Source organism: Salvelinus fontinalis, chromosome 21 (genome assembly GCF_029448725.1).
Source record: "Salvelinus fontinalis isolate EN_2023a chromosome 21, ASM2944872v1, whole genome shotgun sequence".
Taxonomy (NCBI): domain Eukaryota; kingdom Metazoa; phylum Chordata; class Actinopteri; order Salmoniformes; family Salmonidae; genus Salvelinus; species Salvelinus fontinalis.
The window spans coordinates 8,839,063-8,911,151 of record NC_074685.1 but is presented as its reverse complement, the minus strand read 5'-3'; the positions used below and the strand labels follow the sequence as shown (position 1 = coordinate 8,911,151).

At 42.3% G+C, this 72,089-nt stretch overlaps 2 protein-coding genes across 5 annotated transcripts; one reads left to right on the top strand and one right to left on the bottom strand.

Moving 5' to 3' along the window:
- Positions 1-2,504: 2,504 nt before the first annotated feature.
- On the top strand, positions 2,505-11,573 carry LOC129818122 (prostaglandin E2 receptor EP4 subtype-like). The gene is made up of 2 exons (XM_055873721.1): positions 2,505-3,664; positions 9,022-11,573. The coding sequence occupies exons 1-2, from the start codon at positions 2,882-2,884 to the stop codon at positions 9,646-9,648; spliced, it is 1,410 nt and encodes a 469-aa protein (XP_055729696.1). The 5' UTR covers positions 2,505-2,881; the 3' UTR covers positions 9,649-11,573.
- A 1,136-nt stretch (positions 11,574-12,709) lies between these two features.
- Positions 12,710-71,505, bottom strand: LOC129818123 (tetratricopeptide repeat protein 33-like). 4 transcript variants are annotated; one of them, XM_055873722.1, is made up of 5 exons: positions 71,436-71,505; positions 70,738-70,966; positions 24,523-24,604; positions 20,339-20,470; positions 12,710-14,952 (listed from the first exon to the last, which is right to left on the bottom strand). In XM_055873722.1, the coding sequence occupies exons 2-5, from the start codon at positions 70,953-70,955 to the stop codon at positions 14,578-14,580; spliced, it is 807 nt and encodes a 268-aa protein (XP_055729697.1). In that variant the 5' UTR covers positions 70,956-70,966; positions 71,436-71,505; the 3' UTR covers positions 12,710-14,577. The 4 variants fall into 4 exon arrangements, with proteins under 4 accessions (XP_055729697.1, XP_055729698.1, XP_055729700.1 ...); XM_055873723.1 differs by having other exon boundaries at positions 70,738-70,956; positions 71,436-71,498; XM_055873725.1 differs by lacking the exon at positions 71,436-71,505 and adding an exon at positions 71,382-71,402 and having other exon boundaries at positions 70,738-70,956.
- Positions 71,506-72,089: the final 584 nt, after the last annotated feature.

Sequence of the window (72,089 nt, the reverse complement as noted above, 5' to 3'; positions counted from 1 at the left end):
TCCTGAGCCTTCAAAGCCGCCCGTCTGTCCTGAGCCTTCAAAGCCGTCTGCCAGACAGGAGCCGCTAGAGCCGTCTGCCAGACAGGAGCCACTAGAGCCGTCTGCCAGACAGGAGCCGCTAGAGCCGTCCGCCAGACAGGAGCCGCTAGAGCCTTCCGCCAGACAGGAGCAGCCAGAGCCTTCCGCCAGACAGGAACAGCCTTCCGCCAGACAGGAGCAGCCAGAGCCTTCCGCCAGACAGGAGCAGCCAGAGCCTTCCGCCAGTCATGAGCTGCCCTCCAGTCATGAGCTGCCCTCCAGTCATGAGCTGCCCTCCAGTCATGAGCTGCCCACCAGTCCGGAGCTGCCATTCAGTCCGAAGCTGCCACTAGTCCGGAGCGACCATTCAGTCCAGAGCTGCCTCTCTGTCCGGAGCTGCCCTTCAGTCCGGAGTTGCCCCTCTGTCCTGAGCTACCTCTCTGTCCTGAGCTACCTCTCTGCCCTGAGCTACCTCTCTGTCCTGAAATATCTCCTCTATCTAGGGGGGACCTTTGTGAAGGTTCCTAGTCCAGGGTCGGGGGCGAGGGTCGCCACTCAAAGGACGCTAAGGAGGGGGACAAAGACAATGGTGGAGTGGTGTCCTCGTCCTGCGCCGGAGCTGCCACCGCGGACAGATGCCCACCTAGACCCTCCCCTAGATTTTTAGGTGGTGCGCCTGGAGTTCGCACCTTGAGGTTGGGGGGGGGGGAGGGTTCTGTCACGTTCCTGACTTGTTTTTCGTTGTTTTTGTATTTGTTTAGTATTGTCAGGGCGTGAGTTGGGGTGGGCAGTCTATGTTATTTGTTTCTTGTTTAGGTTCATGGTTAATTAGCCTTATATGGTTCTCAATCAGGGGCAGGTGTTTGACGTTTCCTCTGATTGAGGACCATATTAAGGTAGGCTGTTCTCACTGTTTGTTTGTGGGTGATTGTCTTCCGTGTCAGTGTTTGTACCACACGGGACTGTTTCGTTTGTTTTGTCTGTACCTGTTCGTGCGTTCTTCGTGTTCTGTAAGTTCGTTTGTTCAGGTCTGTTGACTTCGTTTATTATTTTGTAATTTATCTAGTGTGCTTCGTGTTCGTCTTGTTTCAATAAATCAACATGTATTCATCACCCGCTGCATTTTGGTCAGATCCTTGCTCCTCCTCGTCTGAGGAGGAGAACGACTTAGACGAACGTTACACATAACATACAAACTATACACATGTACACCTGGATTTTGTGTAGTAGTAGAGTAGTGGCTGGAGGGCACACACTTAATGTATTATTAAATCTGTTGTGAAATCTATTTTAATGTTTAAAAATTGTATTATAATGTGTATTACTGACTTAATTTTTGCTGGACCCCAGGAAGAGTTCCTGCTGCTTTGGCAGCAGCTAATGGCGATCCATAATACATTAAAATACAAATATTCTCTCTGCTTTTGGACACTTGAACAAATGGCGGAGGCGCTCGTGAACGCGCAAATGGAGGGGCGAAGCGAAGGGGGTGATTTGGGATTAAGCTTCTCTCTCCCTCTCCCCCTTCACTCCACTCTGTGTCAGACAGAGACGTATTAACAAAACCAACAGAGCGAGTATCTGAACGTTTACAGGATTATAGAATTCCCGTTCCAGTCTGTGTTGCAAATAAATAGCCGGATAAAAAATTGTGTACATTTGAAGCAGATTTCCGGGTGTTCTGCTCTCTGGTGCTGATAGAGCAGGTGATGAGCAGGTGATAGAACGGGGCTGTGGCTAACAGAGGTTACAGGTTATACACACAATATTACCCGCACCTTTAAACATCCATCATAATAATTGATGTTCCTCAGGCCGTGATGGAAGATCGAAATCATGAACCTCAATTAAACACCGTGTTTTTCGTCATGGGACAATTATTGCGCATTAACTCTTCCACTCTTGTTTTCAGACATAACTTTCAACATTAAGTACCAAGTCAGAGTCAGTTCATCACCTTATAGCTGATGGCATATATTAAAAATAATAAGGAGGACTTTTGGTTTTATCTGACCCGCTTTATGCGTTCACATTCTTATGCCTTTTACAGTTCAGGAGTGGCATGTCAAGGGTAACTTAAAACACTTATATTTTTTTACTCTATAGCCTACCTCTAATAACTCACATGGAAACTGCAAACTTTGCAGGCAGTTATAACATGATTTATTATGGGTGTGCGCAATGCTAATAAGAGGAACAAGAGCCATTTTATAAAACTGCTCCACTGTATAAGACAGGGCTCCTGAATAATCAAGATCAATGGTTGGAATACAATAATGTTAGAAAATAACCCCTATATGAAATAGTGCTAACGGTTAGGCATTATGTCTATTTGAAGTCACCTGTAGACGGGGAAAAAAATACGCATGGTGTGGTTTCCTGGTTTCAAATACATTTCTGACGTAGAGACGTCTGTTGCATTGCATAAGGTGCTAGGCTACACCACAGTGTGAAGCTTCTAATTCAAACGTACAGTGAGGGCAGCGACGACGAAGGAGGAGTTGAACACAAGATCCGAGGAAAAACTTCCCTTGTCAATGTCTATGTGGGCCTCGCGGTGTGCAGCACGTCTGGGACAGAAACACTTCGGATTGTAAAAATAAACTAAAGTTAGTGACTAACAAAAGAGAGGAGCATGTACATTCAAACACGGAGACATTCGTTTGAGTTGTTATTCAAGTGTGTAACGGTTAGTTAAAATAATGGAAATTGGGGAAGTATGGATTTGCGCGTTATTGAACGACTTGGAGAGCGCGCACCCACGGAAAGGGTAACCACATGCAAACGGATTGGGAGAGGAGGACACTGGTGAAGAAGTGACTATTTAATCCCACAAAGAAATTGTGAGAGAATTGTGACAGGTATGAATAACGGCACGATAAAAGATGGGCCCCGAGAGCCTACTATTCCGGTGATTATGTTTATTTTAGGAGTGGTGGGGAATGTCATCGCCATCGTGGTGCTCCGAAAGTCTCGGAAAGAACAGAAGGAGACCACCTTCTACACGCTGGTGTGCGGACTTGCAGTGACCGACCTTTTGGGCACGCTGCTGGCCAGCCCCGTCACCATCGCCACCCGTGTGCAAGGGAAGTGGCCGGGAGGAGAGTCACTGTGTCAGTACTCCGGCTTCATCCTCCTCTTCTTCTTTCTGGTCGGCCTCAGCATTATCTGTGCCATGTCCATAGAGAGATACTTGGCCATAAATCATGCATATTTCTACAACCATTACGTGGACCAAAGACTTGCTGCGTTGACGCTTGCGGGAATCTACATCTCCAACGTGCTGTTCTGCGCGCTGCCTGCCATGGGACTCGGTAAGGTGAAAAAGCAGTTCCCAGAGACCTGGTGCTTCATCGACTGGCGGACTAACGACTCCACGCACGCCGCCTTCTCCTATATGTATGCCGGGGTGAGCTCTTTCCTCATCCTCACCACGGTCATATGCAACGTGCTGGTGTGCGGGGCGCTGATTATGATGCACAAGCGGTTCATCCGCAGGACATCGCTGGGTACGGAACAGGGAGGACGCATAGCTGTCCTCAGGCGCAGACGGAGCTTCCAACGCATGGCCGGCGCAGAGATCCAGATGGTCATTCTGCTCATCGCTACCTCCGTGGTGGTTCTCATCTGCTCCATACCATTAGTGGTAAGTGATTTGACGCCTTGCCGAATAATTATTGCAATAGTTTGATTGATTTGAAGTTGCGCAACATTTTGGTCTCACTTTTGTATCTCTCGTTGTGTGTGCGAACTGTGCAGGAATGGATAACCTGGTACCGTGCAATTAAAAGACACGACACAAGTATGGGTTGTCTCGTCCCTAATCAATGCAAACATTAATGCAAAGCACAGTGCGTTCTGGTTTGTGTGATGTCATTATTTGTTGTAACACCTTTACGCATCAGCATACGCATTGATAATTGGAGGGAGTATGCCCAAAATTAGATCCCAAATGCCCTCCCAATCGAATAAAGGAATTGAATAGGCTTAATTATTGTGTTATTAAAGTGTTATTGCTGTTATTGTTCAGCCGGTTGTCTGCTGATGTGTTGTTAGGCCTATTCAGAATATTAACTATAATGTCAACTTCTGGCACACTTGCGTTATAAACATTTCCTTACTTTGAGAAAAATAATAACAAATAAATATAATTGATCTATTCATCTACCTTTTCCATTTCCATTTTAGTCATTTAGCAGACACTCTTATCCAGAGTGACTTACAGTTAGTGCATTCAGATAGCTAGGTGAGACAACCACATATCACAATAGTACATTTTCTCACAATAAAGAAGTTATCCGCAAAGTCAGCGCTTTTTTTTTTAGATTGGCAGGGACTCTGCATCAGGGGGAAGCTCATTCCACCATTAGATTTTTTGTTGTTGCTTTTCTCTTTAGAAGCCAATCACCAAAAAGATAAGGACTAACTATAAGAAAGAGAAGCCCTTGGGTTAATAAGATCTAATATTAGAGAATAGATAACAGGTAGGCGATGCAAATACTTCAGGCCTCTACGGGCTGATTTAGCACAAAGATAAGAAAGACAGGCTAATACATGCTTTTTGTGCGTGTACGTGCGTGTGTGCACCCGCGTGTGCGTACGTGCAGAACCACACCTCTAACCACCTTGAGAAATGCAAATGGCCCAAGAAGTATACCGTTGCACCACCTAGGCGTAAGCCCTTCTATGTGAGAAGTGCGTAAGGTAGTGGTGATATTCCACATTTTAACTAGGTACCCCATTTTTTGGGGGCCAGAATTTCTGGGGACACCATTTTTTTCTCTAGAATTTCTAGCGTACCCACCCCAAATCAAATGACACAACCCACTGGGCATGTGGTTGAATCAACATGGTTTTCACAGATTAAGTTGAACCAATGTGGAATAGACCATGAATTGATGTCTGTGAAAAGTGGGAACCTTAAAATTGGTTAAATAACATTCAATTCATAACATTTGAATAGCTCTTATCAAAATTAAGACAACCAATAAATACATTTGCTAAATAAAATGTTATTTTTTTCCAATTACCATTCTTAAAAACGTTTGTATATTGTCCCATCTGTTCACTTAATTCTTGGTTCCCAAAAATGTGGCAGTGCAGTTCCCCGATTTTGAATACCACTGTAGGGTGTTAAATTGGGACTATTTTCATCATGATACTTATAGAAAATAATAGTAGATAGAGATGAAGTAAAAACAAAAATCTGACATTGATTTATTTATCAAGATGAGTCCCCATGTTGGTCTTAAAGCGGGGCGATGGCACTGTCCTAATGAAAACGGTGCTAAAAGGATCATCTAATGCTACATTTATTATAATGGTTGGATGACTTGCAACAGGTGTAAATTGTGATCACAAAGTCAGACATAGCTACGACCAACCTTAAGATAAACTCTTTTTTTACCAACAAGCTCCCAGTCTCACTGCAGAATTAGACATTCATCCACATTCTCCAAATGTCAAATGTAGAAGTGGCTCCAAACGTTAATTTTCAAAGGGTTTTTGTTGGTCCTGTATTGTTCCATTTCTCCAAATGTCAAATTTCAAACATCTTAAATGTAACCAAATGTAATCTAAAATGTATCTACGTAATCTTCAAAAGTAATTATTTATCATGAGAGGACCATAAACAATAACTAGTAATGCTGCATACTCCAAGAAAGGTTAAAATCTCACCTTTCTGGTAAAAAATTATTATTATTTAAAAAAAAACGGTAAGAATGAGGCTTGGAATTAGTTGTATTTAAAAAAATATATACTATAATCAATTTAAAAAGCAACTATAACTGTATAGTTATAGTTATAACTTATAGTTATAACTTATAACTGTAAAATACATATTTGTATGTTTAATGTTAGAGAAAATGTGCACATTTTCGAAATGTCTCTCTCAATCAAAATGTCTGCCCCCATCGCTGCGAATGTCTCACCGAGCTCTAGCTTGGCTTCCTGAACTTGTTAGGAGCTCACCTTTCATTTCATTTTAATCATGTTGATCTATAACAAACAGAAAGGGTTTTTTGTTTAAAATCTATTAATTATTTTAGATTACTGACTATAAAATGATCTCAATGTGCTACAGCGATAAAACCACTCTCCTGCTGTGTTACGATGTAAGGATTCCAGGCATATGTATTGTTAGTGGCTGTGATGTAGGGTTTAGCCAGGAGTTGATGGATTGTTGGAAGAGCGAATGAAATGGAAGGTGAGACATCCCAGCGTCAAGTGGTGTCAGACTTCACATCCTGCTTTACACAGGCAGAAAATACATACTACTTTGTCCGTGAGAATCAGGGCTACCGCTCAATGCAAGCCAGTTCGATCTATGGTGTCCACATATCGATTTAAACGTGAAAATGACAGTCAGAACCGATACCAGAACCATGCAGGTCCACAAAACAGGGGACTTTACATCTAAGATATTTTTAAGGGTTAAGTTTAGGCACTCATTCCGGATGGTTAAGGTAAGGGTTAAGGTTTGGGATAGGGTTAAAACTAAAACCAAAAAAACAGTGTCCACACCCATCCAAAATGCCCTAGTAAAACCTTAAAGGGACAATCCACCCCAAACCACTAATTCTTATTATTAACAGTGTTAAACAACACTAATATGTGAAAACAATATTTTTTGTGAACAAATGTTTAATTTTGTTGTTACAACAAGGTTTGTAGAAACATACGCAAAATCTTTTTGGAAAATCTACTACAAAACTCAATGCAATGTTCTCTCTCTCTCTCTGGGCTGGCTGGCTGGCTAGCTAGGTAGCTAGCTAGAAAACATAGCTAAACACAATAATACCAAAGACAATATCAGCATGTGACGTAGCTAACTAGCTGTAAAATCTCTTAAACAAACTGCACTGTCCATTTTGGAGTCTATCTCACTGAGTTCAACTTGCAGTCCGTCTCTGCCACTGAGCTATAAACGGCGTATCTGAATTGCGTTGCTTTTCCACAGAGATCATTTTGAGGAGATGGAAAACTCCATTAGAATCGAATTGCGCGACGATTAATTTAGCAACCGCGTGACGATTAGCTTAGCAACCACGTGACGCAGCATGACAGCGTGAATGCCATGGGTCGACAGTCAGTTGGGTGGGGCGTTTCCCCATTAATTCTGTAAAATTTGTTTCCCATAGACATGGCGCATTGCAACATGGTACTTGAAGGAGAAACCTAGTTGAATAATTAGGTGCACTGTTTAGTTTGAGCACATCTAAGCGAAATCTATACTTTGTCATGACGATATAGACGGATGGATGTGTTCTAGACAGTATGCCTATACCATCTATTGGCTGATTTGACCATCTGGAGTGCAGGTAATTGTTTTAAAAGCGTTATGAAATGTGATCGTGTGTTATCTCCTATCTCCAGTGACTAGAATGATGTATCTATGACGCATTCCTACACAATTTCCTGATTTTCACAAGCGAACCACTTAAAGTTAAATCATGGGTGAAAATTGTTATTTTACCTACTGATAGAACATAGGCTTTCAGCAAATTGACAGGATTTTTATTTCTGGGTGTGGATTACCCCTTTAAGCCTTCTTGATGGTAATAGCGCTCACTGTTGCCCTATATGGACGGTTTGGGAGCCATTTCGCGTCATCCTCAGGACATGGATAGATGTCCAATTTCGACATCAATCTTGAACGATATCCCTGATTGTTACGTCCAACTGGTTCAACCGGCCCCAGATGTCATCAGTGGATTATTCTGTCTGTCTATACTTGTTATACAGGGAAACAGATATGGATTTTATTAGTTAAAAGCTCTCCCATGGTGACAAGATCAACTGGACATACGGACATAGTAAGAGCAAAAACGAGTTATGTCCATCCACTCTTATGGGACCTGTCTGTCTGCTGCTCGGCCAGTGTCAAACATGTCCTCTGTACAGAGTCCTATGAGCCACCCTGTTCCCATGCACTGCATGGTAGTTACAAGAGGATACTCTAAGGACAGTGACTAGAGACAGTACATCCTGCAAGCTCAAAAACACTCAACAGAGAAAATGAACAAATTAACAGCAAGTCACTGAAAAGGATCAATGATATATAGTGTTCTATAAACCGTCCCCATGCCACATTTGAGAGTTAGTTACATGTAAAGACATACCCACTGGAGACAGTACATTTCATCCTGCAAGCTTCAAAAACACTGAAAAGATGAACTGAGGACTTAAGGTCTGAAGAAGAACCTGTAGTCTATAATGAGATATTGAGTTCTAAATGCCGTCCCCATGCTTTGATTGAGAGCTAAGGACAGAGTCACTAGACAGTTCATCCTGCAAGCTTCAAAAACATGAACTGAAAGGCAGAAATTTTAATTTGAAGAAGACTGCTGTTCTATAATCAGTGTACCAGAGTTCTCTCTCCCACTGTATTTTCCAGGAACAACCCCAGGGAGTCACCCATATAATCTTATCTTATCATATAGTCATAACTAACCATGTGCCTGACAGTTATTTCACTTCACTTACTCTGACGTTGTCTGAGATAGGTTGTTGATTGGACCTTGGTGATAGCCAATAGCCAGAGACGTTCATATGATTGATGATTAACCTGGGGGTGGGGTTGTGTTTTCATTAGCTCTCTGCCCAGGCTTCTGTGCCACTGTCTGCCGGGCAGATACTAGTGCTGCTAGCTACGGTACGCTCTACTGCCCATACCATGCTCATCTTATGCCAACATCACAACGCCATAGTCAAATAGCTTTGCTTTCATAGCAACCATGATAGTTTGTCATGTATTTATGTAGGTTTTTCTTGCGCAACAATAACATAACAAATAACTGCTATGTAGGTTTAGGCTAATGATATTCACGTGTGCAGATATAAGCAGGTTGGAAAGCTACTTCAATAGGATTCAATTAGGATAGTACAACAGGATTCAATATGGGAATCCTATTGAAGCTTTAAAGGTACACCATCCTCAAAAAAACACTGAATAACCAATAACCCTCCAACCCTGTCCCTATCCCTTCTTTCCTCACTCAGCTGCGGGTGTTTGTGAACCAGCTGTCCATGGTTGCGTTCGACGCCCATTCAACTCCCCTAGAGAAGAACCCAGATCTCCACGCCATCCGCATTGCCTCCATCAACCCTATCCTGGATCCCTGGATCTACATCCTGCTGAGGAAGACTGTCCTGCTGAAGCTGGTGGAGAAGATCAAGTGTCTGTTTTGCCGTATGGGCTGCCGGGGGCGGGGCTCAGGGGTCAGGGGTCAATTCCGCTGCGGAGGTGAAGGTCATCCGAATTCGTCTATCGTATCCCGAGATTCACCGTCGCTGGTGTCCCGCGAGCTGAGGGAGGTCATCAGTACTTCACAGACGTTTCTTTATTTGCCAGAGGGGACCGGGGGGGGGTCTAGAGGGACAGGGGGAGAGGGAAGACCCAGGCCCCCGGCTGTGGAGTGCTCCCTGCTACAGGACCAACAGACACCAGGGGGGAAGGGGATGCAAAATGATTCCAAAAAGGGCACTTTAGGCTCCAGTATATCAATGAGGACAGATGGGACAGTTGACCCTTCACCTCTGAACAGGGTGCCATCGGTCAGAAAAGACAAGACTCTACATGTGACGTTTACAGACGAGACACTGAACTTACAGGAGAAATGCATCTGACGGACACAAACACAAACTCCGCAGGAGTGGCGGATAACACAGAAAAGTCATGGAGGGGAAAAAGGACGTCTAATAGCCTTAAAGGTTGGGACTTCTGAAGGGTTAAACTCATAAGGAAAATGTTTTCCTGTGTCGTGTTTGTACTCTTATAAAAACAACTACATGAAACAAATAAGACTGGGAGTTGGTTGAGTTCATCAGTGATGCTCCTAACTGAAGCATGATGTCCTGTTTAGGGTTCGGTCAAAATGTCACACGGTGCCTAAGTGGATTGTAGGAGATTGGATCTATTATATATGTCACATTCTTATTACAAGAATACCAATATAATATACCAGCACACACATCAATAATGAACATAAAATGTAATTTCAACTTTATAAAGACAATAAGGAGATTTCATTGCATTTTTCAAAAACTCAAACCCACTGAAAGGCACTAAATGCTACCATGCTATCATAGTGCTATCTGAGATCCTGTGGACGTCCACACCCCCTAAACCCTAACTAAACCAGAACACTTTAAAATTTCAACTACAAAGAGGTAGGGACACCCCAACAATCCCAGATAGCGAGGACCACTGCTTACCACTGGCCTCCACCAATACAGTTGTTGTGATACACTGTATAGTCCTGAGGCTACAATGTGAATTGTGTCCCATAACATCAATTTATTTCAGAAAAAAATAAAAATACATGTTTCTTCTCTGTGAGAAGGTCTAGCTAGTTTGTATCCATGTCAAATTGCTACAAATGGATTGAAATTGTATGCTATATTTCAACATTTGCAAACAATTGTATCATATTGGTTGACTTGGCAGTTTCAAAACAATGCCTGAAATATAAAAATCCAGCAAAACTATTGAGCATATAATCCCATGCATAATACTAAAGACTCAAAACAACAAAAACAAACAAAAAGACCAATTTCAGTCCATAAGATCCATTCTAGTCCATATGATTCATTCTAGCCCATAACTCCTTAGAGACAGATCATAGTCCCCGTGCTTTGACCAACTGATCCTGTGATGAAGAGGGTGTGTCTCCTGACCCCTCCTCCTCCACAGGTACCTCCCTAGAATTCCCCTCAGCGTCGACAACCACGACTGTCCTCTTCAGTTCCTCATAGTGTCTCTGTCTCTCGGCTACGGCAGCGCAGGCCACCACCACCTCGTCTGACTCAAAGTCGTAGTCCTGCTGAAGCTCTGGAGGGTTCAGGACATCCCGCTGGGCCTCCTCCTCCCGCTGGGTCTGGTCCTGGGCCGTCCGTCTCTGCTGCTGCAGCCGCCGCGCCCACGCCAGGTCATCCGACCAGAGGGGGCGCTCTGACGGACACAGGTGGACCGCTACCTGGAAGGACCTCACCGCCTGTTGACAGGATGAAGACCTTTGTGGTATTTTCCTTTCTGTTAACATCTTTTTATTGATTTAAGATGAACACAAATGACTGGTAATGAAGGACAATAATTGTTGTGGGGAAGATGAATGAAGTATAAAAATCCAGCAAGACTATTAAGCATATAATTCCATGCATTTCACTCTGTTACTTGTACTGAGCTTGTACAGATAGGATCTTAATTTGACCTGTATTGTCGCAGCAAAATAATCCTGCAGGATTTGGACGTTTAGTCCATAATGTTGCCTAATCGATGGTTAGGCTATTAGCTGGTCAAAATGAGGCTACATGAAAAGTGGAATAATATTAATATAACCATGTGTTAGTGTGGGTGTTCAGTGAATTTATGTAAATCACAAAGATTCTATGCATTTCCTGCGGCGCAAAAGAGTGATCAAATTAAGATCCTACAGCTTGTATGGTTGAAATAACAAAGGGGATTTACATTGCTGTTGTCTTTTGTTCAAATGACACTTTATAGGTGCATGGCATTACTTCTCCCCCAATTAAATGATATCAGTGAACTGAAATGTGCTTTTGGATGATTTGCTTTTAATGTGGCTAAAGAAAAGAGATACAGTATGTTTCTAAGTTTAAAATATTAAATTAAGGATTTCAAAGTTTAAAATGAACCAGCTCACACAAGTCTATCTGTACGGACACCGAGCAACATTACGATATTGCACTCCTATGATTGCACCCCCTCACGACAAATTTGACTGACATCTCATTACTACTAGGCTAACCAAACATTGCATCAAGCTGCTATATGGCCATGAGAAGTACGCTAGATTGAAACTCTGGCTGCCCCTCGACACCTCCATGTTTCAAGTCCTGTCCACACTCCTTCTGAAGTAGAGAAACTCCCTCAGAGCTTGATGGTGAAGGAGGGTCATATTGGACTGTGCAAAATACAATCAACTTGAACCAGCCTTTTACTGATTACCTAAACTCACAACAACTTTGACTGACATTATTATCAATAAGCAGTATTTGTATAAAGCGGTTATGGCTATGAGAAGTAGAGCGAAATACCCAGAGCTCGATGAGGAAGGTCGTAAGCAGGCCACAGGAAAACACAGCAAAACACATGCAGCCAACCTGACTCAGTCTTTACGATTGACCTGGTAACCTGACTACCTGATCAAAGCCTCTGAACAAATAAGTTATCAATCAGTCCAGCCCACTGATGGCACTAAAAATAAACATAAATACTGATTACAGGATTAATCTGACGGAGGTTACAGATCATTGATCAATGTCAGTCACCATCCTTCATCCTAATGTTTTTCAGAGGACTTGATCAGGTAGTCAGTTCATCAGGTCAGTTGGAAAGACTGGGTCAGGTTGGCTGCATGTGTTTTGCGGCATTTTATTCAGAAGGAAGCAGCATTTTCAGATGTTTTACAGTTAATATGCCTCTAATCAATAATAAAGAAATGTAATTTCTCTACTTCAGCACCTTTATGACAAAACATGTGAGGGTGGCAAATTATTTACACTTTAAATGATGAATAACGTAGGCTTTTGTACTGTACATCCACCAGTTAATATTTGTAGTATAGCAAGTTTTGTTCAATCTTTTCCATGACTTATGCTGGTGGAGTGAATACAATAGTCAAAATATAGCATATAGCAAATAAAAAGTCAAATTCAATTTGCAATGTTACTTGTAACCAATTGATTTATTTTCAATTGACACATTACAGGTAAAACGGATCCATTTTCTCATTATTTACAGAACAAAGTATTCCTACATCAACTGGGTCAGTTATAGAAACATCAATATAACTCACATTATACATGAGCATTCTCATGGTCTAAACAGTTGTTCCCTCACCCACTATTTGTTTACAGCTCCTATCGTCCCCCACATGACCAGTGAATGAACTCAGTCCTATAAAATGAATTACTGTCACAAACACATTCAGGGCCCATTTTGAGACACTACCACAATCTTATGCTCCAGACTTGTTTTGAGAATTTTTGTGCCAGGTGTTTAAATGATTTGAATGGCTTTGGCAACATCACCAGATGTTTGCACTGTAAACACGTACCCTCAGTGAGGTTGACTTGTTGAGAGAACAAGGTCTGCGTTTACCCATAGTTGCTGCTTCTTTGCCTACTTCCATCGTAGTGATGATGACCAAAACACATATCCTACCAATTACAATGATATAGGCACTGTTTGTAGTTCTTTACCGAGAACAATTTATTGTCTAATGATTTCTATTGACAAAATGTTCCTGACGTGTAATGCCCTATTTAAATCCTAAAGCATCCCCTGAGGTTCATGTTCTAGTACGAGGCCAGTTCCCTCTGTCAGAATACTCCTTTAACGCTGTACTACTAGGAAATATATTTAAGAGAGATACCGATGACGAAATGGTCTTAATATGATTTTAATAAAGACAAGGAGGATACATGAATCTTCTCAAAAACCTGTCTCCTCTTTCACAGCGCCTCTCTTTAATATCGCCAATAATAAACCCCTAAATCTGATAGCCTGTTTTTGTCATACAAAACCCATTGAGTGTCCCATGAAAACAATCTTGCTATTAGAAGATGCCATTCAAATTCAATGACTGTTCAAGCTTCTAGGCTTTTCAGCATGGCCAGTCCAGGCTGACTGCACAGCGCAATCCAGCTGCTAGATTTCAGGGCCAAGGTGGACCTATTGTTTTAGCAGCTCACCTGCCCCCTATGGAGGGTCATATGACACACACATCCTAACAACTCAGCTGGAATTCTGGGAATACTCATGCAATATTATTTCTCTGAGTTACCGTGGAGACAGAGTTTCCCAACAGAAAAGACCAGTCCGTTAGTCATTATGAAATAGCACTTCCAACTGCGACTATGTTGCATGAAACTGCAATTCAAAAAGTTTACTTTTTTTATAACAGCTTGACTGATGGACTCAAGCGAGAGGAGTTTTCCAGGGAGATCTTTTCCAGTCATCTAACAAAGACGTTCTGAATGTTCTCATAGACATTTCAAAAGACTAAGGGGCAGCTTCCCGGACACAGAGTAAGCCTTGTCCTGGATGGAAAAGCAAGCTCAATAGAGAGTCTCCAGTGAAAAGCTTTTTAGTCCAGGACTAGGTTAAATCTGTGTCTGGGGAAACCGGCCCTGAATGTGTCGGAGATAAATGGGACTGACAGACATATTCCAAAACACAACAGGATCCTCTTTTCAGGAGGAGGATTAATCAACATGAGTGACTATTGACCTCTGAGTGCCAAATTATGATGATAATTATTTTTGGCTACGCTCAAATTCAGTCTTTTAAAATGGCAGTAATATGAGAGCATTGATAAATAGTGAAAACATAACACACTAAAACAAAAATCTATTTGATTAAATCTACCTCTATCACCCACAGTCTGTTGTAGACTAAAGCAGAAAACCATAACGACATGCATAAGACTAAAGACTCAAAACAACAAAAACAAACAAAAAGACCCATTTCAGTCCATAAGATCCATTCTAGTCCATATGATTCATTCTAGCCCATAACTCCTTAGAGACAGATCATAGTCCCCGTGCTTTGACCAACTGATCCTGTGATGAAGAGGGTGTGTCCCCTGACCCCTCCTCCTCCACAGGTACCTCCCTAGAATTCCCCTCAGCGTCGACAACCACGACTGTCCTCTTCAGTTCCTCATAGTGTCTCTGTCTCTCGGCTACGGCAGCGCAGGCCACCACCACCTCGTCTGACTCAAAGTCGTAGTCCTGCTGAAGCTCTGGAGGGTTCAGGACATCCCGCTGGGCCTCCTCCTCCCGCTGGGTCTGGTCCTGGGCCGTCCGTCTCTGCTGCTGCAGCCGCCGCGCCCACGCCAGGTCATCCGACCAGAGGGGGCGCTCTGACGGACACAGGTGGACCGCTACCTGGAAGGACCTCACCGCCTGTTGACAGGATGAAGACCTTTGTGGTATTTTCCTTTCTGTTAACATCTTTTTATTGATTTAAGATGAACACAAATGACTGGTAATGAAGGACAAATATTTATTGGGGAAGATTTAAGGCTTTGAAAGGAAAGGTGTGTAGTTTTTGTGTAGTTCTGTCCTTGAGCTGTTCTTGCCTATTGGTGTTCTGTACAATGGCATGTTTTATGTCGAACCCAGGAAGAGTGGCTGCTGCTTTCACAACAGCTAATGGGGATCTTAATAAATAAATAAAATACCAAATACCAAAGCATTGACGTGATATGACCATTGGAGAAGCTTGATGAGTAAAAACAACTGTAGTGTTATGGTTGTCCCCAGGGGTCCTGTTTCTATGTACATTGCTAGTGTATGGTAATCAGACCCTTTCACTTGAAATAGGAATCATGGAAATGGACAAAGTTAAGGGAAGGTCTCTAATGTACATTTATGTTTTCAAACGGGGTGATTTGTGCTTTTTTATACTATTATCCGGAAAAGATTCAGGGCTTTGTTTTGAAATCAGATTTAGATCTGCTCTGACACTAAAAGAAGTAGTGGGTGTTGTTGGTCACAATGCCTGCTGAGAAGAACCATAAAACAACTCCAACGCTACAGAGAAAGTCATATGTTGACGGTTCGTTCATATTACAATCAAAGATCACTCTACTAGACGGTCTACAGTAATCATGTAAAAAATGTTGTACATCTAAAAGCCATAGGACATCAAAGAATCTATAGCACTCTCTTTTGAGTCCCACCATCTGTAAAGAGTGAACAGTTAAAGTCGTAATAGATACGTTTCCTAGGATCCCTATGTTCCGGAAGAAATACGCTCAAAAGGATCCGGATGCAGGTCTGCCGTTTCTGCGTAATAATACCTCTAATTTGAGGATGTGAGGAAGCGTGAGACTGGCAACAATGTGAAGCGGTAGCTCTAGTCTCTCTTCAGAATGTCAGCTACAACAAAACCTCATTCCTGTCACATTGGTTTCATTATAGAGAGATTCACCGCATCATTACTACAGCCTCCATCCATCATTCACCTGACCAGTCATAAGTACATAGATTTACACATAATTGTCTAACTCTGGAGGAGGGCAAATCATACTTCACATAGTAATGGGCTAATAAATCAAACCATTGCCCTGCCGGTGGAATTATTAAATTAATCTTTAATCTCACTATGTACTTTTCATGATAATGGTTGAGTTCGCAAATTACATCTGATCGTGACCGAAATGAGTTGAATACCATTAGAAATGCTTTGCTGAATCCCTTCCAGCTATCTCTGTCCGAGCTCAAATTAATAACCAAGTATCTCAGACAGACCAAACTCAATTGACTCAAGCTTTTGTTAGGTGATTCATTCTAAGATGGGGCTGATGCAGGTTCAGTAATGACCAAGAATAACCTCATCCACCTCATTCTAAACTAAAAGGCACTGATCAGCATCAGTGTTTACACATCAGTAGATTAATAAGATATACAACTTTATCTATTCCCTTGGGAAATAAGATTGTTAGATAATAAATCTTAAAATCAGATAATTGCTCTTATCCCTTTACCCTGCCCGCAACCTCGGGTCGAGCAATAGCCAGCTCCTCCACGTCCGCCAGGACCAAGCTCCCCCCCCTCTGGGACGCACGCCCGGACCACCTGAAGGCACCACAGACTCTGGGCTCCTTTAAAATTGGCCTAAAAAACATCCTCTTTGGGAAGGCCTTCTGTTAGTTAGTTATTGCCGTGTTCCTTGTTGTCCTTGTAGCGTCAGCAGTGTTCTTTGTGTCAATGGGCCGGTCTAGTTGAGTCCTTATTTGTCTACAGTGGGGAGAACAAATATTTGATACACTGCCGATTTTGCAGGTTTTCCCACTTACAAAGCATGTAGAGGTCTGTAATTTTTATCATAGGTACACTTCAACTGTGAGAGACGGAATCTAAAACAAAAATCCAGAAAATCACATTGTATGATTTTTAAGTAATTAATTTGCATTTTATTGCATGACATAAGTATTTGATCACCTACCAACCAGTAAGAATTCCGTCTCTCCCAGACCTATTAGTTTTTCTTTAAGAAGCCCTCCTGTTCTCCACTCATTACCTGTATTAACTGCACCTGTTTGAACTCGTTACCTGTATAAAAGACACCTGTCCACACACTCAATCAAACAGACTCCAACCTCTCCACAATGGCCAAGACCAGGGAGCTGTGTAAGGACATCAGGGCTAAAATTGTAGACCTGCACAAGGCTGGGATGGGCAAGCAGCTTGGTGAGAAGGCAACAATTGTTGGCACAATTATTAGAAAATGGAAGAAGTTGAAGATGACGGTCAATCACCCTCGGTCTGGGGCTCCATGCAAGATCTCACCTCGTGAAGCATCAATGATCATGAGGAAGGTGAGGGATCAGCCCAGAACTACACGGCAGGACCTGGTCAATGACCTGAAGAGAGCTGGGACCACAGTCTCAAAGAAAACTATTAGTAACACACTACGCCGTCATGGATTAAAATCCTGCAGCGCACACAAGGTCCCCCTGCTCAAGCCAGCGCATGTCCAGGCCCGTCTGAAGTTTGCCAATGACCATCTGGATGATCCAGAGGAGGAATGGGAGAAGGTCATGTGGTCTGATGAGACAAAAATAGAGCTTTTTGGTCTAAACTCCACTCGCCGTGTTTGGAGGAAGAAGAAGGATGAGTACAACCCGAAGAACACCATCCCAACTGTGAAGCATGGAGGTGGAAACATCATTCTTTGGGGATGCTTTTCTGCAAAGGGGACAGGACAACTGCATCGTATTGAGGGGAGGATGGATGGGGCCATGTATCGCGAGATCTTGGCCAACAACCTCCTTCCCTCAGTAAGAGCATTGAAGATGAGTCGTGGCTGGGTCTTCCAGCATGACAACGACCCGAAACACACAGCCAGGGCAACTAAGAAGTGGCTCCGTAAGAAGCATCTCAAGGTCCTGGAGTGGCCTAGCCAGTCTCCAGACCTGAACCCAATAGAAAATCTTTGGAGGGAGCTGAAAGTCCGTATTCCCCAGCGACAGCCCCGAAACCTGAAGGATCTGGAGAAGGTCTGTATGGAGGAGTGGGCCAAAATCCCTGCTGCAGTGTGTGCAAACCTGGTCAAGAACTACAGGAAACGTATGATCTCTGTAATTGCAAACAAAGGTTTCTGTACCAAATATTAAGTTCTGCTTTTCTGATGTATCAAATACTTATGTCATGCAATAAAATGCAAATTAATTACTTAAAAATCATACAATGTGATTTTCTGGATTTTTTAGATTCCGTCTCTCACAGTTGAAGTGTACCTATGACAAAAATTACAGACCTCTACATGCTTTGTAAGTAGGAAAACCTGCAAAATCGGCAGTGTTTCAAATACTTGTTCTCCTCACTGTATGTCTCTTGTTATTCATTATTTTAACGCACTAATTGTAGCACTTCGACATTATTTTTTAATGAAAAGCACATTACACATTCAATATATTATTATTTATTACTAATACTATGGGTAGTGCCAGGAGTTTTTTCTGTCTACCAGGGAAAACTCCAGGCCCTGATTATTTAGTTATACACTCCTTATCCCATGGGTGGTGAAGATGCTTCCTCTTGCCCTCTCTCATTCGCCATCTCTCCTGCACACTCTTTCTCCTGGTCTCTCCCTCTCCTGCTTCTGTTTCTCTCTACCTCCCCTCTTATTCTTCTCAGGGTCCAAATGAGAACACGATATGATTCACAGAATGGCGAAGCGATTTTACTAGCCACCATTACAGGACTCGGCAATCACACCTGGACTATTATGGCCTGTATCTGTATGTTAAAAGGATGGGACTTAAACAACTTTCTGTCTCTCTAATCTCCTCAAATACCAGTCCTAAAGGAGACCTCGGCTCTTATTAGGCCAACATTCCTGAACTGGACTGGTTTGCCCAACTGGAACAAGTATGCAAACAAAAATACTATAAAGGCTAAGTCAAGCGAAACTGTCAAGAAAAAAAGCTTTTGACAAATGAACTCTGGCAAGTCAAGACTCATAGGATAAATGGTTTGTATTCACACAGTTCTTTCAAAAGCACAGATCTTTCAAAGATGGAATTAGGTCTTCTGAGCTCCTTCTTTCTCTCATTTCAACAACGATTCCCCAACCAAATGACAAAACCGCCCCTTAGATCTGATAGCCTACTTTTGTCATACACTACATATAAAAATTTGATGTTTATTATAATAGCACATATGCCATTCAGAGTCAATCAGGGCACTAGGTAAATACAGAGAGAAATAAAAATACATAGGAGGAAATACAGAGAGAGGGAGAAACAGAACAAGAGAAAACAGCAGATTGAAAAGAGTGAGAAATGGACAGAGAGAACAGTGAACAAGAAAAAAAACAAGTGACCAAGAGAGAAATGGACAGAGAGAGAACAAGAAAAAACAGAGCGAGAGAGAGACATGTGTATGTGAAGCCAGAGATCACTGCGCCCGTCTTTGTGCAAACAGGGCGCTACTCAAACATGTCGATGCACACAACGTCCTGAAACGAGACTGAACAAGGCCCTCTAAAAATAGACTGCCATTTTCTCCTCTCCATTATATATGTAAGCGTGTATATATTTGGCGGGCTGTAGCTCGGGTAACTTTCAACACTTCCCATTGTTGTTTTGGGTAAACTTTTGACAGTTAAGTTGCCCCGGGACATTAGAGATGTAGAGACGTACACACAGGGCCATTAGCCATAGGGTTTCTCAGTTCAGCTAGGTGTTTTTTCTCTCCTGTCTAAGAGGCAGAGCAGCAGTCCAACTGTGATCCAGCCAGGTTTCATACAGGTTCAGGCGTGCACCGTCGGGCACCTTAAGTGATCTTCCATGCCCCAGGCACTTGGGTGTGTTTTAAAAGAAGAGCAACTTTATCTCAGCGAGACAGGGAAAAGTTAAAAATAAGAGCTCAGGGTAATGACTGACATTTTAGTGTCTGTGGGGATGACAGACAAGCTAGGGCCTCTTCCCTACAATCTCCGTTCCTTACAGTCTCACCTCCATACAGTAACATGTGAGACACGTACGACTCAGCCACCTGCTAACCTTGTAGTGATGTCAGAGGGAGAAGCGCATTATGCACTAAAATCTTAGTTTTTCTGTTCATGGATCACAAGTTAGGTTACCTGCTTTTCACACTAGAGAACCAAACCTCGCAGAGCCAATCCTAGCAGAGCCAACCAAGCTGGCCTGGTTACACATCCTCCACAGTTGCTGGAACTGTGCTCAACAGGACCATGTGAAAAGAAAATATCCGAGACAGCACAGTTTGTTAAGGGTTGGCACGACAGTGTGAAAAATGTGTAGGTGGTAAAACTGACCAGGTCCACCTCACCCAGACTGAGCTGGGCACGGCCTAGGGTCTGCCAGCCCTCCCACCACAGGGGGCGGAGCTTCACAGCCATCTCTGCTGCCTGCACCGCTGGGAACACCTCCTGCAGAATGGTCAGCACCTGCAGGTCAAGGGTCAGAGGGCAAGGGTCAAACAGACTCTGCATAAAGACATATTTTGCACCATCACGGAAGTAAACTGTATGTGTGTCGTCTCTGGGATTAGGGGAAAAGTCACATTTGCATCCTGAATAAAAATATAATAAAGCACCATTCTATTCAACTTTAGCAACAGATAAATAAACAGATATGGTGACACAGGCAACACAGAGTAACTCACAAAATGGTGAGGATGGTTAACGTCCCTTATAAGCCAGTCGCACTCCTCCACCATCCCAGCATCAGTGACAGAGATAACTGAGGCCTGTTTGTCAATTCAGCAGTCAGTAGGAAATTAGATCACAGCACCAGAGGACTGATCAGTGTGCATGCGAAGCCAGTCATCCTGACGGATATTCCTTAGTGACGTGCCTGTGGAAAATGCGCTGGTCGTGACGTTATAGTGCAGTCTTATTGTCTACGTTATGTATTATAATTAGCAATGCCAGACGAACTAGGGGCAGGATCCTGGTAAATAACCTGCTATTACATTACAATGAGGTTAGAGTACTGGGAGGTTCAAGGCCATAATACACAGGGACCTCTAGTGATACACTGCTAATGCCTCCATCTGTCTCTGGACTGCAGACCACAGGAGATACCTCAGCGCTGTGCTGAGGTAGAGAGGACGGAACCAGCATACTGAGACACTGCTTTTGTTTAACCAAGAGAGAAAGGTGACTCAATAAGTGATTGTTTAAGACATGAGAATAATAAATGTGGTTTATCAGAGATGGTATATGTTGGAATGTGTGGGGAAATAACAAACAGTGTTCTAGTCTTTGAAACACCCCCCCGCTCTCATATTCTGTTTTTGACTGTTATTCTAGGGTAAACATTATATTCAATGGACAATAAAGTTAGTCCTCAACATTCATGCCTCATGCAGCTTTACAGAAAGACATCAGTGATGACTGAGCTGCAATGGGATCTCACGCCAATCAAAACGTTCAAAGGAGAAAGTGACGAACACAGAAGGACTAGGCATTCAAAGGAGAGCGTGATGGACAGACACAAAGAGGACAGTGCATGTCATAGAGAGGCTAATTGAGTTAAAGGGGGGAAGGTGATAAGAGAAAGTGAAGCAAATGTCTGAGTTGCATCTGTCTCAGTCTTCTGGCTCTGAGAGAGCTGTCTAACGTCTGATAAGAGACTCCTAGAGCTCGTCTTGCAGCATGTGGAGAACGCCCAACTGACAGAGACTCGACAAATGGGGACAGATATTTTTATTGCACCGGTCAGACGGTGTTAAAACTGTGTAATGAAACCCATCAGAATGTAGTTAATGAGGGAAATGTCTCCTCTGCTACTAATAGAGTTCTGTGTGTTTGTGACCCCTTTTTATGTGTCCCTTTTAAAACATGACTAATAAAGTTATTTAGCAGCCCAAAATACAGTAGAGTTCTTCTCAGATTTCATATCATGGTTGATAATGTCAGCCATTAAAAGCGTGGAGGGAAAATGCTGCTTGGAAAGCTTAAGGCTATATATAAGGAGAAAGTTAACTGTGGTACAGATACTATTGGAGAAGTGTGGGTACACGTGGTGTGACTATAGATCACAGTCAGGGATAGCCAACTGCTCTGCTCTATGATTCCCCCCCAATCACATCTCTGTTGGCTAGCTAGCCTAATCTCATTGACACCTGGGTGGCAGGGGAGGGAGGGAAGAAGGAAGAAAGACCCACCAAATCATGAGAAAACAAAAAGATAATTACCTGACACATTGGAAAGAATTAACCCAAAAACTGAGCAAACTGGAATGCTGTTTGGCCCTAAACAGAGACTGACACAAGGAAAGCTTTGACTAATGTACAGACTCACAAGAGAAGACAGGCTATGTGTACACTGCCCACAAAATGAGATGGTTCCCACACTGATAGTCCCAGTGGAGCCCAGGTTGGATGGTTTCCACATTGGCATCACCATGCCGACCAAACCATTGTCCTCTGCTCTCACTATAAAGCATACCAATGTGGCAGCCGGGAGAGGGTTAGGTGAGAACTGAGAACATCCTGATGACATGGGATCAAGAACACGTCAACATGCATACTGCACACTGCACACACAGTGTGACACACACAATCTTTGACCATCGAGAACAAACCATGTCTATCCTCTACTTACTATCCTTGTATGAAGAGATTCACTTTGAAATCTTTGAAAGACACACTGTATTTGTACTGTACCAGCACAGAGAACAAGAAAGAGATAAAAAGGGATCATACAAAACAAAATGTTCTGTGTGTAGCAGAGACAGACGCTGTACCTGGCCCCACCTGGCTGTACCTGGCCCCACCCGGCTGTACCTGGCCCCACCCGGCTCTACCTGGCCCCACCCGGCTCTACCTGGCCCCACCCGGCTCTACCTGGCCCCACCCGGCTCTACCTGGCCCCACCCGGCTCTACCTGGCCCCACCCGGCTCTACCTGGCCCCACCCGGCTCTACCTGGCCCCACCCGGCTCTACCTGGCCCCACCCGGCTCTACCTGGCCCCACCCGGCTGTACCTGGCCCCACCCGGCTGTACCTGGCCCCACCCGGCTGTACCTGGCCCCACCTGGCTGTACCTGGCCCCATCTGGCTGTACCTGGCCCCATCTGGCTGTACCTGGCCCCATCTGGCTGTACCTGGCCCCATCTGGCTGTACCTGGCCCCATCTGGCTGTACCTGGCCCCATCTGGCTGTACCTGGCTCATCCGGCCGTACCTGGCCCCATCCGGCCGTACCTGGCGTCACCTGGCCCCACCTGGCCGTACCTGGCCCCACCTGGCCGTACCTGGCCCCATCTGTCTGTACCTGGCCCTTTCTGGCTGTACCTGGCCCCATCTGGCTGTACCTGGCCCCACCTGGCCCCACCTGGCCGTACCTGGCCCCACCTGGCCCCACCTGGCTGTACCTGGCCCCATCTGGCTGTACCTGGCCCCATCCGGCCGTACCTGGCCCCATCCGGCCGTACCTGGCCCCATCCGGCCGTACCTGGCGTCACCCGGCCGTACCTGGCGTCACCCGGCCGTACCTGGCGTCACCCGGCCGTACCTGGCCCCACCTGGCCGTACCTGGCCCCACCTGGCCGTACCTGGCCCCACCTGGCCGTACCTGGCCCCACCTGGCCGTACCTGGCCCCATCTGGCCGTACCTGGCCCCATCTGGCCGTACCTGGCCCCATCTGGCCGTACCTGGCCCCATCTGGCCGTACCTGGCCCCACCTGGCTGTACCTGGCCCCATCTGGCTGTACCTGGCCCCACCTGGCTGTACCTGGCCCCATCTGGCTGTACCTGGCCCCATCTGGCCGTACCTGGCTGTACCTGGCCCCACCTGGCTGTACCTGGCCCCACCTGGCTGTACCTGGCCCCACCTGGCTGTACCTGGCCCCACCTGGCTGTACCTGGCCCCACCTGGCTGTACCTGGCCCCATCTGGCTGTACCTGGCCCCATCTGGCTGTACCTGGCCCCATCTGGCTGTACCTGGCCCCATCTGGCTGTACCTGGCCCCACCTGGCTGTACCTGGCTTCATCTGGCTGCACCTGGCCGTACCGGTCCCAACTAGCCGAACCCGGTCCCAACTGGCCGAACCCGGTCCCAAGTGAACGTACCCGGCCCCAAGTGGACGTACCCGGCCCCAAGTGGACGTACCCGGCCCCAAGTGGCCTTACCCGGCCCCAACTGGCCGTACCCGGTCCCAACTGGCCGTACCCGGTCCCAACTGGCCGTACCCGGTCCCAACTGGCCGTACCCGGTCCCAACTGGCCGTACCCGGTCCCAACTGGCCGAACCCGGTCTCAACTGGCCGTACCCGGTCCCAACAAGCTGGCTGTGGTCTGAGGACTGGAGAGTTGGAGAGCAGGAAGGAAAGCAGGATAAGTGTCTGAGACCTGCAGTACTGTAATGTACCTGGGACTTCATTTCGTACAGTAGAGGCTTAGAAGGGGCAAGAGGAGGAGGGAGAGCAGCAGGAGGAGAAAGAGCAGCAGGAGGAGGATAAGTGGCTGAAAGCTGTAGTATTGTAACGTACCTGGGACTTCATCTCATACAGTAGAGGGTTGTCTGGAGTCAGCTGGATGGCTTCATCCCACCTCTTAATGGCCTCCCAGTGTCTGAGGAGAACACACATAAAATGTCCTTCCATTATCACCGTCAGTGTTACAAACTGTACTCACACACAAACATGTTGCATACAAGCAATCTGGGAAAATCTCAACTACTGTACTGTGGCTATACTAGGCTTACAGAAGACAAGGGAGTACAGGGAAGAGAACATTACAAAGACCACATAAAGCATAGAATCACTGTTTAGCTTAGTGGTGTTGAGCGCTCTACGTGCCTCATCTGTTTGATGCCCCACCAGTGTGAGCAGACGGAGCTACATGGAGCCGTGACAAACAGCAGAGTATCAGACTCACTGTTGTGTTAAAGTTTTCGGATGTGGATGGGCGGCAACTTCATAAGAATTATTGTTAAGCGCCTTTGATACAACTATCTGGTTAAGAGTTAAATTACGCAAGACCATAGTCTGACGTCTGTCTGGGAGACTGAATGACCCACTACTGACAGACGGATGGATGGACGGACAGACAAGGATCAGCCAACAGATGCTGTAACACGACACCAACGCCCACAGATAGCCTTCGGTTTAATTAACCTTCATTGTGGAATGCAAACACACACACACACACACACACACACACACACACACACTGTATGAACAGCTTACGGTTGATAAAGAAAATCCAATAATGTTATGGAATCAGACACTCCCTGTGTGGTTGTCCCTCATCTGGGAATATTACATGTATTATTGCAGGGATTGTTAGCTTATACCATATGATATCAGTGGTAATCTACGGTTCAATATGAGTTACTTCAGCTATATTTATTGTCTGCTGTAGTGTCGATGTGGCTATCAAGTGGGATCCCGAGTGGCACAGCGGTCTAAGCCACTGCATCTCAGTGCTTGAGGCGTCACTCTGGTTCATATCCATGATGTATCACAACCGGCCGTGATTGGGAGTCCCATAGGTCGGCGCACAATTGGCCCAGCGTCGTCCGGGTTTGGCCGGTGTAGGCCGTCACTGTAAATAAAAATTTGTTCTTAACTGACTTGCCTAGTTAAAAAAAATAAAAAATATCTAGGATTCTGAAAGGAAATGGTTCAAGGAATCTCGAGATAAACTAGCAATCGAGATGACTACCATCGGCCGTTTTTCCGAGGTTATCTTTTGTATCTGCTTACCCAGTGGATGTGCGCATGAATCCAAGCCAGCAGCACATGTCAAGCCCCTTCTCTATTCTAACCACAGAAAACATACCCAGAGGTAGTGTAGTGTACAGGACTGAAATAAGCCTATGACCCCCCCCCCCCCCCCCCCCCCCCCCCCCCCCCCCCCCCCCCCCAGCAGGTCCAATGGATGTACACATAGACTGCACAGTCTGCCTGGCCTCAGTGGCCTAGGCCTTTCTGATGAGTGAGGACATCTGTCTGGACATCTGTACGTCTCTTTGTGTCCCACCTGAGTAGCAGGAGCAATGTGGTTGCTCACCAGCTTTACTCAAGCATTCTGCAAAAACATAATTAGAATTGCCAATTCAAACTATGCATCCATTACAGTTTGGTAATTGGTATTGGAGTGTATAATAGAAAAGCCAACCTTATTATCTCCGAGTTTGTTTCCTGCAGACTAAGGACACACCACAATGTTTTGTAAGGTCAGGCTAATAAGCTCTCCCTCTCTCACCTATGTCAATATTAAGAATAATTGAGTTAACACTAATGATGGGGGGGGGGGGGGGGCAATAGATAGTTACATATCACAATATTATTTCTGGACGATATTATATTGACATTTGAAGTATATAGAAAACTATTATTTTTAAATAGTGAGTTAAAAGGGCTGAAAACAGGTTATTTCCCTGACTGATCAAATTGTTTTCTCATGCTCTTGGTCTTCTCTCTGCAGCAGACATTTAGTGAGCAACATGTTTGGAATATCAAATTGCAATAAAATCACAGTATCGAAACGCAATACATATCGTATCGGCACCTAAGTATCGTGATAATATATTGTGAGGTCCCTGGCAATTTCCAGCCCTAGTTAATACCATACAGACATATCCAAACAAAAGGATTACATCTAATACCTATAAGCATACCTCTGCCGTGAGTAACTCAGGTTATGGACTAAGATGTCAATCATGATGGCCTATGGATGTAATGATCAAACGGGATCAAACCACACCAACTAGCCTAGCCATATGTACTTCAGGAAGAAAGCAATAAGCTAAACAAACTAGGCCATTATGTGGAAATGTCATATTCGAATGATGATGTTAATACCTGCTGTGCTTATTATTGCAACACACAAACACATACCCATGACGTCAGCGAAACAAATAGGGCGTTCTTTGTTAAAGTGTAAACTCTAAGTTAGAAGATGATGTACCTGAGAATGTGTTATATTATTGTTTACCCAAAGTCAGAATGACTGAGTGAGTGATTTAGTCCGAAACAGCAGAAGAGGAAGTTGAGCTCATAGAATTTGTGTGCAGGATTTAAATCAGATCAATTTTCTTCTGGCTGACTCACCCAGATGGCCATACAATCGCGCCCACGAGTGTATAAACTGCAAAAGGCCTCCGCTCACAAACAAGTAGTTAGCTAATAACAGGGAGATGTCCTATTACATCAGGGGGATCTAACCCTCATTAATGAGAGGCTGACAACAGGGTCAATGTGTTTAGAGGTGGGGGAAAACCCTAACCCATATCCCTTCCCTGACCGGCCAGATCCAGGGTCCAGTTCATTAGGCACCAAACCAGAAAATGGACTGAAACGGAGAGGCCTACGTGGACTTACTGTTCCAATGAGGTCATCATCGTAAATAATAATTTGTTCTTAATTGACTTACCTGTATAAATAAAAAGGTGGGGAAAAAATCTGTTGCAAAACATTTTAAAACGGATTGCCTGCAAATGGCCACCGGACTATTACATTGACCCCCCCCCCCCCCCTCAATTTGTTTTGCACACTGCTGCTACTCTGTTTATTATCTATGCATAGTCACTTCACCCCTACCTACATGTACAAATTACCTCTAACCTGTACCCTCGCACACTGACTTGGTAACGGCACCCCTTGTATATAGCCTCATTATTGTTATGTTATTGTATTACTTTTGACTATTTTTTACTTCAGTTTATTTGGTAAATATTTTCTTAACTCTTCTTGAACTGCACTGTTGGTTAAGGGCTTGTAAGTAAGCATTTCACGGTAAGGTCTACACTTGTTGTATTCGGCGCATATGACAAATAAAGTTTGATTTGAGTAGCACCCACCGCCAAACCCCTGGCCAGCTACACTGAACCAGAGAAATCAAGAGACATCGTTTCCTAATCAGAATCCAGTTACTTCTGACTAACCATCTTTCTACACTCGGTTACCCCTGGCAACATGTGTCTGTTATGGTAAGAGGAGCAATATCATCTAACGTCAGGTATATGGGCATTCATTGGCTGAAAGGTAAATTGTTATGTCAAAGGTCACATACTGTACAAGCATGATGGCAGACATAAAGTATTTCATATCTAGCCTAATATGTGTGATCATGTGAGTCGAATCAAATTCGACCCCCACTAAAAGCCTGATAGTTATATTTGAGCTGGACATAATATAAAAAACAAAAAAAATATTTAACCTTTCTTTAACTAGGCAGTTAGTTAAGAACAAATTCTTATTTACAACGACGGCCTAAGACGGACGACGCTGGGCCAATTGTGCACCGTCCTATGGGACTCTCAATCACGGCCGGATGTGATACAGCCTGGATTCGAACCAGGGACTGTAATGACGCCTCTTGCACTGAGAATCAACTAATTATTCAATTTCAGTGACTAATGACTAGTGAGTCAAATTGGATTGTCTTCATCATGTCATTGAAAACTGCTTAAAATTACATTTTATTTATTTATTATTATTTCACCTTTACTTAACCAGGTAGGCCAGTTGAGAACAAGTTCTCATTTACAACTGCGACCTGGCCAAGATAAAGCAAAGCAGTGTGACAAACAACAACAGAGTTACATATGGAATAAACAAGCATACAGTCAACAACACAATAGAAAAGTCTATATACAGTGTGTGCAAATGAAGTAAGATTGAGGTAAGGCAATAAATAGGCCGTAGTGGTGAAATAATTACAATTCCGCAAATAAACACTGTGATAGAGTGATAGATGTGCAGAAGATGAATGTGCAAGTAGAGATACTGCAGTGCAAAGGAGCAAAGACATGCAGTTGAAATGGCTGCATGACTACATTACAGGGTAATTCTGTATGCAGTCGGTCTACTATATAACCACAATGTACACACGATGACAAAAAGCATTGAGGTTGAATATAGCTCAGCATCTGACTCAGCATTGAGTACACCAACTTCTGAATATCTTTTTAGAATTAAATTAGGAAAAACAGTGTTGAAAGCTGCATTTGTTACTATCATCATCCCACTTAAGGACAACTATGGAGCAGAGAACAGAATGATACACTGACATAGCGGTCTAGTAATTACTATGTATATACGTCCCAAATGGCACTCTATTCACTATATAGTACACTACATTTGACCAGAGCACTATGGGCCCTCATTAGTAAAAAGGGTGCCATTTCAGACAGCCGTTGACTGTCAGCTCCCTCCAGCTAAACACTTATGCGGTTGAAGACAAAGAATGATTGATCATATTAATTCCTCTGGCATGGATAAAAAGCATATGAATATCTGATTCTGAAAGTCTAATGACAGATGAACTCAGAGGGAGGGAGGGAGAGAGAGATAGAAAGAGATAGAAAGAGAAGGAGAGCGAGAGAGAGCGAGAAAGAGAGAGAAAGAGCGCGCAAGAAAGAGAGGATGGGTAGGTTGGAGAGTTTGGATATGACCGAGTAGCTGGGTCTTGGACAGGACTGGATAGTTGATATGATGAGTCTTAGAAATATATACAGTATTTCTATTATCATAAAATAATATTATGGATTAGGCTCCAAACAAGCCTTCAAAGACTCAAACAAGAATGATGCTGTGTGCGCATCTTGCTAGCCATCACTCAAATGGCGAGGGGCTGAAGCTCATTGGCTTGAATTCGAATTGCTAGGGGGCTGGCCCACATGGGGGAAAATGGCACTGAACAGCTTCCAGTAAACAGTCGCTTTGAAACTAGGGATTATGTGGCTAATTGAGGTAAAACAGCAATTCTGATCATAGATTATGCATGTATGAACTACACATTGACAAATCCAGCCCAAAGCAGGAGGTAAAAAAAGAAAAAATACTATTTGCCAAGGTTCCAGAGCATGTCTTTAACCCATTCACATCCTCTAACTACAGTATATTTTGCACAATATCAAAATGTGCCATAGAACAAATTCTGTTTGGTGTAAATACATGACATTTTGTGCAAAAATGTTCGCACGTGTCTAGACAAACAAAATGGAAATTTTACAATTGTCATTATGTATCATACTTCCAGTGTCAATCAACTTTGGGATTTTGGGAAAATGTGAAATAAATCATTCAAATCATTAATCATATGTATTTTGAAATACACTTCAGAATAAAAATTGTTTAAAAGGATATAGTATTGTTACTTGACCTGTTCTAAGCCCAAATACGCCAAATATATGATGCAACTCAGTGTAATTTGTGAACTACAGACGTTTCTGTACCTTACTATATTTAGTCTCTGGACTCAACGGGTACATTTCAAGAATCAAGTCATGTTTAAATAATCAGATCAGGGCCCGTATCCAAAAAGCATCTCAGAAAAGGTCATAGGAATCCTGTTAAAACCAGTTTTAACACACAAAAAACTCCCAGCTCAGAGTAGGTTTTAAGACACTTGCCCAGACGAACTCTGAGCCAGGAGTAAAATCAACTCATAAAAATTAAATCTCAGCTGCTAATCAAGACAGTTTGAGGTACTTCAACGGAAAGATAGTAATGATACTCATTGCCATTGTTGCAAATGATGGGGAGTTACCAATCGCAATGAGGCATCGCCATCTGTGAATTCTATAGGTAACACGCTTCAGACTAACACGGTCAATGTGACTGTACATGAAATATTGCAATGGTAAATGTTTTGCAACACAAACCGATCTACCTGAACATAACGGGGAGGGACCTACCTGCATTTGTCCAATAGAAACTCTTGTTAGCTTTTTCTGTTTGGAGAAAACATTTTTTTGTTGCAAAATTACACCCTAGGCATCAAGTCATATGCCGATAATTCTGCATACAACTTTGCATTCAAACGTTTGAAAGGCCTATAATTTTAATCGAACACAATCAAAGTTAACATAAGCCCTAGATGTCTTCAATTGCCCAACTTATAGGTATGCCCAATTTAGACATATTTTAACATGTTGCGGCGCTCCAAATTGATAACATGTTTAAGGTAATTAAATAATCAAAATAAAAACTTAGTGGTTCTAACGACTATACCGCTAAGCTAAGAATGACGTGAACAATCAAGTAAATAAACATTGGTTAGTTAGCAAGTTCAATGTATGAGTAGCCAACTAACATTAGGCTGCTAGCTAACATACCGGTACATACTGCTGTAATGATATGCAATAGGATAGCGTAGCTAACAAATTGTCAGCCAACATAACGCGTAACGTAACTTATTCGAAAAGTCATAACTTTATTACATTGCTCAACATTTTCTTAACATTTGTCATAATTAAAATAGTGCATTGCAATAAATAAATAAAATAGTGCCTTGAATTTGTATTCAAATCAAATCTTATTGCGAGTGTAGCGAAATGCTTGACTTCTAGTTCCGACAATGCAGTAATAACCAACGAGTAATCTAACCTAACAATTCCACAACTACTATCTTATACACACAAGTGTAAAGGGATAAAGAATATGTACATAAAGATATATGAATGAGTGATGGTACAGAACGGCATAGGCAAGATGCAGTAGATGGTATCGAGTACAGTACATACATATGAGATGGGTAATGTAGGGTATGTAAACATAGTGGCATAGTTTAAAGTGGCTAGTGATACATGTATTACATAAAGATGGCAAGATGCAGTACATGATAGAGTACAGTATATCCATATACATTATATATTAAGTGGCATTGTTTATAAAGTGGCTAGTGATACATTTTTGATACATTTCCATACATTTCCATTATTAAAGTGAGCTGGAGTTGAGTCAGTATGTTGACAGCGGCCACTAAATGTTAGTGGTGGCTGTTTAACAGTCTGATGGCCTTGAGATAGAAGCTAATTTTCAGTCTCTCGGTCCCTGCTTTGATGCACCTGCACTGACCTCACCTTCTGGATGGTAGCGGGGTGAACAGGCAGTGGCTCGGGTTGTTGTTGTCCTTGATGATCTTTATGGCCTTCCTGTGACATCGGGTGGTGTAGGTGTCCTGGAGGGCAGGTAGTTTGCCCCCAGTGATGCGTTGTACAGACCTCATTACCCTCTCGAGAGCCTTACGGTTGTGGGTGGAGCAGTTGTCGTACCAGGCGGTGATACAGCCCGACAGGATGCTCTCGATTGGGAATCTGTAGAAGTTTGTGAGTGCTTTTGGTGACAAGCCAAATTTTTTCAGCCTCCTGAAGTTGAAGAGGCGCTGCTGCACCTTCTTCACCACGCTGTCTGTGTGGGTGGACCAATTCAGTTTGTCCGTGATGTGTACGCCGAGGAACTTAAAACTTACTACCCTCTCCACTACTGTCCCGTCGATGTGGATAGGGGGGTGCTCCCTCTGCTGTTTCCTGAAGTCCACAATCATCTCCTTTGTTTTGTTGACGTTGAGTGTGAGGTTATTTTCCTGACACCACACTCCGAGGGCCCTCACCTCCTCCCTGTAGGCCGTCTCGTCGTTGTTGGTAATCAAGCCTACCACTGTAGTGTCGTCCGCAAACTTGATGATTGAGTTGGAGGTGTGCATGGCCACGCAGTCGTGGGTGAACAGGGAGTACGGAGAGGGCTCAGAACGCACCCTTGTGGGGGCCCAGTGTTGAGGATCAGCAGGGTGGAGATGTTGTTACCTACCCTCACCACCTGGGGGCGGCCCGTCAAGAAGTCCAGTACCCAGTTGCACAGGGCGGGGTCGAGACCCAGGGTCTCGAGCTTGATGACGAGTTTGGAGGGTACTATGGTGTTAAATGCTGAGTTGTAGTCGATGAACAGCATTCTCACATAGGTATTCCTCTTGTCCAGATGGGTTAGGGCAGTGTGCAGTGTGGTTGCGATTGCGTCATCTGTGAACCTATTGGGGCGGTAAGCAAATTGAAGTGGGTCTAGGGTGTCAGGTAGGGTGGAGGTGATATGGTCCTTGACTAGTCTCTCAAAGCACTTCATGATGACGGAAGTGAGTGCTACGGGGCGGTAGTCATTTAGCTCAGTTACCTTACCTTTCTTGGGAACAGGAACAATGGTGGCCCTCTTGAAGCATGTGGGAACAGCAGACTGGGATAAGGATTGATTGAATAAACACACCAGTAAACACACCAGCCAGCTGGTCTGCGCATGCTCTGAGGACGCGGCTGGGGATGCCGTCTGGGCCTGCAGCCTTGCGAGGGTTAACACGTTTAAATGTTGTACTCACGTTGGCTGCAGTGAAGGAGAGTCCGCAGGTTTTGGTAGCGGGCCGTGTCAGTGGCACTGTATTGTCCTCAAAGCGAGCAAAGAAGTTATTTAGTCTGTCTGGGAGCAAGACATCCTGGTCCGCGACGGGGCTGGTTTTCTTTTTGTAATCCGTGATTGACTGTAGACCGTGCCACATACCTCTTGTGTCTGAGCCGTTGAATTGCAACTCTACTTTGTCTCTATACTGACGCATGGCTTGTTTGATAGCCTTGGGGAGGGAATAGCTACTCTGTTTGTATTCGGTCATGTTTCCGGTCACCTTGCCCTGGTTAAAAGCAGTGGTTCGCGCTTTCAGTTTCGCGCAAATGCTACCATCAATCCACGGTTTCTGGTTTGGGAATGTTTTAATAGTTGCTGTGGGTACGACATCGCCGTACCCGCCGTATTCTGGTGTGACATAAGTAATGTTATTATAAAAAGGTTGAATGATCCTCAAATAGAAAAAACAAATATTTGTACTCATTGTTTAGTTACTTCGGTCGTTAAATCAGTAATCAAATTCTGGAATTTCCAAAAACAAAAAACACAATTTCCTTGTATAATGATGATAACCAAGTGTCTCACGATTACATTTTGGGTAAGGGAAACTTGCTAGATGATCAGAGAAATTATAGTCAAAGCTTTTCTTTCAGGCTTTTTTACAGAAAAATAAGTTCTGGGTGCTTTACTAGCAATAGACAACAAGAAATCCAAAGGGGCCGGCTAATTGGATCCTGGTCTGCTTAAGTGTGCAGCGGCCATCATTGTTAGTTCAAAACCCACATTTATTATTTAACTTTGTTATCAGGAAACATCTTGTGCTGCCACTTCATAAGGACGGGGACAGTAGAGATCTTAATCATCATCGCCCCATTTCAAGGCTTCCTTTTCTTGCGAAGATTCTTGAATCCTTGGTAAATGTATGAATTTGCTCTTTATTTATCTGAGAAATATATTTTGAATGTAAACCAATCCGGGTTTAGGCCTGGGCATAGTACTATTACAGCAACCACTTTAGTTGTTAATGATCCTGTCAATGCTTTAGACACTGAAATTAAATGTGCGGCTTTGTTTGTGGACCTGTTGATCATGATATTTTATTGAATAAGTTGTCCTTGATAAGCCTGAGCTCTGACACCTGCTCATGGTTTCATGATTATCTTAATGACAGAACTCAGGCCATCGTGATTGATGAGGTTAAGTCTGAATTTCTTGAAGTAGATAAAGGTGTACAACAGGGGTTGATTTCAGGATCGGTTCTCTTCACTATTTATATAAACACTATTAGTCAATCTGTTAAAAATGGTAAACTTCATTTATATGCAGATGATACTATCTGCATATTGCCCTGACTGTTGATCTGTGTCAAAACTACAGTCAGATTTAATAGCTATACAGGAATCCCTTGCTCATTTAAAACGTGTGCTTAATACAGGCAAAACAAAATACATTTTTATTTTAAACTCTTGTAAGAATGTTTCAGATGAACTACATGTTCACTCATTAGATGATTCTCCAATATAACGTGTTCCTGCATATAAATACTTCGGCATTTGGATTGATGTGGATTTAACGTTTAGAAGACATATAGATGAGCTGGCTAAGAAGCTAAGATTTAAAGTTGGCTTTTTCTACAGAAACAGATTGTGACTTTCTCTAAGCAGTAGGAAGCAGATAATTAAATGAACCTTTTTATCTGTTCTTGATTCCGGTGACATTATTTATCAAAGTGCAGCTGCAACTACTCTTTGGATGCCATCTACCATAGTGCCCTTCGTTTTGTTACAGGTGACAGTTCTGATATTCATCACTGCATCCTGTATCAAAAGGTTGGCTGGACTTCGCTAAAGACCCATAGATCTCTACATCACTCCCTTTTTGTTTACAAGGCCCTACTTTATAAACTTATCTAACTTTTCTGTTGAAATATAGACACCCAAGTTGTCAATTTAAGGTATTGCTTGCCATCATGGACAAAAACAAAGGGGCGTCATGTCAACTACCCAGGTCGAGATTAATTATGGATTGATCATTTCGAAAGTAAAATCGTAAAATTATTTTAACAACTCCAAAGCAATTGCATGCGGCGCAGGAACCATGGACTCGCTACATTTTTCAATTATCAAGACACCTGCTGGTAACTCTTAACTGGTTAGGACAGCTCATGAGGTGTCTTAAATATCTGTCAACTAGGCGGGACTCTTATGACTAAAGAGGCTTCATGCAAAGCTTTAATTTTTACCCTTAAGAGGTAGGAGTAAAATGTATATTCTCACCACTTACAACCAATTTTCTACTCTGAGACACTGTGGATACGGGCCAAGATCTTAAAAATATTTGGTGTGTATATATATATATATATAAAAAGGAATCCACACACACAAAGAGTATATGAATTATAAGCTAATCATATGCATGTCAATGGAGACTGTAGATTGAGTCATTTCAAAGCGTTTTTCCCTTCTCTCATATCTTAAACATGTTCAGATCTGAATAACGGTTGGTATATACACTGAGTGTACAAAACATTAGGAACACCTGCTCTTTCCACGACAGACTGACCAGGTGAATCCTGGTGAAAGCTATGATCCCTTATCGATGTAATTTGTTAAATCCACTTCAAATCGGTGTAGATGAAGGGGAGAAGACAGGTTAAAAAAATGATTTTTAAGCCTGGAGACAATTTAGACATGGATTGTGTATGTGTGCTATTCAGAGGGTGACTGGGCAAGACAAAATATGCCTTTGAACGGGGTATGGTAGTTGGTGCCAGTCACACCCAGTTGAGTGTGACATGACACTAATGCTGCTGGGTTTTTCACACTCAACAGTTTCCTGTGTGTATCAAGTATGGTCCACCACCCAAAGGACATCCAGCCAACTTGACAACTGTGGGAAGCACTGGAGTCAACATGGGTCAGCATCCCTGTGTAACGCTTGCCACCTTATAGAGTCCATCCCCCGACAAATTGAGGCTGTCCTGGGGGGAAAAGGCGGTGCAACTCAACAGTAGGAAGGTCTTCCTAATGTTTTGTACACTGTGTATTATTGCCTTGACTGACATTTATAAAAACAATATCTAAAAATCCACACACATCCCTAGAGCACATGCAGTATAAGCTAATTCAATGGAAAGTGAGTCATTTTATAGTTTTTTCTCTGATCTTAAACATGTTAAGATATTGATCATTGACTAGACCAATATATATATCTTAAGAAAAAACTCACAATCACACACACTCCTAGAGTTTATTATGCAGTATAATCAATGGAGAGTGAGGCATGCTACAGAATTCTCCCTCTTTCTCTCCCTCTCACAAGCACACGTGTGACATACCACAGACATACAGTACAAACATGCGAGTGAGCATGGATATGTCATGGTAGGGTGGGGTATGCAAAATGGGTAATCTTTGAGCCCTTTCTGACCCCTTCTACCATGGGCAAACATGCATGGAAGGTTTCGTTCAAATCAAAAAGGGTGCAGTCAAAAAGTGATTCAATTAATCTAGAACACACACTTACTGATAATATACAGCTGGCTGGGTTTTCCATGCATCAGGCAGGACAGAACAGCTACGTCTGGTAAGACGAGGGGTGGGCGTGTGTGTCTATTTGTCAATAACAGCTGGTGTGCAATGTCTAATATTAAAGAAGTCTTGAGATATTGCTCGTTTGAGGTAGAGTACCTCATGATAAGCTGTGGACTACACTATCTACCAAGAGAATTTTCATCTATAGTTTTCATAGCCGTCTATTTAATACCTCAAGACCGCACTCAAAGAGCTGTACAAGGCCATAAGCAAACAAGAAAATGCTCGTCCAGAAGTGGCGCTTCTAGTGGCCGGCAACTTTAACGTAGGCAAACTTAAATCCTTTTGACCTAATTTCTACCAGCATGTCACATGTTAAACCTGAAAAAAAAAAAAAAAAAAAAAACTCTAGACCACCGTTACTCCACACACAGAGACACATACAAAGCTCTCCCTCAACCTCCATTTGGCAAATTTGACCATAGTTCTATCCTCCCGATTCCTGCTTGAGCTCCCGAATGGTGCAGCGGTCTAAGGCACTGCATCTCAGGGCAAGAGGCGTCACTACAGTCCCTGGTTCAGATCCAGGCTGTGATTGGGAGTCCCATAGGGCGTCCGGGTTTGGCCGTTATTGTAAATAAGAATTTGTTCTTAACTGATTTGCCTAGTTAAATACAAGGTACAAAAAAAAAAAAAACTAAAGCAGGAAGTACCAGTGACTCGCTCAATACAGAAGTGGTCAGATGACACGGATCCTACGCTACAGGCCTGTTTTGCTAGCACAGACTGGAATATGTTCTGGGATTCATCCAATGACATTGAGGAGTATACCACCTCAGTCACTGGCTTCTTAAAGAAGTGCATTGACGATATCGTCCCCACAGTGACCGTACGTACATATCCCAACCAGAAACCATTGATTACAGGCAACATCAACACCGAGCTAAATGCTAGAGTTGCCGCTTTCAAGGAGCGGGACACTAATCCAGACGCTTATATGAAATCCCATTATGCCCTCAGACAAACCATCAAACAGGCAAAGCATCAATACAGGACTAAGAATGAATTCTACTACAACAGCTCTGACGCTCATCGGATGTGGCAGGGATTTCAAACTATTACGGACAACAAAAGGGAAACCCAACCACGAGGTGCCCAGTGACGCGAGCCTACCAGACAAGCTAAATGCCTTTTATGCTTGCTTCGAGGCAAGCAGTAATGAAGCATTTATGAGAGCACAAGCTGTTATGGATGACTGTGTGATCATGCGCTCCGTTGTCGATGTGAGCAAGACCTTTAAACAGGTCAACATTCACAAGGCCGTATTACCAGGACATGTAATCACAGCATGTGCGGACCAACTGGCAAGTGTCTTCACTGACATTTTCAATCTCTCCCTGACTGAGTCTGTAATATCGACATCTTTCAAGCAGACCACCATAGTCCCTGTGCCAAAGAAAGTGAAGGTAACCTGCCTAAATGACTACCACCCCGTAGCACTCACGTCGGTAGCCATGAAGTGCTTTGAAAGGCTGGTCATGGCTCACGTCAACACCATCAACCCGGAATCCCTAGACCCACTCAAATTTGCATACCGCCCCAACGGATCCACAGAGTACGCAATCTCAAATCGCACTCCACTCTGCCCTTTCCCACCTGGAAAAAAAGTAACACCTTTGTCAGAATGCTGTTCATTGACTACAGCTCAGCGTTCAACACCATAGTGCCCACAAAGCTCATCAATAAGCTAATGACCCTGGGACTAAACACCTCCCTCTGCAACTGGATCCTGGACTTCCTGACGGGCCACCCCCAGGTGGTATGAGCAGGCAAAAACACATCTGCCACGCTGACCCTCAACACGGGGGCCCCTCAGGGGTGCATGCTTAAACCCCTTCTGTACTCCCTGTTCACCCACGACTGCGTGGCAAAGCACGACTCAAACACCATCATTAACTTTGCCGACAAAACAACAGTGGTAGGCCTGATCATGACAAAGATGAGACTGACCTTCTCCCTATAGGCTGAAACAACAACCTCACGGCCTCAGAGGATCTAGATACTTTTGCTAACCTCTCTGGATTAAAACCAAATTATGATAAGTGTACTATATTAAGTATTGGATCACAAAAAAATATCTAGTTTTATATTACAGTGTAGTTTACCAATAAAATGCTCTGACGGGGATGTGGACATACTCGGTATACAAATCCCAAAAGAAAGAAATGATCTCACTCCAATACATTTTATAGAAAGTTAGCAAAAATATATAAGCTCTTGCTACCATGGAAAGGAAAATACCTGTCTATTTGTTGAAAAATCACCCTGATTGACTCTTCAGTCATATCACAGTTTACCTATTTGCTTATGGTTTTGCCTAGTGACCTGCTTTTTAAATTATATGAATATAATATATTAAAATATTACATTTTATTTGGAATGGCAAGCCAGACAAAATTAAAAGGGCCTATTAATATAAAGAATATGAATTCAGAGGTCAGAAATGATTAAATATTAAGCATTAGACATCTCACTGAAGGCATCAGTCATTCAAAAGTTATACTTAAATCCAAACTGGTTCTCTAGTAAATTGGTAGGAATGTCTCACCCCATGTTCAAGAATGGCCTTTTCCCCTTTATTCAGATTACAACTTCTCACTTTCGGTTGTTTGAAAAGGAAATAATCTCCAAAATATCGTTAGTTTTTAAACAAACCTGAGAAAGTTGGTTGCAATTTCAGATTAATCCACCTGAAAAGACAGAACAAATAATAAAACAAATATTGTGGTTAAACTCAAATATACTAATTGATAATAAAAAATTATAAAAATTAAAAAAGGTATAATTTTAGTGAATGATATCATAAATAGGACTGGTGGAGTTGTCACACATGCAGCTAACACAGACATATGGAAATGTCTGCTCTACCCAAAATTACAACCAACTAATTGCAGCATTACCACAAAAATGGAAGAGGCAAGCATAAGGGGGAAAAAGTAAGGAATTTGTATGTCGGCCCTGTATTAAAGAACATAAATGGTTAAAGAAAAGTGTGATAAATAAAAACATACCAATTTCATATAAGGACCACAAAATTGACAGCTGTGCCATATAAATTGCAAAATAGTTGGGAAAAGATTTTCTATGTACCTATTTCACGGCACATGGTTGATGAATTGACACGCAAAACAAAGACGGTTTCAAAACTACAATTTTTTCTATTTAAATTACAAAACAAAATTCTTGCAACCAACAGAATGTTATATATATGGGGTTACAATCTGCCCAGCTCTGCAGATTTTGCTGTGAGGAGCCAGAGTCATTAGATCATTTATTTTGGTATTGTTCATATGTAGCTCATTTTTGGTCACAGGTCCAGGAATGGCTGAAGAACTGCAACATTTGCCTAGAACGAACGCTGCAGATAGCAATACTGGGGGATTTGAAAAGCCATAGTCAATCTATCAATAATATAATAATTTATCTTTAATTTACAATCTGTAGAAGCTATAAGATTAGAAATGTTCAGTACTTTTGTGAAGCATCACAGTACAGTTGAAAAATATATGGGAAATAGAAATCCAAAACGGATGGTGTTAATAGATAGATGGGAGGGGTTGAATGGAGCTGATGGGTGGGACTAATAACAAGATAAACAATGTAAAACATACGGGGTCTGTAAAACGTATATAGGTTCAGAAACTTTGTGAAATAGCACAGTTACAAATAGAATTGACATCAGAAATAGAGGAATAACTAAAAACAAACAAAATATAACTATTGTAAAATAGATTGTGCCTGTAAAATGTGTATAATATGTATAAACTGAGTGTTATTGTTTATTAGTTTACTCCAATTGGGGGAGGGGTGGTAGGGTTTGCAGGGAATAATAAAGGTATATTCTAAAAAAAGTATGCATATCTATATATAGGTATGTATGTATATATATATATGTGTATATGTATGAATGTTTATGCATGCATTTGTATGGGTATGTACGTGTATGTATATGGATAAATATATTAATCCCCCAAAATATATGGGGGATTGGAAATGATGCAGACAATTACATTGATGGAAGCAACAATCTTTCCGCAATATTAAGCTGATCCACCCCTTAAAAAATAAAACAAAAAAACCTCTCACTCAATGTGAGCAAGACAAAGGAGCTAATCGTGGACTACAGGAAAAGGAGGGCCGAACACGCCCCCATGTACATCGACGGTGCTGTAGTGGAGCGGGTCGAGAGGTTCAAGTTCCTTGGTGTCCACATCACCAACAAACTATCAAGGTCCAAACACACCAAGACAGTCATGAAGAGGGCACAACAACACCTTTCCCCCTCAGTAGACTGAAAAGATTGGGAATTGGTCCCCAGATCCTCAAAAAGTCCTACAGCTGCACCATCGAGAGCATCCTGACTGGTTGCATCACCGCCTGGTATGGCAACTGCTCGGCATCCAACCGTAATGCACTGCAGAGAGTAGTGCGTACGTGTCAGTACATCAATGCGGCCAAGCTTCCTGCCATCCAGGACCTATATACTAGGCGTGTCCGAGGAAGACCCAAAAAATTGTCAAAAGAGGTCTTCCCCCAAGCCATAAGACTGCTGAACAATTAATTAAATGGACACACAGACTATTTACATTGACACCCCTTTGGTTTTTACACTGCTGCTACTCACCGTTTATTATCTATGCATAGTCACTTTACCCCGTCTTACAAATTACCTTGACTAACCTCTACCCCTGCACATTGACTCGGTACCGGTACCCCCTGTATATAGCCTCGTTATTATTATTTTATTGTGTTACTTTGGATGTAAAAAATTTACTTTAGTTAATTTTGTAAACATTTTCTTAACTCTATTTCTTGAACTGCATTGTTGTTTAAGGGCTTGTAAGTAAGCATTTAATGGTAAGGTCTACACCTGCCGTATTCATTGTTGGTTAAGGGCTTGTAAGTAAGCATTTAATGGTAAGGTCTACACCTGCCGTATTCATTGTTGGTTAAGGGCTTGTAAGTAAGCATTTCATGGTAAGGTCTACACCTGCCGTATTCATTGTTGGTTAAGGGCTTGTAAGTAAGCATTTCATGGTAAGGTCTACACCTGCCGTATTCATTGTTGTTTAAGGGCTTGTAAGTAAGCGTTTCATGGTAAGGTCTACACCTGCCGTATTCATTGTTGGTTAAGGGCTTGTAAGTAAGCATTTCATGGTAAGGTCTACACCTGCCGTATTCATTGTTGGTTAAGGGCTTGTAAGTAAGCATTTCATGGTAAGGTCTACACCTGCCGTATTCATTGTTGGTTAAGGGCTTGTAAGTAAGCATTTCATGGTAAGGTCTACACCTGCCATATTCAACGCATGTGACAAATAACATTTATTTATTGCACAGCAAAAAAGGTAAAACAAAAAATGATAGAGTTCCCACAAACTAAACATTCAATCACAGAAACCAGTTAGGACATAAACAAGATTAGCTTCAAAGTCCTCTAGGCCTATTTGTAAATAAATTCAGAACGGTTGGGCTTTCCCACCAGGTGTTGTGTGAGCGAGCGTGTCGATGTATGTCTGTGGTATGTCACATGTGTGCTTGTGAGAGAGGGAGAGAAAGAGGGAAAATGCTGTAGCATACCTCACTCTCTATTGACTTGCATTGGATTTGATTATACTGTAGAACATCATCTTGGAGTGTGTGTGATTGTGAGCAGATTTCTTTAGATATTGTCTATATATACTGTATATATACAATACCAGTCAAAAGTTTGGACACACATACTCATTCCAGGGTTTTTCTTATTTATTTAAAAAAATATATATTTTCTACATTTTAGAAAAATAGTGAATAAATCAAAACTATTAAATAACATATGGAATCATGCAGTAAACAAAGAAGTGATAAACAAATCCAAATATATTTTACATTTATTTATATATTTTTTTATTTCACCTTTATTTAACCAGGTAGGCCAGTCGAGAACAAGTTCTCATTTACAACTGCGACCTGGTCAAGATAAAGCAAAGCAGTGTGACAAACACAACACTGAGTTACACTTGGGAAAAACAATCGTACAGTCAATAACACAATAGAAAAATCTGTATATATTGTGTGCAAATGGAGTAAGGAGGTAAGGCAATAAATAGGCCAATAGTGGCAAAGTAACTACAATTTAGCAATTTACACTGGAGTGATATATGTGTAGATGAGGATGTGCAGGTAGAAATACTGGAGTGCAGAAGAGCAGAAAAACAAAAACAAATATGCGGATGAGGTAGGTAATTGGTTGGATGGGCTATTTACAGATGGGCTGTGTACACCTGCAGCGATCAGTAAGCTGATGATGATAGATGGAATATGAAAATGAAAATGAATGTTGTTTTTGTTATGTTATTAAAAGTTAAATGACGACGTTACAACGAAAACATTGTAACTTAAAGAGTTTCACAATATGTACCTGCTGTTTGCATGACGCTGACGCTTAAAGATAGAGGGAGATATAAGTCTACAACTTCAGTGATTTTTGCAATTCGTTCCAGTCATTAGCAGCAGACAACTGGAAGGAAAGGCAGCCAAAAGAGGCGTTGGCTTTGGGGATGACCAGTGAAATATACCTGTCGGAGCGTGTGCTACGGCGAGTGTTGCTATGGTGACCAGTGAGCTGAGAAGGCGGAGGCGTTACCTAGCAAGAACTTATAGATGAACTGGAGCCAGTGGGTTTGGCGACATATATGTAGCGAGGACCAGCCAACGAGAGCATACAGGTCACAGTGGTGGGTAGTATATGGGGCTTTGGTGACAAAACGGACGGCACTGTGATACACTGCATCTAATTTAGCTGAGATTCTTCAAAGTAGCCACACTTTACCTTGACAGCTTTGCACACTCTTGGCATTCTCTCAACAAGCTTCATTAGGTAGTAACCTGGAATGCATTTCAATTAACAGGTGTGCCTTTTTAAAAGTTAATTTGTGGAATTTTTTCCCCTTCTTAATGCGTTTGTGACAAGGTAGGGTTGGTATACAGATAATAGTCTTTCACCAAATAGGGCTAAGTCCATATTATGGCAAGAACAGCTCAAAAAAGCAAATAGAAACAACAGTCCATCGTCCCTTTAAGACATGAAGGTCAGTCAATATTGTCATAATTGGGCTGTTCGGGTCAGGTTACCGTGGACCACACTCCTACAAGAGACATCTCTCACACCCACCAGAGGGGGAGAGATCGAGAGGTATGGTGTTTTTTTTTTTTATGACACCTCACACCCATTGTAAATCTTAAAGTCAGCAGACAAAATCCTTTGTCCTCTCAGTATGGAGGAATGGAATGTATGATGGGCCTATGTAGAACCTACCTTAGAACAGTAACATGCAATAAATGGACTTTGTGACAATATGTTTTGTCAGCCAAAATGGTAGTAATGATGATAGATGGAATATGAAAATGAATGTCGTTTTTGTTATGTTATTAAAAGTTAAATGACGACGTTACAACGAAAACATTGTAACTTAAAGAGTTTCACAATATGTACCTGCTGTTTGCATACTGTACGTTGTGTGGAAAATGTCCAGATCAAAGATAATGTTTTCGTAAAGGTGAAGTTAGTTGTCTAAATTGGATCTGAGTAAAATCCAGACCTTGCCTCTTAACTAGTTACGCACAGAGAACTTGCCCTAAAGGCCGAAACGCCAATTTCTGACCCGAGGGTATAAAATATGTGAGTTAAGAATTAACATTATGACTAGGGACCCGAGCTGCAGCCAAGGTTCGATTAGTTGTAACCCCGAAACGCAACACGAGGTTGAAGACAAAGGAACCTTTTAACAATCTATGCTACGGATGAGTAGCTGTGTCTAAGAGGGTGAATTCAAGCAGGACCACCCGGATATTGTCTCCAAGGAATCGTGTGTCAACTCTGCTTTCATTCCCACGCTGGAACCACCTATATGGCTGATTAGCCGTCCTCAGAAGACCCCTCTTTCAGAACAAGGGCAGGGAAACAGACCACTAAGAGAAAGGACACTGACATCGTGTGGACAATCAGAGAGTTAGACCCGGTAGCAACAGAAGTGTCGCCATCAGAGGAGAAGTCGAAACTCGGTCCACGAAAAGAGACCCCATCGGAGACCTTCGACACGTAATTACATCATTATATTCTGACCCATAAGACTGGCAGTTTGGGGCAAGGTTAGGGTTAAAATAAGCATTGTTTACAAATGTACCCAGGTGTGCTTTTCTCTTATGCACGCTCTCTTTTGAAATTCCCATTTTGTGTAACACATGTCATATATTTTGTTGGCCCGCTAGGGACCCATTTCATTACACTAAGTTCTAATCAATAGCCTAGACTGTGTGTATGTGTATCTTATATTATCATTTTAGCTTGTAAGTAAATAAATAATCAACTCAATTGGTATGGTACGGATTTATTTAGTGAGACTCGGGTTTGTGCAGATTCCAGGATTATGCGACGTTCAGAATGAGACTGTAGAGGAAATTAATTAATTAGCGACTGTTGTAAAATCGATATTCTGATATTCTTTGAGCTAATTTGGGAAATAGAAACTCAATAAAACCAAACTTTCCTATGGTGCCCCAGATTCCTGAGTAAATAATTACCTGATTCATCTAATCATGTAATTATAAACAGTTAATCATTCGATGAACAGCAGTCGTCACAATCAATACAACGTTATGACAATATGGAACAGTTCAAAAACTTCAAAAGTTTCTTCAAGCGCAGTCGCAAAAACCATCAAGAACTATGATGAAAATGGCTCATGAGGACTGCCACAGGAAAGGAAGACCCAGAGTTACCTCTGCTGTGGGAGAATAAGTTCATTAGAGTTACCAGCCTCAGAAATTGCAGCCCAAATAAATGCTTCATAGAGTTCAAGTAACAGACACTTCAACATCAACTGTTCAAGCAGACTACATGAATCAGGCCTTCGTGGTCAAAATGCTGCAAAGAAACCACTACTAAAGGACACCAATAATAAGAAGAGACTTGCTTGGGCCAAGAAACACGAGCAATGGACATTGGACCGGTGGAAATCTGTCCTTTGATCTGATGAGGCCAAATTAGAGATGTTTGGTTCCAACCGCCGTATCTTTGTGAGACGCAGAGTAGGTGAACGGATGATCTCTGCATGTATTTAAAAAAAATATATATTTCACCTTTATTTAACCAGGTAGGCTAGTTGAGAACAAGTTCTCATTTGGAACTGCGACCTGGCCAAGATAAAGCAAAGCAGTTCGACCCATACAACACAGAGTTACAAATGGAATAAACAAACATACAATCAATAATACAGTAATACAATCAATAATAATCAATAATACAGAAAAATCTATATTCAGCATGTGCAAATGAGGTAGGATAAGAGAGATAAGGCAATAAATAGGCCATGGTGTGAAGTAATTACAATATAGCAATTAAACACTGGAATGGTAGGATGTGCAGAAGATGAATGTGCAAGTAGAGATACTGGGGTGCAAAGGAGCAAGATAAATAAATAAATACAGTATGGGGATGAGGTAGATTGGATGGGCTATTTACAGATGAGCTATGTACAGGTGCAGTGATCTGTGAGCTGCTCTGACAGCTGGTGCTTAAAGCTAGTGACAGAGGTAAGAGTCTCCAGCTTCAGAGGTTTTTGCAGTTCGTTCCAGTCATTGGCAGCAGAGAACTGGAAGGGAGAGGCGGCCAAAGGAAGAATTAGCTTTGGGGGTGACCAGTGAGATATACCTGACCTGCTGGAGCACATGCTACGGGTGGGTGCTGCTATGCTGACCAGTGAGCTGAGATAAGGCGGGGCTTTACCTAAAAGAGACTTGTAGATGACCTGGAGCCAGTGGGTTTGGCGACGAGTATGAAGCGAGGGCCATCCAACGAGAGCATACAGGTCGCAGTGGTGGGAAGTATATGGGGCTTTGGTGACAGAACGGATGGCACTGTGATAGACTGTATCCAATTTGTTGAGTAGAGTGTTGGAGGCTATTTTGTAAATGACATCGCCGAAGTCGAGGATCGGTAGGATGGTCAGTTTTACGAGGGTATGTTTGGCAGCATGAGTGAAGGATGCTTTGTTGCGAAATAGGAAGCCGATTCTAGATTTAATTTTGGATAGGAGATGTTTAATGTGAGTCTGGAAGGAGAGTTTACAGTCTAACCAGACACCTAGGTATTTGTAGTTGTCCACATATTCTAAGTCAGAACCGTCCAGAGTAGTGAAGCTGGATAGGCGGGCAGGTGCTGGCAGCGATCGGTTGAAGTTTATTTAGTTTTACTTGCATTTAAGAGCAGTTGGAGGCCATGTAAGGAGAGGTGTATGGCATTGAGGCTCATCTGGAGGTCAGTTAACACAGTGTCCAAAGAAGGGCCAGAGGTATACAGAATGGTGTCGTCTGCGTAGAGGTGGATCAAAAAAATCACCAGAAGCGAGAGCGACATCATTGATGTATACAGAGAAGAGTCGGCCCGAGAATTGAAACCTGTGGCACCCCCATAGAGACTGCCAGAGGTCCGGACAACAGACCCTCAGATTTGACATACTGAACTCAATCGGAGAAGTAGTTGGTGAACCAGGCGAGGCAATCATTTGAGAAACCAAGGCTGTTGAGTCTGCCAATGAGAACGTTGTGATTGACAGAGTCGAAAGCCTTAGCCAGGTCGATGAATCCGGCTGCACAGTAATGTCTCTTATCGATGGCGGTTATGATATCGTTTAGGACCTTGAGCGTGGCTGAGATGCACCAATGACCAGCTCTGAAACCAGATTGCATAGCGGAAAAGGAACGGTGAGATTCGAAATGGTCGGTAATCTGTTTGTTAACTTGGCTTTCAAAGACCTTAGAAAGGCAGGGTAGAATAGACATCGGCAGATCATTTTAGAAAGAGAGCGTCCAGATTGTCTAGTCCGGCTGATTTGTGGGGGTCCAGAATTTGCAGCTCTTTCAGAACATCAGCTATCTGGATTTGTGTGAAGGAGAAGTGGTGGAGGTTTGGGCGAGTTGCTGTGGGGAGCGCAGGGCTGTTGACCGGGGTAGGGGTAGCCAGGTGGAAAGCATGGCCAGCCGTAGAAAAATGTTTTGAAATTCTCAATTATTGTGGATTTAATCGGTGGTAAGTGTGTTTCCTAGCCTCGGTGCAGTGGGCAGCTGGGAGAAGGTGCTCTTATTCTCCATGGACTTTACAGTGTCCCAGAACTTTTTTGAGTTTGTGCTACAAATTTCTGCTTGAAAAAGCTAGCCTTAGCTTTCCTAACTGACTGTGTATATTTGTTCATAACTTCCCTGAAAAGTTGCATATCACGGGGGCTGTTCGATGCTAATGCAGAACGACAATGGATGTTTTTGTGCTGGTCAAGGGCAGTCAGGTCTGGAGAGCATGCCTTAAATAAGGCATGCTTATTTAAGATGGTGAGGAAGGCACTTTAAAAAAATAACCAGGCATCCTCTACTGACGGGATGAGGTCAATATCTTTCCAGGATACCCGGGCCAGGTCGATTATAAAGGCCTGCTCGCTGAAGTGTTTTAGGGAGCGTTTGACAGTGATGAGGGGTGGTTGTTTGACCGCAGACCCATTACGGATGAAGGCAATGAGGCAGTGATAGCTGAGATCTTGGTTGAAAACAGCAGAGGTGTATTTGGAGGGCAAGTTGGTTAGGATGATATCTATGTGGGTGCCCGTGTTTACGGATTTGGGGTTGTACCTGGTGGGTTCATTCATAATTTGTGTGAGATTGAGGGCATCAAGCTTAGATTGTAGGACGGTCGGGGTGTTAAGCATGTCCCAGTTTAGATCACCTAGCAGCACAAGCTCTGAAGATAGATGGGGGGCAATCAATTCACATATGGTGTCCAAGGCACAGCTGGGGGCAGAGGGTGGTCTATAGCAAGCGGCAACAGTGAGAGACTTGTTTCTGGAAAGATACATTTATAAAAGGAGAAGTTCAAATTGCTTGGGTACAGACCTGGTTAGTATGACTGAACTCTGCAGTCAATCTCTGCAGTAGATTGCAACACCGCCCCCTTTGACAGTTCTATCATGGCGGAAAATGTTATAGTTAGGGATGGAAATTTCAGGGTTTTTCCTGGAGTTCCTAAGCCAGGATTCAGACACTGCTAGGACACCCGGGTTGGCAGAGTGTGCTAAAGCAGTGATTAAAACAAATTTAGGGAGGAGCCTTGTAATGTTAACATGCATGAAACCAAGGCTTTTACGGTTACAGAAGTCAACAAATGAGAGCACCTGGGGAGTAGGATGAGGGTACGGCTAAAGGCTAACAGGACTGGCCGTTTAGTGCGTTCAGAGCAGAGAGTAAAAGGAGAAGGTTTCTGGGCGTGAGAGAATAGATTCAAGGCATAATGTACAGACAGAGGTATGGTAGGATGTGAGTACATTGGAGGTAAACCTAGGCATTGAGTAATGATGAGAGAGATATTGTCTCTAGAGACGTTTAAACCAGGTGATGTCACTGCATATGTGGGAGGTGGAACTAAATGGTAGGTTAAGGCATACTGAGCAGGGCTAGAGGCTCTACAGTGAAATAAGACAGTAATCACTAACCAGGACAGTAATGGACAAGGCATATTGATATTAGGGAGAGGCATGCGTAGCCGGGTGATCAATAGGGGTCCAGTGAGTGGTTGGGCTGGCTGGAGACACGGCGAGTCAGACAGCAAGCAGGCCGTGGCTACAAGCTAGCAGACCGGGGCTAGCAAGCTAGCGGAAGGGCCTTAGAGGGACGTCTCGACGGAGTAAAGTTTGTTTTGGTCTCCGCGTCGGTGACGTCGATAGACCAGTAGTGATGGATTAGTAGGGTTCCGAGTAGCAGAGGGGTCCAAGTCCAATTGGCAAAATAGGCGTAGTGGCCCAAGAAATTGGCCGATGGATCTATACAGCTAACAGGCCAAAATGCTCTAGACAGCTAGCAGCTAGCGGGCCACGGCTTGCGGATGGGCATTCAGGGGTGGTCGCGATGTAGAGGCCAGTTGAGTACCGCCTTGAGCAGATTAAGTCGTAGTCCAGTCGTGAAGGATCAGCGGGCTTCCGTCCCCCGTACCAGCAGTAGAAGGGGTCCGGGTATTGTAGCCCAGGAGTGGCTGATGGGCCTCTTTAGCAAGCCGGGAGAAAAGGGCCTAGCATGGGCTAACTCCAGGCTAATTGGTGCTTGCTCTGGGACCAACATTAGCCAGTACTCGGATAGCAGCTAGCTAGCTGCAAAGATCCAGGTGAAAATGTCCAGAGCTTGCGGTAGGGATCCGGGGATATGGAGAGAAAATAGGTCCGGTGTGCTCTGGTTTGAGTTGCGTTGTACAAACTGGCGAGAGCTTTCCGAGCTAAAGGTTAGCTGATGACCGCTAGCAGTGATTAGCTGACTGCTAGTTAGTAGCTAGTGAGCTAGCTAGCTTCTGTTGGGGGATTCCAGATTTGAGGTGAATACTTTAGTAAAACACAGATCTGCACCACATTGGGTGAGGCAGATTGCAGGAGAGTGTTTTGAAGTTGAGTTTTAGAAAAAATATTTTAAAAAGTTACGTGAAGAAAAATATATAAAAAGACATATACACGGGACACGACAAGACGAGGACAAAGGACGTCTGACTGCTACGCCATCTTGGATCTCAATTCATGTGTGGTTCCCACCATGAAGCATGGAGGAGAAGGTGTGATAGTGTGGAGGTACTTTGCTGGTGACACTGTCTGATTTATTTAGAATTCAAGGCACACTTGACCAGCATGGCTCCCACAGCATTCTGTAGCGATACACCATCCCATCTGGTTTGCGCTTAGTGGGACTAACATTTGTTTTTCAACAGGACAATGACCCAACACACCTCCAAGCTGTGTAAGGGCTAATTGACCAAGAAGGAGAGTGATGGAGTGCTGCATCAGATGACCTGCCCTCCACAATCCCCCGACCTCAACCAAATTGAGATGGTTTGGGATGAGTTGGACCGCAGAGTGAAGGAAAGGCAGCCAACAAGCGCTCAGCATATGTGGAAACTGCTTCAAGACTGTTGGAAAAGCATTCTTCATGAAGTTGGTTGAGAGAATGCCAAGAGTGTGCAAAGCTGTCATCAAGGCAAAGGGTGGCTACTTTGAAGAATCTAAAATCAAAAATGAATTTTGATTTGTAAAAAAAGTTGTTTCATAGTTTTGATGTCTTCACTGTAAAATAGTAAAACATAAAGAAAAACTCTTGAATGAGCAGGCGTGTCCAAACTTTTGACTGGTACTGTACGTGTATCATAATCACATCAATTCATTTGTTTTAACAAACTCTGAACACTGTAACACGTGACAGCAAAATGGATGCAGAGGACGTGACAAAGTAACTCGAAATGGGGGAATGTTTACTGGTTACGCAGGAGGTAAAGGGGAACTGATGTGTGGAATATACATATATTTTTGTAAAGCCTTTATCACAGCAAAGACGTGAATGCAATTTCCTGAAATGGAAAGGTTTTGACCTATTTATTGTTTATGCTAATTATTCAATGATGACTTTGATATTTAAATTTAAAATAAAAAAGCTTGATTGCATTTCACATCATGAATGTCTCATATGCTGTGTGATGACATGAACGAATTAATGATTGATACAGTAGCTTATATATTGAAATACAGGCCTAAGTAAGTTACAGTATTAAGACTAAACAGGATGTGCTCTTAGGCCTACAGCTCGATGGTGGTTATACAAGGCTGCTATACTAAGCCTACTATACTAAGCCTACTAATGACAATGACATTACTTATTATAATGATGATCACAATAATAACAATACGAAGATCAAGGAAAAAAGAGGGTTATTATTACTATAAATATAATTTTCAAAGTGTAAAGTCTTTATTACATCATAGAAAAGATTAAAACAGCCCAATTTGTCAAATTGTTGTGTAAGGCTTGGTGCTCACGGAATCAGTAGTGTATCAAACAAACACTCAAACAGGCAACAGAAGCAGGATGTGTTATTTCTGTAGTTATATATGGATGATTTCTAAAGCCAGGCACATTTAATAGTTAGACTATTGATTATAAACGCAATTAAGTTGGGGTTTCCTCTCTCCTCACATTTTTTAGACAATTAAGGCAAGGGCCGTTTTCTCGTCTCCCAACCCTACCGCTGCCGCCGCATTGTTCTCAACACCAAAATGCTGGTTAACTTTGTTATTATACTCATAGCAACATTTATTGTATTTAACAAGGCAAGTAGGTTAAGAACAAATTCTTATTTACAATGGCAGCCTACCCCATGCAAAACCTAACCCGGACGACGCGGGGACAATTGTGTGCTGCCCTATGAGACTCCCAATCATGGCCGGTTGTGATACAGCCTGGAATCGAACCAGGGTCTGTAGTGACGCCTCTAGCACTGAGATGCAGTGCCAATTCAACAGCGCACTGATGTGTTTCAAAACCACGGACAGCTACCCTTATCCAACGCGGGAGAAATCGCATTTGTTATCATTGTAGGCTATAGCCTTAAAATAATTGAAATAATATAGCCTAATTAATACATTTTTCGTTCCTTCTTAGGCTCCCTGTCTATTTAGAGTGTTTATATGCTGTTTAATATGACATGTTGCCTATTTGAAATGATGAGCGCTTCTTACATTCACCGTTTCATGTTTATTAAAATACTTTTCATTCAAATCATATGTTCACATGTAATAAAAATCTAAAGTATTGTCACCTTTTTTCAGCATCTAGCACTCTCCTCTTGCGATGATAACGACACTGAGCCTTTTTCTAAAATGTTTTATGAGTTAGAGATCTTAGACCATTTTACCACCAGTAAAATATTTGAAATTGTTGCATGTTGTGTTTATATTTTTGTTCAGTATATATTCAAGCATCAATGTGTACATATAATTAATTAAGTAAATTAATTAAGTCCAAAAATGTATGTAGCAACTGGAGATTGCCCCTTTAACAAGGGTGACCAAGACCAGTGGAAGCAAAATAGCTCTATAACATCAAAGATCCACCATCATATTTTAGGTACTTTCTGAGGTACTTTCTGCACATGTTTCTGTTTTTTGACGCAAACCCCACTACCGGTGTGTGTGGCCAACGAGCTCCATCTTCATGTCATCTGACCACAAAAATCAACATTTTGCAATGGCCATCTCAGTCTCCGGACTTGAACCCCATTGAAAACCTGTGGTTTGAATTAAAGAGGGCAGTCCATAAGTGCAGGCTAAGGATATCAAGGATCTGGAAAGATTATGTATGGAGGAATGGTCTAAGACCCTCCCAATGTGTTCTCCAATCTCATTAAACATTAAGAGAAAAAGGCTCAGTTTGATTATCCTCGCAATGTGAAGGTACTGGAGTATTGAAAACATGGATGCCCCTATCTTTTTTATTGATACTGAGCAAATTCTCCTTTTATGTATATCTATTCTTTTTTTAAATTTTATATACAATATAACGCAGTATTTGTATGATTTCTTTTATACAGTATTTTTTGCTCATCTTAATAAAGAGTGCCAATAATTTGACCCCCAAAAAATTAAGATCTGACTATTTGAACATGTATTCACGTAACTTGATCCTTTAAATGTGTAAAAAAACAGTAACCCCTTGTTGAGACTAAATACAGTACAATATCAAAAACTCACATTGTAGACGAACGCTTTGGCTGATTTAAAAAATGTCTTCAGATTGTACCATCAGTAAGGTCAGAGAACAAATACACAAAATGAAATGATACATTTCCGTTATTGACATGAATGGGTTAAATGTCTTTCTCCAAGGGGGTCAGAAAAGACGTCATTACTGCTATTGACAGAAAACCTTTCAAGCGTCCCTGGACATGTAAACCTAGGTAGGATTAAAATTCCACTCAAACTTTTGGTAGCCTACTGTATGGTTACCCTATTTATTTGGAGAATGATTAAAAAGGGTTAATGGATCAAATATGAAAAACATGTTACTGACGTCAAAAGCGTATGATTTAGGATGCCACTGGGACACATTCAATATATGAGTTATACAGTGCATTCGTAAAGTATTCAGACCCCTTGACTTTTTCCACATTTTGTTACGTTACAGCCTTATTCAAAAATGTATTTAAAAAAAAATCCTCATCAATCTACACACAATACTGCATAATGGTATTGTCTTTCTGGAAGGTTCTCCCATCTCAACAGAGGAACTCTAGAGCTCTGTCAGAGTGACCATCAGGTTCTTGGTTACCTCCCTAACCAAGGCCAGGCGTCAAGCTCTAGGAAGAGTCTTTACCACAGGTGGACTCCAATCAAGTTGTAGAAACATCAAGGATGATCAATGGAAACAGGATGCACCTAAGCTCAATTTCGAGTCTCACAGCAAAGGGTCAGAATACCCTTTGTAAATAAAGGTACACATTTGTTATTTTTTATACATTTGCAAACATTTCTAAAAAACAGTTTTTGCTTTGTAATTATGGGGTATTGTGTGTAGATTGCAGATTTTTTTTGATCCATTTTAGAACAAGGCTGTAATGTAACATAATGTGGGAAAAGTGAAGGGTTCTGAATACTTTCCAAAGGCGCTGTATATTCATTTCTGCCAACCTTTCCATTATAAAGTAGTTGAGAGCCTTCCCAGTTGAATGGCTCCCTCCTCTGGACATATTTGGAAACGCAGCACTTTGGTTGGTCCTCAAAAAGGCCACGCTCGGGTGCGGTTTTAACATGGCTACGTAAAGACGTGTTCTGAGGCCTCTCCACGAAGGGCTGATAGTTAAAAGGTTAAAACATTAAAAGTATCAAAACAAGAACACATTTTCCACACCTACTGACTCTAGCCACATTCGTGTGGCATTATTGGATATGTCTGGAACCAGGAAAACGATACAAAATGGTAAACAAGAAGACAACGAAGACCAGCAACAACATTGCGGACGCTAAAGTTATGGACATGCTAGTTACCATCTGCGCAGAAATGGCTACACTACGCTCTGATTTCATGACCGAACCTTGCTCCTCTGTGTCAAATCTAGGAGTTGAAATTATGACCGAAGTCCAGTCAACTATGGCAAAACTACAAACAACTATCGCGACACAAACCCCCAAAATAAAGGATATGGAAACGTCGCTGACCCGCTTAATGAATAGGAGACCAAAATTTACGAGCTTACCTCCGAGAACGTTAAACTAAAGTTTAGTCTAGATGAACAGGTAAACCATTCCCGGAGAAAGAACATACATGTGGTCGTAACCGCAGAAGGGATGGAAGGGCGCAATCCTACTGAGTTCATGGCCTCTTTCCTGCAAGATGTCTTCTGGGAGGGATGTCTGACAGGCCCCCAGTCAGACAGGGGGCCGCACTCTAGCAGCAAAACCACAGCCTGGTCGCCCTCCCAGAGCAATGCCTACATCTGCCTACATTATTTCTAGACCAAAGAGATAATTATTTGGACGTCCCTCGAAAGAGAACAACTGAACTACAATGGCAAGTGGATTAATGAAGGCCCACCTACTTTTAATGAAGGCCCACCTTCACAAGGCAGGAGTCAGATTTGGCCTGATACAACCGGCTAAACTGAGGTTTACTTTCTCGGGGGCTAGCCACACATTTGACGACCCCCAGTCTGTGCTCACTTTCTACCGGGACAATATCTACTCTACAGCAGCACAGAACCCAGATCGGTGAAGGTTGCTAGTTATGTTATTAGGGTGCACACATTGTCAGTGTATGAACATGAACGTGAGTAACTTTTATTTGCCCTTGCTGGGAAGTCAATGCACAGCATACAGATGGCTGATCAAGCACATGATTCGTTGGTGCCTAGACAGACGCCACTCACTTTGGGTTGGAATGGAATCAATAGCATGTCATCCAAGAGCATTAGCTTCCTTACCATTTATTAATAGCTTTGAAAAGATCCAGGCCTTATCTGACAATTTTACAGTACACTCTTAGCTTGGAAAGATGCAAGGAGGTACTTGCAGATTCCAGACCATATATCACTCTGGTCACCGATTGCCCTTAATCCAGATTAAGTATTATTGGACTTCAGGATTGGAAGACGAAGGGTATTGCTGACCTTATGACTTTATTTACTCAGGACATTCTTACATCATTCCAACATATAAAAACTGAGTTTGACACCCCAAACAACATTTTTTTTTAAGTACCTACAACTTAGACATTTCATAGAGGGTCAGAAGAAAGTCGATAAACTACATTTTCAAATTACGGAAGTTGAAAAACTATTTACGAATCCTACTGTTCGGAGGTTTAATCTCCGACATATATTCTATTTCATTGAACATAAGTGCCTCATCCTATTATGCGTTGAGAGAAGTTTGGGAGAGAGACTTTGGACATACATTTGTTGAGGAAGAATGAGAAATGGTCAACCCCAAATTCACCTCCATAAGCATACAATAACTACATTTCAAATTTCAAATGTTTTCATAGAAACTACTTTACACCTGTCCGCCTTCACAGAATGTTCTCCAATGCATCACATTTATGTTTTAAATGTGAACAGGATACTGGCACCTTCAAGAGAGAATCCTACTCACATAAGATGGTGCCAACAGAGATGGTCGCCTCACTGAGTTCTTAGGAAACTATGTAGTATTATAATTTTTTTAATGTATTATTTCTTACATTATTACCCCAGTAAATCTTAAGTCGTATTACATACAGCTGGGAAGAACTATTGGTTATAAGAGCAATGTCAACTTACCAACATTACGACCAAGAATACGGCTTTCCCGAAGCAGATCCTCTTTTCGGACCACCACCCAGGACAATGGGTCTAATTCCAGAAGCCGACCCAAAACAACGGCGCTGCAGAAGGGGCAGACAGAGCGGCCTCCTGGTCAGGCTCCGTAGACGTGCACATTGCCCACCGCTCCTAAGTACACTACTCGCCAATGTCTAGTCTGCTGACAAGGTAGATGAAATTCGAGCAAGGGTTGCCTTCCAGAGAGACATCAGAGATTGTAACATTCTCTGTTTCACGGAAACATGGCTCTCTCGGGATATGTTGTTGGAATCTGTTCAGCCACCGGGCTTCTCCACACATAGCGCCGACAGAAATAAACACCTCTCTGGGAAGAGGAAGGGCGGGGGTGTATGCTCCATGGTTAACGATTCATGGTGTAATCCATAACAACATACGGAACTCAAGTCCTTCTGCTCACCCGACCTAGAATTCCTTACAATCAAATGCCGGCCATTTTATGTACCAAAATAATTATTGTCAGTTATTGTCACAGCTGTGTACATTCCCCCTCAAGCGGACACCAAGATAGCCCTCAAGGAACTTCACTGGACTCTGTAAACTGGAAACCATATATCCTGAGGCTGCATTTATTGGAGCTGGGGATTTTAACAAAGCACATTTGAGAACAAGGCTACCTAAACTCTATCAGCATATTGATTGCACTACGCGCAGAGGTAAAACACTCGATCACTGCTACTCTAACTTTCGCGATGCATACAAAGCCCTCCCCAGCCCTCCCTTTGTCAAATCCGACCATGACGCCATCTTGCTCATACCGTCTTATAGGCAGAAACTCAAACAGGATGTACCAGTGACGATAACCATTCCACGCTGGTCTGACCAATCGGAAGCCACGCTTCAAGATTGTTTTGATCACGCGGATTGGAATATGTTCCGGTCAGCCTCAGAGAACAACATCGACTTATACGCTGTCTCGGTGAGCGAGTTTATAAAGAAGTGCATTGGAGATGTTGTACCCACCGTGACTATTAAAACCTACCCTAACCAGAAACCGTGGATGGATGGCGACATTCGCGCAAAACTGAAAGCACGACCCACCGCATTTAACCATGGAAAGAGGTCTGGACACAGACGTCACGCTTCCAGACAAACTAAACACCTTCTTTGCCCACTTTAAGGATAATACAGTGCCACCGTATCCCATCTGGACAAAAGGAATACCTATGTAAGAATGCTGTTCATTGACTACAGCTCAGCATTCAACACCATAGTACCCTCTAAGCTCATCATCAAGCTGGAGGCCCTGGGTCTTAACTACGCCGTGTGCAACTGGGTCCTGGACTTTGTCAGGCCGCCCCCAGGTGGTGAAGGTAGGAAACATCTCCACTTCGCTGACCCTCAACACTGGGGACCCACAAGTGTGCGTGCTCAGCCCCCTCCTGTACTCCCTGTTCACCAACCCACCTCCAACTTAATCATCAAGTTTGCAGATGACACAAGAGTAGTGGGCTTGATTACCAACAACGACGAGACAGCCTACAGGGAGGAGGGAACTCGTGGTGTGGTGTCAGGAAAACAACCTCTCACTCAACATCAACAAAACAAAAGGAGATGATCGTGGACTTCAGGAAAGAGCAGAGGGAGCACCCATGATCCATATCGAAGGGACAGCAGTGGAGAAGGTGGTAAGTTTTAAAGTTCCTCAGCGTACACATCACGGACAAACTGAAATGGACCACCCACACAGACAGCGTGGCGAAGAAAGCGCAACAGCGCCTCGTCAACCTCAGGAGGCTGAAGAAATTTGGCTTGTCACCCAAAACCCTGACAAATTTCTACAGATGCAAAATCGAAAGCATCCTGTTGGGCTGTATCACAGCCTGGTACGGCAACTGCACCGCCCTCAACTGCAAGGCTCTCTAGAGGGTGGTGTAGTCTGCACAACGCATCACCAGAGACAAACTACCTGCCCTCAATGAAACCTACAGCACCCGATGTCACAGGAAGGCTAAAAAGATCATCAAGGACAACAACGACCCAAGCCACTACCTGTTAAACCACTACCATCCAGAAGGCAAGGTGCAGGTGCATCAAAGCTGGGACCGAGAGACTGAAAAACAGCTTCTATCTCAAGGCCATCAGACTGCTAAACAGCAATCACTAACTCAGAGAAGCTGCTGCCTACATTGAGACACAATCACTGTCCACTTTAATAAATGGATCACTAGTCACTTTAAACAATGCCACTTTAAATAATGCCGCTTCAATAATGTTTACATATCTTACATTACTCATATCACATGTACAGTCATGGCTAAAGTTTTGAGAATGACACAAATATTAATTTTCACAAAGTCTGCTGCCTTGGTTTGTATGATGGCAATTTGCATATACTCCAGAATGTTATGAAGAGTGATCAGATGAATTGGAATTAATTGCAAAGTCCCTATTTGCCATGCAAATGAACTGAATCCCCAAAAAACATTTCCACTGCATTTCAGCCCTGCCACAAAATGACCAGCTGACATCATGTCAGTGATTCTCACACAGGTGTGAGTGTTGACGAGGACAAGGCTGTAGATCACTCTGTCATAATAATTGAGTTCAAATAACAGATTGGAAGCTTCAAAAGGTGGGTGGTGCTTGTTCTTCCTCTGTCATCCATGGTTACCTGCAAGGAAACGTGCCGTCATCATTACTTTGCACAAAAAGGGCTTCACAGGCAAGGATATTGCTGCCAGTAAGATTGCACCTAAATCAACCATTTATCGGATCATCAAGAACTTCAAGGAGAGCGGTTCAATTGTTGTGAAGAAGGCCTTCAGGGCGCCCAAGAAAGTCCAGCAAGCACCAAGACCATCTCCTAAAGTTGATTCAGCTGCGGGATCGGGGCACCACCAGTGCAGAGCAGGTGTAGCAGGCAGGTGTGAGTGCATATGCACACACAGTGAGGCGAAGACTTTTGGAGGATGGCCTGGTGTCAAGAAGGGCAGCAAAGAAGCCTCTTCTCTCCAGGAAAAACATCATGGACAGACTGTTATTCTGCAAAAGGTACAGGGATTGGACTGCTGAGGACTGGGGTAAAGTCATTTTCTCTAATGAATCCCCTTTCCGATTGTTTGGGGCATCTGGAAAAAAGCTTGTCCGGAGAAGACAAGGTGAGCGCTACCATCAGTCCTGTGTCATGCCAACAGTAAAGCATCCTGAGACCATTCATGTGTGGGGTTGCTTCTCAGCCAAGGGAGTGGGCTCACTCACAATTTTGCCTAAGAACACAGCCATGAATAAAGAATGGTACCAAAACAACTTCCGAGAGCAACTTCTCCCAACCATCAAGGAACAGTTTGGTGACGAACAATGCCTTTTCCAGCATGATGGAGCACCTTGCCAGAAGGCAAAAGTGATAACTAAGTGGCTCGCGGAACAAAACATCGATATTTTGGGTCCATGGTCAGGAAACTCCCCAGACCTGAATCCCATTGGGAACTTGTGTTCAACCCCTCAAGAGGCATGTGGACAAACAAAAACCCACAAATTCTGACAAACTCCAAGCATTAATTATGCAAGAATGGGCTGCCATCAGTCAGGATGAGCCCAGAAGTTAATTGACAGCATGCCAGGGCGGATTGCAGAGGTCTTGAAAAAGAAGGGTCAACACTGCAATTATTGAGTCTTTGCATCAACTTCATGTAATTGTCAAGTAAAGCCTTTGACACTTATGAAATGCTTGTAATTATACTTCAGTGTTCCAAAGTAACATCTGACAAAAATTTCTAAAGACACCGAAGCAGCAAACTTTGTGGAAATTAATATTTGTGTCATTCTCAAAACTTTAGCCATGACTATATATACTGTATTTTATACCATCTTTTGCACCTTGCCAATGCCGCTCGGCCATCGCTCATCTATATACTTAAATGTACATATTCTCATTTCACCTCTTTAGATTTGTGTGTATTAGGTAGTTGTTGGGGAATCGCTTAACACTATGGGCTACTGTATGCTTTAGCTTAAACTCTATTGGACCAGTTAGGTTCCCTACTTGAGCAGTAGGGAGAAATGAAAACCACACAATTGAATAATTTAGGAAAATAATGCAGGCATTTATTTTGTAAATAAAAATACTTACAAAAAATGTATCACCTTGAGTAAATATTGATATGTGAAATTTGTACAATGAGCTCAATATGAATGAAATACATCAATAGTAAAATAGACTTAGATATCGGCCATATATCCCGCCTATAGTTTACTAGCGTGCACCCAACTATCTTAATCTGAGGGTCTCTCAGATTTCAATGTTCAAAGTTCAATAGCAATTCAATAAACATGAATCCAAAGAAAAACACAACACAATTCACAAATACTGACTTATAAACGACTATGACATGGAATCAAATGTGAGTGACTGCCTATCAATAAACACTGTAAGGTGTTTAAGTGTGGCATGTGCTTATAACAATCCCACTGCAATGTATGATGCAATGATGTCTTGCAAGAAATCCTACCACACCGTAGTATGGTAGTGCAATTTCAGTGTTATCTAAGGAAAATAAATCTTGCATGCAAATCTTCCTATCGATGTCCTGGGTTCGGGTGGCTTGCCATCCTTGGTGGAACTAAATCTATACTCAAAAAAGCTGACCAAATCCTGGCGGCAATCTTTCCCTCAATCCCCTCACAGCACGTTTGTATAAATAAGTGAGTATTAATATCCAGTTCTCTTTTTTTAGTTCAATTTTATACAACTTCTCAACGATTTGAAACATAGTTTTTCTTTCATGGAATGGCGGTAGCTCTTTATCAGCACATTGGCGCCGACTGGTGTATACCGTGAGGTTAGGAAAGGGACTAAGAGAATATTAGGTTTTGATTGGCTCAAAATAAGCTGCTCATCATGCAGCTTCTGACAGCTGATTTGTAACAGCTGTGAACTTAAACATATCAATAGCAATATAGTATAATATGATTGGTTACTGGAATCCCACTCGTAACGATAAGTATTCAACATTAGCGGACCTGTGTTACACCAGCATTTCACTAAACTCGCATTAACATCTGCTTACCATGTGTATGTGACCAATAAAATTATTTGATTTGATTCCTGCATGTTTTTTGGTATTGTAGCAGAATCCAGTCTTATTGGAATGAAATTAATTTACACATCCAGAAGCTCTTGAGTAGACAATTTGCTTTTTCACCAAATGTATATTTGTTCTACTTTGATTGTAATGTTGTGTTAGATCTTGACTCTGAACATCTGTTCAATACAATTGTTTTCTTAGCCAAAAAATACATATTGTTATTATGGTCCACCCCTGAAGTACCATCTGCGAGAATGTGGCTTTCTCAAGCTACTGCTATCCTACCTCTAGAGAAACTTACCTTTGATTTACACCAGAAGTCTGACACATTTTGGAAAAGCTGGTCTCCATTGTGGTCCTATGTAGAAAACCTCCCATTAATGCCCCATGTTATAATTGTGATGTTTGCATATTTTTTTATGACTGCCTTTTTGTATAATGTTTTGCTCTATCCTTATTCATTTTATTGTACTTGGTCTGTGTGGTGCACTTTGTTTGGTTGTCTGTGTAACCCCTGTTAAAAGAAAATAACATTCTAATAGAAGGATAATAAAAAAAAAAAAGGCCACGCTCATAAGGCCAGAATTGATTACTTCCAGAAGCTGCTGCTCGCTGACATTTCAGGGAACAGGGACAAGAGCATTGATGAGGATCACAGTAAATTTCCTGTATTGGTCTCAGGTTTAGATGTTTGCGCAGATCCAGTCTAACTAAATGAGAGATCCATCAATGGCAGAGAGCTCTTCCTTTATAGAGCCATTCTTCACAGGCCCTGGCACCAGTCTGCTGGGAGCCTCGACCGCTGGCACCAGTCTGCTGGGAACATCGACCACTAGCACCAGTCTGCTGAGAGTCTAGACCCCTGTCTGCGTCACTCACAGACCCTGGCACCAGTCTGCTGGGAGCCCGAATCCCTGCCTGCGTCACTTACAGGCACTCCTGCAGCAGTTCCAAAATGGCAGTTGCAAAATGGGTCCCAGTCAAAGGGAATGTCAGAACAGTCAGAGTGACTGTGTGTGCGTCTGGCCAGCATGTTGACGGAGGATTACTCTGCAGCATCTGGGCTTAAGCTTGTCAAACAATCTGATTAGTGAACGTCCGATCTCATGGAACATTGCCTTGACATGGACACACACTAGCGATGCACATATTGGTCAATTTTGCTGCTGACTAACCGACCCTCATTAACCGGTGCACAAACAGTAAAAAAAAAAGGCCAAACAGTAAAATGACATGACCAACAGAAAATACTATGCATGCATAAAAGTAACGGACATATCTCATTAAGAGCTTAAAGGGTAGGAAGCATAAACTTAACCAAATGTAACATATGGATTTGCATTAGAACACACATCAAAACACCCAATGCAAAGTTACCTCACTTTTGTGTTATTCCAGTTATTCCATAAAACTATTCAGAAATCCAAAGAATGCCAAAAAACATTTGCAGGGTGTTACGTAATATGGAGGGCCCGTCAAACCAGCCTATTTCCTATAATGTAAGCGCCAACAGTAATATCTTCAAATGAAAAACTTCAAATTTAACCAAATCGTTTGAACTTATGACTACTGGTTTCAATAACATTTTCTGCCAACTTACAAGGAAAAACGTTATAAATACAATTTCACAAATCAGCTTGCAAGGTTGCTAGCCAACCAGCCTGCTAACGTTAGCTCTACTAGCCTGCTAACCTTGCGTATGCGCGGCGAGATTCAGTCAGTTGCTATCAACACCTAAGTTACAGCTAAATTAAAGTAAAAGGTTTTGGAAATACAGTACGAGTCAAAAGTTTGGACAAACCTACTCATTCTATTTATTTTAATCATTTTTTACTATTTTCTACATTGAAGAACAATAGGGAAGACATCAAAACTATGAAATAACACATATGGAATCATGTTGTAACCAAAAAGGTGTTGATTCTTCAATGTAGACACCCTTTGACTTGATGACAGCTTTGCACTCTCTTGGCATTCTCTCAACCAGCTTTACCTGGAATGCTTTTCCAAGTGTTCCCACATATGCTGAGCACTTGTTGGCTGCTTTTCCTTCACTCTGTGGTCCAACTCATTCCAAACCCTCTCAATTTGGTTAAGGTCGGGGGATTGTGGAGGCCAGGTCATCTGATGCAGCACTCCATCACTTTCCTTCTTGGTCAAATAGCCCTTATACAGCCTGGAGGTGTGTTGGGTCATTGTTCTGTTGAAAAACAAATGGTAGTCCCACTAAGCGCAAACCAGATTTCATGGCGTATGCTGCAGAATGCTGTGGTAGCCATGCTGGTCGAGTGTGCCTTGAATTCTAAATAAATCACAGACAGTGTCACGAGCAAAGCATCCCCACACCATAACACCTCCTCCTCCATGCTTCAAGGTGGTAACCACACATGAGGAAATCATCTGTTCACCTACTCTGCGTCGCACAAAGACACGGCGGTTAGAACCAAAAATCTCAAATTTGAACTCATCAGACCAAAGAACAGATTTCCACCATTCTAACGTCCATTGCTCGTGTTTCTTGGCCCAAGCAAGTCTCTTCTTCTTATTGGTGACCTTTAATAATGTTTTTTTTGTTGCAGCAATTTGACCATGAAGGCCTGATTCATGCAGTCTCCTCTGAACAGTTGATGTTGAGTTTAGAGGTCGACCGATTAATCGGAACGGCCAATTAATCGGGGCAGATTTCAATTTTTTTTGTGGCCTGCTGGAGGTCATTTTGCAGGGCTCTGGCAGTGCACCTCCTTGCACAAAGGCGGAGGTAGCGGTCCTGCTGCTGGGTTGTTGCCCTCCTACGGCCTCCTCCACGTCTCCTGATGTACTGGCCTGTCTCCTGGTAGCGCCTCCATGCTCTGGACACTACGCTGACAGACACAGCAAACCTTTTTGCCACAGCTCGCATTGATGTGCCATCCTGGATGAACTGCACTACCTGAGCCACTTGTGTGGGTTGTAGACTCCGTCTCATGCTACCACTAGAGTGAAAGCACCGCCAGCATTCAAAAGTGACCAAAAAATCAGCCAGGAAGCATAGGAACTGAGAAGTGGTCTGTGGTCACCACCTGCAGAACCATTCCTTTTCTGGGGGTGTCTTACTAATTGCCTATAATTTCCACCTTTGTCTATTCCATTTGCACAACAGCATGTGAAATTTATTGTCAATCAGTGTTGCTTCCTAAGTGGACAGTTTGATTTCACAGAAGTGTGATTGACTTGGAGTTACATTGTGTTGTTTAAGTGTTCCCTTTATTTTTTTGAGCAGTGTATAAAAAAAATGTATTTTTATAAATCGGCCGATTAACTTCTTGCAACTATAGGGGGTGCTGTTTCGCATTAGCATAATTTGCTCTACAGATTAAACTGCCTAGTACTCAATTCTTGCTCGTACAATATGCATATTATTATTGGATAGAAAACACTCTCTAGTTTCTATAGCCGTTGGAATTTTGTCTCTGAGTGAAACAGAACTCAATCTACAGCACTTTTCATGATAGGGAGTCAGATTTCAGACATCTTGGCCCCTGATCTGGAGTCAGTTTAAAGGTCCGTGTAAATGCTATGGAGAAACAGACACTTCTTACTTCTTCCCCTGGATGTCAGTACGTGATGACGCTTTGAATGGAGTCGATTGCGCAATCAGTGCCTCTATAAATCACCAAATACCGGAAGTAACTTCCTTTGGCTGCCTGCGCCTGGCGCGCGAAGGACATCGGACTCGCCTCCTTCCAAGCTTTAGTTTAGCCAGTAATATTTCTCCGGTCATGTTTTTACTCGTTATAGGTGTTAACAGCATCACAAGGTAGGTAATTTGAACCGTTTTATAGCAATTTATATCCGTTTAGTGCGATTTTGAGGCATTGCTTTGTTGTGCACTTTGAAACGCCGGGCACGTTTCGGGGTCCCGGTCGAACGTTAGTGGGCATTTCGACAGACAAGAGGACATCTTTCGACCAAAAGAAGATTAGACCCAAGAAAGGATACATTGCCCAAGATTCTGATGGAAGATCACCTCATAGTAAGAAATATTTAAGATGATAAATCGTTGTTCTGTAGAAAAATGTTAAACGCACGTTCCCGCCATTTTGTTAGGTGTAGCTTCGCTTGGCGCAACCTGTATTGAAAAGTAAGGATAATTTAAAAAATGTAATTCCGCGATTGTATTAAGAATTAAATTGTCTATCAATCGCTGTCCACACTATATTTTTTAGTCAAGTTTATGAGTATTTATGTATAAGACTAGATCACTGTCTAATATGGCGCACAACATTTTCTGACCAGCTGGGCTACTTTTGTCATTGTCTAACCATGATTTTGGTGGCTAAATATGCACATTTCCGAACAAACTCTATATGTATGTTGTAATATGATGTTACAGGAGTGTCATCTGAAGAATTCTGAGAAGGTTAGTGAAAAAATTTATATATTTTGGCGATATTTATGTTATCGCTCTCTTTGGCTAGAATCAATGCTCTGGTAATGTTTGCACGTGGTATGCTAATATAACGATTTATTGTGATTTCGCTGTAAGACACTTAGAAAATCTGAAATATTGTCTGTATTCACAGGATCTGTGTCTTTCAATTAGTGTATGCTGTGTATTTTTACGAAATGTTTTATGATTAGTAATTAGGTAATACACGTTGCTCTGTGTATTTATTCTAGTCGAGTTGCGATGGTGGGTGCAATTGTAAACTATGATTTATACCTGAAATATGCACATTTTTGTAACAAAACCTATCCTATACCATAAATATGTTATCAGACTGTCATCTGATGAGGTTTTTTCTTGGTTAGTGGCTATCAATATCTTTATTTGGCCGAATTGGTGATAGCTACTGGTGGAGAGAGAAAATGGTGGACAAAGAAAAATGGTGTCTTTTGCTAACGTGGTTAGCTAATAGATTTACATATTTTTTCTTCCCTGTAAAACATTTTAAAAATCTGAAATGGTGGCTTTATTCACAGGATCTGTATCTTTCATTAGGTGTCTTGGACTTGTGATTTAATGATATTTAGATGCTACTATTTAATTGTGACGCTATGCTAGCGATGCTACTCAGTGTGGGGGGGGTGGGGGGTGCTCCCGGACCCGGGGTAGATACTCGTGAAAGGTTAATCGGTAGCGTCTTTTTTTGTCCTCCAATAATCTGTATTGGTATCGGCGTTGAAAAATCATAATCGGTCGACCTCTAGTTGAGATGTGTTTTATGTCTGAAGCATTTATTTGGGATGCAATTTCTGAGGTTGGTAAATCTAATGAACTTATCCTCTGCAGCAGAAGTAACTCTAGGTCTTCCTTTCCTGTGGCGGTCCTCATGAGAGCCAGTTTCATTATAGCACTTGAAGGTTTTTGCGACTGCACTTGAAGAAACTTTCAAAGTTCTTGACATTTTCCGGATTGACTGACCTTCATGTCTTCAAGTAATGATGGACTGTCATTTCTCTTTGCTTATTTCAGCTGTTCTTGCCAAAATATGGACTTGGTCTTTTACCAAATAAGGCTATTTTCTGTATATCACCCCTACCTTGTCACAACACAACTGATTGGCTCAAACGCATTAACAAGGCACACCTGTCAATTGAAATGCATTCAAGGTGACTACCTCATGAACCTGGTTGAGAGAATGCCACAAGTGTGCAAAGCTGTCATCAAGGCAAAGTGTGGCTAATTCGAAGAATCTGAAATATAAAATATTTTGATTTGTTTAACACTTTTTTGGTTAGAACATGATTCCATGTGTGTTATTTCATAGTTTTGATGTCTTCACTGTTATTCTACAATGCAGAACATAGTAAAACATAAATTAAAACCCTTGAATGAGAAGGTGTCCCCAAACTTTTGACTGGTATTGTATTTCTTGCCACCCATTCTAAAACTGACTGCAGCGCTTTGTTAAGTGTTGCAGTGATTTCACTTGCTGTGGTAGTTATGTGTAGAGTGTTGAGCCATCAGCATACACAGACACACAGGCTTTACTCAGAGCCAGTGGCAGGTCATAGTAAAGACTGAAAAAGGTAAGGGGCCTAGACAGCTGCCCTGGGGAATGCCTGACTATCTGTATTATGTTAGAGAGGCTTCCATTAACAAACACCCGCTCACGATCCACAATATATCAGAGGACGTAAAGCCATAATACATAATTTTTTCTAGAAGCAGATTATGATCGATAATGTCAAAAGCCGTACTGAAGTCTAACAAAACAACCCCCAGTCTTTTTATTATCAATTTCTTTTAACAAATCATTCAGTTGTGTAAGTCCCTTACATGTTAAACACCCTTCCCTATAAGCATGCTGAAAATCTGTTGTTTATTTGTTTACTGTGAAATAGCATTGTATCTGGTAAAACACAATTTTTTCCAAAAGTTTATTAAGGGTTGGTAACAGGTTGATTGTTAGGCTGTTTGAACCAGTAAAGGGTGCGTTGCCATTCTTGGGTAGCAGAATTACTTTTGCTTCACTCCAGGCTTGAGGGCACTAGTTTGTGATTTTTTTTTAGGTCGTTTCAATTCAATGATAAAAAAAACACTATTTTCGATTTTGATTATTTTAAACATTAAATGCACTATACATTATGTGGGTTGGATGCTGTAACAACAAAGAATATATATATAAAAAAAAAAAAAGTCCCATGATGGTAGTTACTGCTCATTATGCTTAACATTACTTTAATAAAATATTTCAGTTGTCTATATTAAATTTGTTTTATTTGATGACTTCATTCCAAGTCATCATCTCATCTCTATAGAGCCGCTGCTTATGCTGTCTGACAAAATCACTATTTTAATAGGCCTAGTTCTTCAAAGTAAACAGGGCATACTTTTATGTCTGCTGAATACCAACTGTCTATAAATCACTTAGATCATGTATTTCCTGGTAAAAATACCTCGCTGACAGCGCATTCTTCTGGTCTCTTACGTAGCAGGCATAAAAGAAACACATACCGGACTCGTAACTGTGCAATGGATTATGCTCATTGTTGTTAATTATCACGTTTTCTGCACTAAACTATGTAGAACATTGGCCTGCTGGAAACAACAACTCCCTAGTACATTGCACAGTTCAAGCTGGATCTGATTTATATCTAAAGAAACTGCAGTAAAATGTGTGCATTAAGCCCACATAAATTATTATTATTTATTTGAATAATTTAATTCAAATAACTGAACAAAATGGAACTGAAATAGTTGAACCAATGTCGGTCAATTAGTTGTTTAAAAAACGATTCATCCCTCAGCACTAGAGCGGGCACACTTTCCTGTAGGCTTAGATTGAAGAGATGGCAAATAGGAGTGGCAATATCTTCAGCTATAATCCTCAGTAATTTTCCATCCAAGTTGTCAGACTCAGGTGGCTTGTCATTTTTTATAAAAAAAATTGTCTATCATCTCTTCCACACTCACTTTACGGGAAAAAAAATTACAATGCTTGTCTTTCATAATTTTGTCAGTTATGCATGAATGTGTAGGATCAGAATTTGTTGTAGGCATGTCATGCCTAAATTTGCTAATCTTGCCAATGACAAAAATCATTAAAGTAGTTGGCAACGTTAGCCAGCTGGAACTAGCTAGGTAGCACCGATTCTCCATATGAAGTCGAGAAATAGTGCATTGTGAGTAGATCCAAAGTTATCCGGAAATAAGTTAATAAATATGTAAAAACGCTAAAACATAACTATGTTTGTAGTTAAATGTAACCAGATCGTGACTACAACTAAGTTACTGAGTCTTTGACCATAGTGTGTTGTTATTTTGGCAGTAAAAAAAGATAAATTATGTTTCCTACCCTTTAATGAAAGCATGCAACAATAGCAAGCCTTTCGTCTCACAGTCAAAGCGGTATAACCTATTATTGAACATGCAACTCCAGTAATGAAGCAGCTAACTAAACATCATTTTCAAACATTTGTCAAAAATCCATTTGTGGGAAAACACAGTTCTAATGAGCCTACCTATTGCGAGTGGTTCCATATATGATAGAGATAAAAAATCTCCTTTAGAAACATAGAAAGAAGGTGAATCTAATAGCAACTAGGATGAGTTGTTAATATGACTAGGATTGTGACTTGGCTTCTGGGCAACAAAAGAAAGTTGATATGAAAATCAATATAATAGGAGAGAAATGCTGGTCTTTATAAAATAATTGCCTCCACGTTTCTATGGTTGGATTTTGGCTACTCTGAAGCAACGTAAGACATGCCTCATTATTTGAAGTTGTACTGCCTCAAGCTCACATTGCAAAGTGGTGCGTGATAAGCTGAAGCCTGCCTGCCTTCCATTGCCTATAGCCTATGCACTCGAATGACAAAAATAAAAATATGATCTCTTTATAAAATCGGTGCAATGAACAGTTTTAACACACGATTGGATTTAGAATTCTTATTTATTGAGCAATGACTGGGCTTATAAAAATCACATGTTTTGAGGAGCTGCTCACCTTGACAGATGATAGGCTATTCTGCTCCTCAAACTAGGCTATGTATGCTGTGCGTGTGTGATAAATATATTGAACAAAAATATAAATGCAACTGGTAAAGTGTTAGTCCCATGTTTCATGATCTGAAATAAAAGATCAGACATTTTCCATACTGAACCAATGACATTCATTTGGGGACAGGTCAAAAAGCATTAAACTTGTATGGCAATTTAGCTAGTTAGCTTGCACTTGCTAGCTAACGTTAATTTGTCCTATTTAGCTAGCTTGCTTTTGCTAACTAATTTGTCCTGGGATATAAACATTGAGTTATTATTTTACCGGAAATGCACAAGGACCTCTACTCTGACAATTAATCCACACATAAAACGGCCAACCGAATATTTCTAGTCATCTCTCCTCCTTCCAGGCTTTTTCATCGTTTAAATTATATGGTGATCGCATCTAAACTGTCATAGTATTACCACGACTACTGGCAAAACAGTTAGTCTTTCGATCACCCACATGGGTATAACCAATGAGGAGATGGCACGTGGGTACCTGCTTTTATAAACCAATGAGGAGATGGGAGAGGCAGGACATGCAGCGCGATCTGGGTCAGAAATAGGAATGAGTTCTATTTTAGCCCTTGGCGTCGCAGAAGCTCGTTGGCTTGCACGAGCAGTGTGGATGCAATAATTGAATAACATGGACGCTCGCGCTACGCGACGTGTCCGGTCTGGTCGGCATGTTACATTAAAAGACACGTCCACAAAATGTGCCATTATACCTATCTTGAGTTGGTACTCTTGCCAAAATTGAAACAAGACCATCAGGACCATAGACAAAGCCGTCACCCTCACCTGCCCTCTTGTGCCAACACCGTCCCCTCCTCCTTCAGCCTGTTGCCCTTCGCAGCGCAGTCCTCCAGGAGGACTTCACGGCGCCGCTTGATTGCATGTAGCCAGTCCACCTCGTCCACTCCATCCTCCTCTGGCTTCTCCGCCGCGGCTTCAAACTGCTGCACCGCTGCCTTGCACACCCGCTCGCCCACTTTCCTCTTCCAGCCGAACGAAGCCATCCTGTACAGAACTGATAGTAAATTAGCTGTAGGCTTGTAAAACCTCAGCATACAAATACCTCACTACTACTGCTAACATACACTTGAGACTTGTATCCTGAAGTTTGGGATGCCAGTCAGGTTTCTTGACGTTGAATTAGGTAGCTAGCAAACATGTACGTTGAAAGGGAAGGGCTATACGGATACTCTTACGTGCAAACCAACTAGCCAAAATATCAATCTGATCATTACCTTAACTTCAACCAAACCATTAACCCTGACCCTAACCTAGATAATTTGAACAATTCTGAAAATAACGTTAAATATCGGTTTGTACGTCAGGAGTGTCATAGCTAGCATGCTAACGTTAGCTAGCTATACGCTGGCTAGCAAATAGGTACAAGCGCTAACGTTTGTTAACCTGGATAACTGTAACTAATTCTTTACCAAATGCATTTTATTTAACGTGTGGCTGGATATATTTGGTTAAAACGCAGTTACCTATGCTGCTGGAGCTATTGCTACGTTTTCAACTTTCGAATTAACCCGGAAGCTCTTGTGATTGTAAACACAAATATAAAGGGACAGTACCGATATTTTGAAGTCATTTGCAGTGTGTATGATATGAACAGCACAGCTATTTCGAAAAGTCTGGTCTAGAATATCTGTGTTTGGCAGTCTTCCTCTTTTGTCAGTTATAAGTAGATAGCTCTGCTTTTCAAACACATCTGTAGTTATAGACATGGAATCACTGGCCTCTTTTTAATAATGGAACACTAGGCACGGCTTTACTCATCTCATATGTACAGTTGAAGTTGGACGTTTACATATACCTTAGCCAAATACATTTAAACTCAGTTTTTCACAATTCCTGACATTTAATCCTAGTAAAAATTCCCTGTCTTAGGTCAGTTAGGATCACCACTTTATTTTAAGGATGAAATGTCAGAATAATAGAGAGAATAATTTAGTTCAGCTTTTATTTCTTTCATCACATTCCCAGTTGGTCAGATGTTTACATACACTCAATTACTATTTGGTAGCATTGCTTTTAAATTGTTTAACTTGGGTCAAACGTTTTGGGTAGTCTTCCACAAGCTTGCCACAATAAGTTGGGTGAATTTGGGCCCATTCCTCCTGACAGAGGTGGTGTAA

Coding starts and splice junctions, on each gene's coding strand:
- LOC129818122 (XM_055873721.1), top strand. CDS start 2,882: ATGAATAACGGCACGATAAAAGATGGGCCCCGAGAGCCTACTATTCCG. Junction 3,665..9,021: donor TCTGCTCCATACCATTAGTG/GTAAGTGATTTG, acceptor TTCCTCACTCAG/CTGCGGGTGTTTGTGAACCA.
- LOC129818123 (XM_055873722.1), bottom strand. CDS start 70,955: ATGGCTTCGTTCGGCTGGAAGAGGAAAGTGGGCGAGCGGGTGTGCAAG. Junction 24,605..70,737: donor GTGTTGGCACAAGAGGGCAG/GTGAGGGTGACG, acceptor TGTTCTCCTCAG/ACACTGGGAGGCCATTAAGA. Junction 14,953..20,338: donor GTCTGGGTGAGGTGGACCTG/GTCAGTTTTACC, acceptor TCCTGTCAACAG/GCGGTGAGGTCCTTCCAGGT.